This window comes from Triticum urartu, chromosome 2A, assembly GCF_056163025.1.
Source record: "Triticum urartu cultivar PI428250 chromosome 2A, HENAU_Tu73, whole genome shotgun sequence".
Classification (NCBI taxonomy): Eukaryota; Viridiplantae; Streptophyta; class Magnoliopsida; order Poales; family Poaceae; genus Triticum; species Triticum urartu.
This window is the reverse complement of record NC_141874.1, coordinates 36,227,315-36,299,403: the sequence shown is the minus strand read 5'-3', so window position 1 is coordinate 36,299,403 and position 72,089 is coordinate 36,227,315. Positions and strand designations below refer to the sequence as shown.

At 44.9% G+C, this 72,089-nt stretch overlaps 5 pseudogenes; all 5 read right to left on the bottom strand.

The window, feature by feature from the left end:
- Positions 1-18,264: 18,264 nt before the first annotated feature.
- LOC147983328 (protein DMP10 pseudogene) lies at positions 18,265-18,954 on the bottom strand (annotated as a pseudogene).
- Positions 18,955-33,342: 14,388 nt separating this feature from the next.
- LOC125534766 (protein DMP10 pseudogene) lies at positions 33,343-34,041 on the bottom strand (annotated as a pseudogene).
- Positions 34,042-37,624: 3,583 nt separating this feature from the next.
- Positions 37,625-38,323, bottom strand: LOC147983327 (protein DMP10 pseudogene; annotated as a pseudogene).
- Positions 38,324-41,907: 3,584 nt separating this feature from the next.
- On the bottom strand, positions 41,908-42,606 carry LOC147983326 (protein DMP10 pseudogene; annotated as a pseudogene).
- A 25,037-nt stretch (positions 42,607-67,643) lies between these two features.
- LOC125534820 (protein DMP10 pseudogene) lies at positions 67,644-68,333 on the bottom strand (annotated as a pseudogene).
- Between the last annotated feature and the right edge of the window lie 3,756 nt (positions 68,334-72,089).

Here is a 72,089-nt window from a genome sequence, read left to right as displayed (position 1 = left end):
TACGTTGCGTCAACGCTTCCGCAGTCGGTCTGCGTGGGTACGTAGACAACACTCTCCCCTCTCGTTGCTATGCATCACCATGATCTTGCGTGTGCGTAGGAATTTTTTGAAATTACTACGAAACCCAACAGTGGCATCCGAGCCTAGGTTTTATATGTTGATGTTATATGCACGAGTAGAACACAAGTGAGTTGTGGGCGATATAAGTCATACTTCCTACCAGCATGTCATACTTTGGTTCGGCGGCATTGTTGGACGAGACGACCCGGACCCACATTACGCGTACGCTTACGCGAGACCGGTTCCCCCGACGTGCTTTGCACATAGGTGGCTTGCGGGCGACTGTCTCTCCAACTTTAGTTGAACCAAGTATGGCTACGCCCGGTCCTTACGAAGGTTAAAACAGAGTCTATTTGACAAACTATCGTTGTAGTTTTGATGCGTAGGTGAGATTGGTTCTTGCTTAAGCCCGTAGCAGCCACGTAAAACTTGCAACAACAAAGTAGAGGACGTCTAACTTGTTTTTGCAGGGCATGTTGTGATGTGATATGGTCAAGATATGATGCTGAATTTTATTGTATGAGATGATCATGTTTTGTAACCGAGTTATCGGCAACTGGCAGGAGCCATATGGTTGTCGCTTTATTGTATGCAATGCAATCGCGATGTAATGCTTTACTTTATCTCTAAACGGTAGAGATAGTCGTGGAAGCATAAGATTGGCAAGATGACAACGATGCTACGATGGAGATCAAGGTGTCGCGCCGGTGACGATGGTGATCATGACGATGCTTCGGAGATGGAGATCACAAGCACAAGATGATGATGACCATATCATATCACTTATATTGATTGCATGTGATGTTTATCTTTTTATGCATCTTATCTTGCTTTGATTGACGGTAGCATTATAAGATGATCTCTCACTAAATTATCAAGAAGTGTTCTCCCTGAGTATGCATCGTTGCCAAAGTTCGTCGTGCCCAGACACCACGTGATGATCGGGTGAGATAAGCTCTACGTCCGTCTACAACGGGTGCAAGCCAGTTTTGCACACGCAGAATACTCAGGTTAAACTTGACGAGCCTAGCATATGCAGATATGGCCTCGGAACACGGAGACCGAAAGGTCAAGCGTGAATCATATAGTAGATATGATCAACATAACGATGTTCACCATTGAAAACTACTCCATCTCACGTGATGATCGGTTATGGTTTAGTTGATTTGGATCACGTGATCACTTAGAGGATTAGAGGGATGTCTATCTAAGTGGGAGTTCTTAAGTAATTTGATTAATTGAACTTAAAATTATCATGAACTTAGTACCTGATAGTATCTTGCTTGTTTATGTTGATTGTAGATAGATGGCTCGTGCTGTTGTTCCGTTGAATTTTAATGCGTTCCTTGAGAAGGCAAAGTTGAAAGATGATGGTAGCAATTACACGGACTGGGTCCGTAACTTGAGGATTATCCTCATTGCTGCTCAGAAGAATTACGTCCTAGAAGCACCGCTGGGTGCCAGGCCTGCTGCTGGAGCAACACCAGATGTTATGAACGTCTGGCAGAGCAAAGCTGATGACTACTCGATAGTTCAGTGTGCCATGCTTTACGGCTTAGAATTGGGACTTCAACGACGTTTTGAACGTCATGGAGCATATGAGATGTTCCAGGAGTTGAAGTTAATATTTCAAGCAAATGCCCGGATTGAGAGATATGAAGTCTCCAATAAGTTCTATAGCTGCAAGATGGAGGAGAACAGTTCTGTTAGTGAGCATATACTCAAAATGTCTGGGTATAATAATCACTTGATTCAGATGGGAGTTAATCTTCCAGATGATTGTGTCATTGACAGAATTCTCCAATCACTGCCACCAAGCTACAAGAGCTTTGTGATGAACTATAATATGCAAGGGATGAACAAGACTATTCCCGAGCTCTTCGCAATGCTGAAAGCTGCGGAGGTAGAAATCAAGAAGGAGCAACAAGTGTTGATGGTTAACAAGACCACTAGTTTCAAGAAAAAGGGCAAAGGGAAGAAGAAGGGAAACTTCAAAAAGAACGGCAAGCAAGTTGCTACTCAAGAGAAGAAACCCAAACCTGGACCTAAGCCTGAAACTGAGTGCTTCTATTGCAAGCAGACTGGTCACTGGAAGCGGAACATCCCCAAGTATTTGGCGGATAAGAAGGATGGCAAGGTGAACAAAGGTATATGTGATATACATGTTATTGATGTGTACCTCACTAGAGCTCGCAGTAGCACCTGGGTATTTGATACTGGTTCTATTGCTAATATTTGCAACTCGAAACAGGGACTACGGATTAAGCGAACACTGGCGAAGGACGAGGTGACGATGCGCGTGGGAAACGGTTCCAAAGTCGATGTGATCGCGGTCGGCACGCTACCTCTACATCTACCTTCGGGATTAATATTAGACCTAAATAATTGTTATTTGGTGCCAGCGTTGAGCATGAACATTATATCTGGATCTTGTTTGATGCGAGACGGTTATTCATTTAAATCAGAGAATAATGGTTGTTCTATTTATATGAGTAATATCTTTTATGGTCATGCACCTTTGAGGAGTGGTCTATTTTTGATGAATCTCGATCGTAGTAACACACATATTCATAATGTTGAAACCAAAAGATGCAGAGTTGATAATGACAGTGCAACTTATTTGTGGCACTGCCGTTTAGGTCATATCAGTATAAAGCGCATGAAGAAACTCCATACTGATGGACTTTTGGAACCACTCGATTATGAATCACTTGGTACTTGCGAACCGTGCCTCATGGGCAAGATGACTAAAACACCGTTCTCCGGTACTATGGAGAGAGCAACAGATTTATTGGAAATCATACATACCGATGTATGTGGTCCAGTGAATATTGAGGCTCGTGGCGGATATCGTTATTTTCTCACCTTCACAGATGACTTAAGCAGATATGGGTATATCTACTTAATGAAACATAAGTCTGAAACATTTGAAAATTTTAAAGAATTTCAGAGTGAAGTTGAAAATCATCGTAGCAAGAAAATAAAGTTTCTACGATCTGATCGTGGAGGAGAATATTGGAGTTACGAGTTTGGTATACATTTGAAAAATTATGGAATAGTTTCGCAACTCACACCACCCGGAACACCACAGCGCAATGGTGTGTCCGAACGTCGTAATCGTACTTTACTAGATATGGTGCGATCTATGATGTCTCTTACTGATTTACCGCTATCGTTTTGGGGTTATGCTTTAGAGACGGTCGCATTCACGTTAAATAGGGCACCATCAAAATCCGTTGAGACAACGCCTTATGAACTATGGTTTGGCAAGAAACCAAAGTTGTCGTTTCTTAAAGTTTGGGGCTGCGATGCTTATGTGAAAAAGCTTCAACCTGATAAGCTCGAGCCCAAATCAGAGAAATGTGTCTTCATAGGATACCCAAAGGAGACTGTTGGGTACACCTTCTATCACAGATCCGAAGGCAAGACATTCGTTGTTAAGAATGGATCCTTTCTAGAGAAGGAGTTTCTCTCGAAAGAAGTGAGTGGGAGGAAAGTAGAACTTGACGAGGTAACTGTACCTGCTCCCTTATTGGAAAGTAGTACATCACAGAAAATTGTTTCTGCGACACCTATACCAATTAGTGAGGAAGCTAATGATGATGATCATGAAACTTCAGGACAAGATACTACTGAACCTCATAGATCAACCAGAGCGAGATCCGCACCAGAGTGGTACGGTAATCCTATTCTGGAAATCAAGATGCTAAATCATGATGAACCTATGAACTATGAAGAAGCGATGGTGAGCCCAGATTCCGCAAAATGGCTTGAAGCCATGAAATCTGAGATGGGATCCATGTATGAGAACAAAGTATGGACTTTGGTTGACTTGCCCGATGATCGGCAAGCAATTGAGAATAAATGGATCTTCAAGAAGAAGACTGACGCTGATGGTAATGTTACTGTCTACAAAGCTCGACTTGTCGCAAAAGGTTTTCGACAAGTTCAAGGGGTTGACTACGATGAGACTTTCTCACCCGTAGCGATGCTTAAGTCTGTCCGAATCATGTTAGCGATTGCCGCATTTTATGATTATGAAATTTGGCAGATGGATGTCAAAACTGCATTCCTGAATGGATTTCTGGAAGAAGAGTTGTATATGATGCAACAGAAAGGTTTTGTCGATCCAAAGGGAGCTAACAAAGTGTGCAAGCTCCAGCGATCCATTTATGGACTGGTGCAAGCCTCTCGGAGTTGGAATAAACGCTTTGATAGTGTGATCAAAGCATTTGGTTTTATACAGACTTTCGGAGAAGCCTGTATTTACAAGAAAGTGAGTGGGAGCTCTGTAGCATTTCTGATATTATATGTGGATGACATATTGCTGATTGGAAATGATATAGAATCTCTGGATAGCATAAAGGGATACTTGAATAAGAGTTTTTCAATGAAAGACCTCGGTGAAACTGCTTACATATTAGGCATAAAGATCTATAGAGATAGATCAAGACGCTTAATTGGACTTTCACAAAGCACATACCTTGATAAGATTTTGAAGAAGTTCAAAATGGATCAAGCAAAGAAAGGGTTCTTGCCTATGTTGCAAGGTGTGAAGTTGAGTCAGACTCAATGCCCGACCACTGCAGAAGATAGAGAGAAAATGAAAGATGTTCCCTATGCTCCAGCCATAGGCTCTATCATGTATGCAATGCTGTGTACCAGACCTGATGTGTGCCTTGCTATAAGTTTAGTAGGGAGGTACCAAAGTAATCCAGGAGTGGATCACTGGACAGCGGTCAAGAACATCCTGAAATACCTGAAAAGGACTAAGGATATGTTTCTCGTATATGGAGGTGACAAAGAGCTCACCGTAAAAGGTTACGTTGATGCAAGCTTTGACACTGATCCGAACGATTCTAAATCGCAAACCGGATACGTGTTTACATTAAACGGTGGAGCTGTCAGTTGGTGCAGTTCTAAACAAAGCGTCGTAGCGGGATCTACATGTGAAGCGGAGTACATAGCTGCTTCGGAAGCAGCGAACGAAGGAGTCTGGATGAAGGAGTTCATATCCGATCTAGGTGTCATACCTAGTGCATCGGGTCCAATGAAAATCTTTTGTGACAATACTAGTGCAATTGCCTTGGCAAAGGAATCCAGATTTCACAAGAGGACCAAGCACATCAAGAGACGCTTCAATTCCATCCGGGATCTAGTCCAGGTGGGAGACATAGAGATTTGCAAGATACATACGGATCTGAATGTTGCAGACCCGTTGACTAAGCCTCTTCCACGAGCAAAACATGATCAGCACCAAGGCTCCATGGGTGTTAGAATCATTACTATGTAATCTAGATTATTGACTCCAGTGCAAGTGGGAGACTGAAGGAAATATGCCCTAGAGGTAATGATAAAGTTATTATTTATTTCCTTACATCATGATAAATGTTTATTATTCTTGCTAGAATTGTATTAACCGGAAACATAATACATGTGTGAATACATAGACAAACTTAGTGTCACTAGTATGCCTCTACTTGACTAGCTCGTTAATCAAAGATGGTTATGTTTCCTAACCATGAACAAAGTGTTGTTATTTGATTAACGAGGTCACATCATTAGTTGAATGATCTGATTGACATGACCCATTCCATTAGCTTAGCACCCGATTGTTTAGTATGTTGCTATTGCTTTCTTCATGACTTATACATGTTCCTATGACTATGAGATTATGCAACTCCCGTTTACCGGAGGAACACTTTGTGTGCTACCAAACGTCACAACATAACTGGGTGATTATAAAGGAGCTCTACAGGTGTCTCCAATGGTAGATGTTGGGTTGGCGAATTTCGAGAATAGGATTTGTCACTCCGATTGTCGGAGAGGTATCTCTGGGCCCTCTCGGTAATGCACATCACATAAGCCTCGCAAGCATTGCAACTAATGAGTTAGTTGCGGGATGATGTATTACGGAACGAGTAAAGAGACTTGCCGATAACGAGATTGAACTAGGTATTGGATACCGACGATCGAATCTCGGGCAAGTAACATACCGATGACAAAGGGAACAACGTATGTTGTTATGCGGTCTGACCGATAAAGATCTTCGTAGAATATGTAGGAGCCAATATGGGCATCCAGGTCCCGCTATTGGTTATTGACCGGAGACGTGTCTCGGTCATGTCTACATTGTTCTCGAACCGTAGGGTCCGCACGCTTAACGTTACGATGACAGTTATTATGAGTTTATGCATTTTGATGTATCGAAGTTAGTTCGGAGTCCCGGATGTGATCACGGACATGACGAGGAGTCTCGAAATGGTCGAGACATAAAGATTGATATATTGGAAGCCTATATTTGGACATCGGAAGTGTTCCGGGTGAAATCGGGATTTTACCGGAGTACCGGGAGGTTACCGGAACCCCCCGGGAGCCATATGGGCCTTAATGGGCTTTAGTGGAAAGGAGAAAGGGGCAGCCCAAGGTGGCCGCGCGCCTCCCCCCTCCCCTAGTCCTATTAGGACTAGGAGAGGTGGCCGGCCCCCCCTCTCTCTCTTTCCCCCTCGGGGAATCCTAGTCCAACTAGGATTGGGGGGGGGGGGAGTCCTACTCCCGGGAGGAGTAGGACTCCTCCTGCGCCCTCCTCCTGGACGACGGCCCCTCCCCCTTGTCTCCTTTATATACGGAGGCAGGGGGCACCTCTAGACACATAAGTTGATCCACGTGATCGTTCCTTAGCCGTGTGCGGTGCCCCCTGCCACCATATTCCACCTCGGTCATATCGTTGTAGTGCTTAGGCGAAGCCCTGCGTCAGTAGAACATCAAGATCGTCACCACGCCGTCGTGCTGACGGACCTCCTCCCCGACGCTTTGCTGGATCAGATCCCGGGGATCGTCATCGAGCTGTACGTGTGCTAAGAACTCGGAGGTGCCGGAGTAACGGTGCATGTATCGGTCGGATCGAAAAGACGTACGACTACTTCCTCTATGTTGCGTCAACGCTTCCGCAGTCGGTCTGCATGGGTACGTAGACAACACTCTCCCCTCTCGTTGTTATGCATCACCATGATCTTGCGTGTGCGTAGGAAATTTTTTGAAATTACTACGAAACCCAACACGGAGAAGAACGAAGCGCCGGAATGCAAAACGGACAACGGGGAAAATGCTCGAATGCATGAGACGAACACGTATGCAAATGCAATGCACATGATGACATGATATGAGATGCATGACAACGACAACAACACACGAAGACAAAGACCCGAACCCGAGAAAATAAAATAACTTAACGCCGGAAACGGTAAGAGTTGGAGTACAATTAGGGAAAGTTACATCCGGGGTGTTACAACACTCCACCACTACGAAAGGATCTCGTCCCGAGATCTAGGACTGAAAGAACGTCGGGTACTCAGAACGGAGGTGATCCTCGCGTTCCCAGGTAGCTTCACGGTCGGAATGGTGTGACCACTTGACTTTGAGAAATTTGATTGACTTGTTGCGAGTCTTGCATTCAGTCTCTTCAAGAATAGCAACTGGGTGCTCACGATAGGAGAGATCTTCTTGGAGCTTAATGTCCTCGAAGTTAACGGTGCGGTCAGGAGTCTTGAAGCACTTTCGAAGCTGAGAGACATGGAACACGTCATGAACATTTGCAAAGTTTGATGGAAGCTCAAGTTGATAGGCGAGGTCGCCTCTCTTGCTGACAATCTTGAAAGGTCCCACGTATCTAGGGGCAAGCTTCCCTTTGATACTGAAGCGACGAGTACCTTTCATAGGAGAGACATGGAGGTAAACATGATCTCCGATCTCGAAAGCCAAATCACGGTGCTTACTATCATAGTAGCTCTTCTGATGGGATTGGGCTGCTTTGAGGTTATCACGAATGACTTTGCACATTTCTTCTACCTCTGTGATTAAGTCATTACCCAAAAGCTGACGTTCACCGGTTTCAGACCAGTTGAGAGGGGTACGACATTTCCTGCCATACAGAATTTCAAAAGGGGCCTTGCCCGAACTTGCTTGAAAACTGTTGTTGTAGGAGAATTCAGCATAAGGAAGACAATCCTCCCACTTCATGCCGAAGGAGATCACACAAGCCCTGAGCATATCTTCAAGAATCTGGTTGACACACTCGACTTGACCGCTTGTTTGAGGATGGAAAGCTGTGCTGAAGCGGATGTTGGTGCCCATGGCCTTCTGAAAAGAATCCCAAAATTTCGAGGTAAAGATGCTGCCACGGTCTGAAGAGATCACTTGAGGAATACCGTGCAGAGAGACAATGCGAGAGGTATAGAGTTCCACCAATTGAGCTGCAGTGATCGACTCTTTGATAGGCAGAAAGTGAGCCACTTTGGTGAGTTTGTCGATGACAATGAATATAGCATCATTGCCACGCTTGGACTTTGGAAACCCAGTCACGAAGTCCATTTCAATGTGGTCAAACTTCCATTCTGGAATGGCAAGAGGTTGGAGGAGAACTGCTGGCCTTTGGTGTTCTGCCTTCACTCTTCTGCAGACATCACATTCATTCACGAATTGAGCAATCTCGCGCTTCATACGAGTCCACCAATAAGCTTGCTTAAGGTCCTGATACATCTTCGTGCTCCCAGGGTGGATGGAGAGGAGAGAGTTGTGAGCCTCTTTCATGATCACTTTACGGAGGTCACCTTTGGGCACAACAATACGATCCTCGAAGAAGAGAGTGTCCTTGTCATCAAGGCGGTAGCACTTGTACTTGGACTGACTCTTGGCAATCCCAATCTTCACCTTTTTCACCATAGCATCAAGAAGCTGAGCTTGGCGAATCTGGTCTTCTAAGGTAGGAGAGACTAGAAGGTTGGCGAGGAAACCTTAAGGAACAACTTGCCGATTAAGTTTGCGGAAAGCTTCACAAAGCTCGGGTTGATAAGGCTTGAGAATAAGACTGTTGCAGTAAGCCTTCCTGCTCAAAGCGTCAGCAATCACATTAGCCTTGCCTGGAGTATACTCAATACTCGGATTATACTCTTGAATCATTTCGACCCATCGAGTTTGCCTGAGGTTGAGATTAGGCTGAGTGAAGATGTACTTGAGACTCTTGTGATCAGTGAAAATGTCCACTTTTCTTCCCAATAGAAGATGTCTCCAAGTCAAAAGAGCATGCACAACTGCCGCCAACTCGAGATCATGAGTGGGGTAGTTCTTCTCATTAGGCTTCAACTGGCGAGATGTATAAGCAACAACTTTCTTCTCTTGCATCAATACTGCGCCAAGACCTTGGAGAGAGGCATCACAAAAGACCTCGTATGGCTTGGATTCATCAGGCGGAGTCAGAACTGGAGCAGTGATCAATTTCTCTTTCAAAGTGTTGAAAGCAATATCACACTCCGGAGACCAAACGTACTTGACGTGCTTCTGAAGAAGATTTGAGAGAGGCTTCGCGATCTTAGAGAAGTTTTCAACGAATCTTCGACAATAGCTTGCGAGACCGAGAAAACTGTGGAGTTGCTTCACGTTCTGGGGAGGTTCCCAATTCACAATTGCAGACACCTTCTCAGGATTCACGGCAATGCCCTTGGCAGAGATGATATGACCAAGATAAAGAACCTCATCGAGCCAGAATTCACACTTGGAGAACTTGGCGTAGAACTGATGTTCTCTGAGCTTATCAAGAACCAAACGCAAGTGCTTGGCATTGTCTTCCTTGTTCTTGGAGAAAACCAGAATGTTGTCGAGATAGACCAAAACGAAGTCATTGGTGTAGGTGTTGAAGATGAAGTTCATCATGCGAGAGAACGTCGAAGGAGCGTTGGCGAGGCCAAAAGACATGACAGTGTATTCATATGAACCAAAGCTTGTTCTGAATGCTGTCTTGGGAATATCTTCTTCACGAATGCGAATCTGGTGATAACCCATACAGAGATCAAGCTTGGAGAATACTTGGGCACCTTTGAGTTGTTCGAACAGCTCATTGATGTTGGGAAGTGGGTATTTGTTCTTGATGGTCTTCTTGTTCACTGGACGGTAATCAACACAAAGTCGGTCCGTTCCATCCTTCTTCTTCACAAAAAGAACACCACAACCCCACAGAGAAGAACTAGGCCGGATAAGACCCATTTTCTCTTGCATATCGAGTTGCTTCTTCAGCTCTTTCAACTCTTCAGGTCCGAGCTTGTAAGGACGTTTGCACACAGGTTCCGTGCCAGGCTCAAGATCAATAACGTATTCAACTGGCCGGTGCGGAGGCATTCCTGGGAGCTCTTCTGGAAAGACGTCTTGGTATTCGCAAACGACTGGAATTTGAGAGATGGCATCCAATTCACCCTTCTCATTGAGAGAAAACAGACGGATGGTATTATCCCGAGCGGCAAAGACAATTACATCCTTAGACGAATGAGTCAATTGAATCTGCCTGGCTGCACAATCAAGCTGAGCCTTGTGCTTAGAAAGCCAATCCATCCCGAGAATAAGATCAATATCCAAGTTACCAAGAACCATTGGAGAAGCCAGAAACTTGAAATCACCCATCATGATAGAAATATCCGGAATCTCGTGATTAGCAAGCAAACATTTACCCGGAGAGACAACTGCTAACGGTTTATGCATAACTTGGGAAGTCAACTCATGCTTAGATGCAAAAGGTTTCGAGATGAAGCAATGCGATGCACCAGTGTCAAAAAGAACTTTTGCAGGTATATCATTAACAGGAAGGTTACACATGATCACATCTGACGAGTCCTCTGCCTGAGCTGCATTCATCAAATTGACCTTGGCATGCTTGGGGTTATGCTTGACCACAGCTGTACTTGCCGATCTGACAGGAGGAGGAGGAGGAAGACGCCTCTGGTTGAAACACTTGTTGGCATAGTGACCCTTCTGTTGGCACTTGTTGCACGTGACCTCTGAAAGCGGACGGTGATACGGAGCACTCGATCTTGGAGCTTGAGACGAAGTCTTGTTCTGAAAGCCAGGGTTGGGTGGGCGGGAAGAACCACTGCCACCTTTGCTCTTCTGCTGATACGGCTGACGGAACGGAGGAGGAGGAAGCCAAAACTTCTGCTGCTTGGCCACTTGAGTAGAGGAAGAAGGAGCAACATCTCTGACTCGCTTCTTGGAAGCATCACACCTCAACTGAGCAGCCTCTTGCTTCAGTGCCATGTTGTAGAACTCATCGTATCTCAAGGGCTCGAAGAGAACAAGAGCGAGCTGAATTTCTTCTCTGAGACCACCCCTGAACTGATATATCATGCTCTTCTCATCAGGGACGTCCTGCTTGGCAAAGCGGGCGAGCTTCTGAAACAACTTGTTGTAGTCATAGACAGACAAAGAGCCTTGCTTCAGATTGCGGAATTCCTCATGCTTGCTTTCAACCATGCTCTGGGGAATATGATGAGCTCGGAAATCTTGACGGAAATCATCCCAAGTGATAACACGTCCACCTCTGGAGTCCTTGTACTGCTGGAACCATTCTGCAGCTTGATCTTTGAGTTGGAAGGAAGCGAACTTGACAAAGTCCTCAGGCCTGACGTTACTGCACTCGAAATGCTTGCACAGATCCACAAGCCAATCGTCAGCATCGGTTGCCTCAACACAATTGCTGAAAGTCTTTGGCCCATTAGCAAGGAACTGGTTGAGTGTAGCAAAGTGACTCTGATTGCTGCCTTGATTCCCATGACTGCCTTGATTGCGCTCTTGAAGAATTTGCATGATCAGCTGTGTGTTTGCATTGGTTGCGGCCATCATAGCTTGCCATGCCTCTGGAGGAGGTGGAGGTGGTGGCGGATCAGGATTCGGAGTCGTGCGCGTTGGAGGAGCCATCCTGAAGAGGTTGACCACCATTAGCACATTGACAGATAAATATTGAAGCTGAATCCAACGGGATGAAAATTGCAACATATAGTCTTCACATCCGAACAAAATGAACGAATGCATTCCTCTTGAAATGGTCACATATCCATAAATTGAGAAGCCACGTAGAATTAAGGTAGAGAAATAAATCAACAAGGTACGGATCAAGAACGAATAAACGGTAAGAAATCCCAATCTCAAACCAATATCCGTGGAAGAAAAACTAGAGCTACTAGAATTCCCACCTATGAAACTTCCGAACCTTTCCGGTTATGCAATCAGGTGTTGGGGATATAGGGGAAGCATAATATCTCACCCAAACTAGCAAATCCTACATCCAGCTGTATCCATCCTTCAACACATAACCAAGAAACCTTCGGAAACCATCTACCTCAACCTTCGAAAAGCATCCGTTATACAAGTTATGTCGATACTCCCGAACTCCCGCCCCAGTACTGGGTGGCGTCGAGGTTATCTCACTAACGAACTGCATAAAAGAGATTTTCGATGTCGGCGTACTAAACTCAAGTATTCCAGAATTGCCACGATAAAATTATGATGACAACACCTCAGAGCTCAACTCCCCGGGACACTTCCACTAAACCCCTGACAGGAGGCACCAAGACAATGTTCTCATCATAAAACCATCGGAACGATTCCAAGATACCCGCGTGATCCTAATTTTTTTTTGTGAAATTTGAGAAGAGAAGAGTCAAAACTCTACGTCAGGATGCCTTACCAGAGCGATGAGGAGACTGGGAAGTAAAAAGAATTCCTAAGCTCTCCGATATATAATTCCTAAATGACTCAAAACATTTTTCTAGACACAACTCGGCCGCTAAAAACGATCAAGCAATGGGGCTCCTAAGGTCGGGGAAGGCTCTGATACCAACTTGTCACACCCTCGATGCGACTATAGCTCCCACGTGTCGAGGCACGACTTAGAGACATAATCGCATTGAAGGCATATGTCACAATTTAGGCAATCTTCACAACATCCCATGTAATAATAATAAAAGGGGAGATAACATAGTTGGCTTACACTCGCCACGTCAATCAAGTACATAAATAACATTACATCATCCATACACTCAAGGCCCGACTACGGCGCCAAAATAAAAGAGAACCCAACATGCGACAACGGTCCCGTTCACCCCCAACTGGGCACCACTACTGATCGTCGGGAAAGGAAACATAGTATCGTTGAGAGTCTTCGTCGAACTCCCACTTGAGCTCGTACGCGTCTCCTGGAGCGGAATCATCAGGCCCTGCATCTGGTGTAATAGTAATCTGTGAGCCACAGGGACTCAGCAATCTCGCACCCTCGCGATCAAGACTATTTAAGCTTATAGGTAAGGCAAGGTAAAATATGAGTGGAGCTGCAGCAAGTGACTAGCAAGTGTGGTGGCTAACTTATTCGCAAAAGAGAGCGAGAAGAGGAGGCAAAGCACGAGCGAGAAGCTAGAGAACAACCTGCGCAAACATTACTCCAACACCGTGTCCACTTCCCGGACTCCGCCGAGAAGAGGCCATCACGGTAACACACCCAGTTGATACATTTTAATTAATTAAGGTTCAAGTTATCTACAACCGGACATTAACAAATTCCCATCTGCCCATAACCGCGGGCACGGCTTTCGAAAGTTCAATCCCTGCAGGGGAGTCCCAACTTAGCCCATGACAAGCTCTCACGGTCAACGAAGGAATAGACCTCCTCCCAAGACGTTCCGATAAGACTCGGTATCTCGGTAACTCAAGACACTTCGACAGGTTAAAACAAGACCAGCAACACCGCCCGAATGTGCCGACAAATCCCGATAGGAGCTGCACATATCTCTTTCTCAGGGCACACTCAGATTGTCCAAACTTCCGGTAGGCCAGCCCAGAGTTGCCCCTGGTAGCCACCGGCGGCTGACAGTTTGGACCAACACTCAGAGGAGCACTGGCCCAGGGGGGTTAAAATAAGATGACCCTTGAGTCTGCAGAACCCAAGGGAAGGAAAAGGCTAGGTGGCAAATGGTAAAACCAAGGTTGGTCATTGCTGGAAAAGCTTTAATCAAGGCGAACTATCAAGGGGTTCCCATTATAACCCAACCGCGTAAGGAACGCAAAATCCGGGAACATAACATCGATATGACGGAAACTAGGGCGATAAGAGTGGAACAAAACACTAGGCGAGAGGCCGAGCCTTCCACCCTTTACCAAGTATATAGATGCATTAAGATAGCAAGATACTATAATGATATCCCAACAAGTAAATAAATGTTCCAACAAGGAACGGCCTCCAATCTTCACTTGCAACTAGCAACGCTATAAGAGGGGCTGAGCAAAGCAGTAACATAGCCAATCAACGGTTTGCTAGGACAATGGTGGGTTAGAGGTTTGACATGGCAATTTGGGAGGCTTGCAAGCAAGTGGTAGGCATCATAGCAATGGCATAGCAAAAGAGCGAGCAAACTAGCATAGCAAAGATAGTAGTGATTTCGAGGGTATGATCATCTTGCCTGCACAGTTGTCAGAGTTGACTGGATCCTCAAAAGCAAACTCAACGGGCTCCTCGTTAGCGAAATCGTCTCCCAGCTCTACCCAAACAAGACAAACAAGCAACAAGGATACAATCAACCACGTGTAAGAACAAGCTATATGATGAAATGATGATATGCTATGCGGGATGCGATGCGGGATGCAAAATGCAAGATATGGCAGGAAATGCATTAACCTGGCCTCAACTTGGAATTCCAAGTGTTCCACTGGAAAGATGAGATGAAATCACTTGAAAACGATATAAAGAACGCCGGAATCGGAGTTACGGTTTGGAAATGGCAAGCGATTCAAAAATGACACCGGTCTCCGATTTACAGCAAGTAGGCATCTAAATGCAATGAAATGAACATTCTACATCACCCAAACATGGTATCAAAATACATGGCAGGGATGCTCACAAGATTCTTAACAAAAGTCTAACACTGAGCTACGGCCAATTCATCCATTAGGAGGTTCAAAGAAGCATGGAAAAAACGCAAATGGTAAAACAGATCTCAGACTTAGTGAAATTAACACTTGTCTGGAATTTCAGATCATATAGCCCTCTTCGGAGCAACAAAACAACATGCTACAGGACCTGAACATGACAAAGAAAGACATGTCATAGAGCTACTCAACAAGCTTAACAAAAGTCCCTTAGTGACCTTGAGCCAAAAGGGATCACAAAATATACTAACAAGCACACGAACATAGCAAAAACATAATCAGGTTTCAGACTTAGTGAAAACTGGGACATGCTGAAACATAACTCACGAAGGCATGTTTACGAGCTCGATGCACTCACCACGGTGCAAGTCATGGCAAGAAAAGCATACATCCCTTAATAAGGCACACAATTAAAGCTATAGATGGCAAGAACAATGGCATAGCATGCACGGAACAACTACAATAACATCGGCAAAATCGCAAACAAGTTGACGATCTGCCCAGATTCGCAACGAAGCAAAAGTAGAGCTCGATTGACTCAAGCTAGGTTGCTACATAAATGCAAACAAAGACATGGATGGATAGATCATTACAACATTAACAAAACTCCCTTACTGATCATCCTCAAAAGAGGCACGGATCACTAGGAAACAGCAAGAACATATGGCATCATGAACTAAACAATCCCAGGATATAGTGATTTCACTAAGTCCCTGAAAACAGAATTAGCAAGTGCACCACTTTGCAAGCTTGCACAAGTCACCACACACATCCTAAAAATACATGAGTTGCACCTCTGGAAATATGACAAAACCCTTAACAAAACATATGTAGAACTCACGGTCATAGCATGCACACAATAATCATGGCAAAAATGACAAATGTGCTAAACGGAGTAACAGATCTGACAATTAACTCAAGTAGCCCTCTTCTAGCAGAATTTCGGGCATCAAGATGAACTCTAATGAAAATGATGCAATGGAATGAAATGATGTACTCTCTGAGGTGAACATTTTGATATGCTATATGCCCAAATCGGAGCTACGGATGCAAAGTTACGGGGCCTCGAATAGAGCAACTTGGATCAGGAATTCTGGGACTTGGAGAAAAATTCGACCTCCTAGGGTTTACTGTAGCTCCGATCCAGATCTGGATCGCACGGAGCCCGAGGATCGACGGTCGGAGGAGTCGCCGGAGTTGGGCCGGCCGGAGTCGGGGACGAGGCTGGGGCGGCCGGTGGTGGCGGGCGGCGGCCGCAGCGCCGGCGAGGTCGGTGGCGGCGGGTGGCGAAGCGGGCGGCGGCGGGATTCCGGCGACGGGGCGGCGAGGTGGCGCGGGAGGAGGAGGTCGGGCGCGGGCGGCGCTGGGGAGGCGGAAGGCGGCGCGGGGCGCGGCGCGGGAGGCGGCGCGGGAGGGCTGGCCTCGGGCCCCTGCGGGCCGCGGCGGCGGCGGGCGCCGGGCGCCACGTGGCGCGTCCTGGCTGGGCGGCGGTGGCGGCGAACGTTGTCCGGCTCCACCCGGACACGTCCGGCGGCGGCGGATCTGAGATTTTTAGGGTTAGGGGGGAGAGGATCCGCGAATTTCGTAGGGGGGGTGTATATATAGGCATAGAGGGAGCTAGGAGAGTCCAAATGAGGTGCGGTTTTCGGCCACGCGATCGTGATCGAACGCTCTAGGACATGGAGCAGAGTTCGGTGGGTTTTGGGCCAAAATGGAGGGGTGTTGGGCGGCAACACACACGAGGCCTTTTCGGTCCCTCGTTTAACCGTTGGAGTATCAAACGAAGTCAAAATGATACGAAACTTGACAGGCGGTCTACCGGTAGTAAACCAAGGCCGCTTGGCAAGTCTCGGTCCAATCCGGAAATGTTTAATCCCCACACACGAAAGAAAGATAGAAATGACCACCGGAGGAGAACGAAGCGCCGGAATGCAAAACGGACAACAGGGAAAATGCTCGAATGCATGAGACGAACACGTATGCAAATGCAATGCACATGATGACATGATATGAGATGCATGAGAACGACAACAACACATGGAGACAAAGACCCGAACCTGAGAAAATAAAATAACTTAACGCCGGAAACGGCAAGAGTTGGAGTACAAATAGGGAAAGTTACATCCGGGGTGTTACAATATGTGAGTACATCTATTTTGTTTTCTATACTGGTCCATATTTTAAATTTTGGTTTTAGATATATTTAATAACTTTGTTATCGTATTTCTTCTAAGGGTACACGGCAATGCATGTGTCCTGTAAGTTTCACTTTTCTTAACGGACATTATACCTAAGTTCCATCCCCCGAAACTTAACAATTTTTCCAAGGTTGTGTGTTTTAATTTTCTATAAATACAATCACCTCATGGATTCGTAAACTGTATACGGACGTGAATATTTCTGTTCTAAGATCCATACCAAAATTTTCTTTGCCACCAAGATTTGATATGCCAAAGATCTCGGTCCTTCAAAGAATTAAAGAGAACGAGGAACCGGTAGGAGGCACAAGAAACCCTAGCCAAAGGGTCCTCTTTCTTCTGCGGGAAGAAAGAGAACGAGGCCTTTATTCCTTTTCTAACATCCTGAATTGACATAGTTAGATGCATGTTGAGAGAAATATAGTTAGTGTGGATCAACTATTTGGATATATTAGATTACCCCACGACGGCAACGGTCAGACACCACCATGCCTGTAAACACTAGCATGGTATTGTGACCCTGAGCAGCGAAATGTGCATCTGCTATGCAACACAGAGATTTGGCATTACACAGTGTGATATTCACACGAACAGTTTGCGCCATATTTTTCCGATCAAGAATAGTATTGTGCTTCGGTTGCAAAAAGAAATAAATATCATTGTGCTTTAGCGTCTATCAAATGTATCCACATCTTTCCTATTCGAGCAAGAAGGGTGCATTCGGTGCAATTAACCCATCTTCGGTGCATTGGCTCGACAGCCTAGCACATTCTTCATTAACCATGACTAAGCAAGTCGTTAGCAACAATAAACACACTTATTTTGTGAGTTCCAATTAATTAAGCGTCTAGCACAGAAGTAAAATGCAGGTATATAGCCAATGCCATGGCAGATGTGATGTGGATACAAACATTACTTGATGAGTTTAGTCCTTGTATTATTTCCACTCAAAAAGAACAAATAAGAACACTGATCTTAAAGCAAAAAAGGGACACACGGCACATATGTAATTTTACACTTGCTTTGGACATAAAATATTTCTTTGTTTACAAGACAACCATGGCAGACAATGAACATGTATACTTCACAAAGTACATGATTTTCTCCGATTAAGATACAATCAAGCCCCTTCTACTCCTGAGAGGAGCGGTGTCGTCAAACCCGATTGAGTACAAATTTCCTGTGGAATTTAAATTTTTTTCAATCAATTTCTGGAAGTATTCATAAACATGCCTAGCAACTTCGAATGATGGGTAATCAAACTTAATCAATTTAAGGGATGGACGACCTTCTGGGGAGGAGCGTTGTCAGAGAATCCAATGCCCTTCCTCTTGGTGGGGAAGATGATGAACACAAAGCTGGACAGAAACGCCATGCCCATTGGCAGATTCTTGAGCAGCTCTTCGGTGTTCCTGTTGGCGTCCGGGAAGAAGCAGTTCTGCAGCCCAACGTCGCTGAACGCCACCGTGAGGAAAACCACAGCCGCGAAGAAGGCGTGCATGAAGTCCAGCGGCCCGAGGCGGAGCCTCCGGAATTGATCAAGATCGTGCCACTCCTGCTTCTCCTCCTCGCTGGAGAAGTTGAACACATTGAAGCCACGCGGTGTGGCAAAGCCGTAATATAGCTTTCCATCGCGGCGACCGACGATGCTATCTGTGAAGGAGAAGAAGAGGCACGCGGAGGCAAGGACAGCGACCAGCATCCCAGTGAGCCACTGGTTGGAGGTCTCACACTTGCCATGGTTGGTGAAGGACGGGGACAGTGCCTGGTAGGCTAGCACCGTGCCCGTCGGCAGGAGCTGCGCCAGGTTCGCGACGCTCGACATGACCGTGGCCGGTGCAGGCCCCTTGGTAGTCGTTGGCGGTGCTGTGCGGGCAGCTGTTATCTCACCGTCGTCCTCGTTGGTCAGTGGATGTATCTGGATCGCCGTGGACGACAACGAAGAAGAAGAGGCCATTGTAATTACTGTGCTAGCTAGGAAAGTAGGAATACGTACTCTATGCTGATCGACAAGTAGCTGTTTATATAGATACAGAAATCCTATGGGAATGATTCCAATGTCCAAATTAGCTAGGTTGGCGCGTTGATTAGTCTTACCTGGTATTGCTGCATGCTGAAGGGCTCTACATGAGTGCATGTACCGGGACTTCAACTCTCTAGCTAGTTTTGATTAATGGTTAATCAACTTATAACCAACTCGTATGACCTGTGTAGTTAGCAGCCAGCACGTGAATTTAATTGGTAATATATTGTAGTCAACGGCTTGCACGTAAGTATGCCACTTTCTACTCAAGTTAATTTCCTCCTTAGATCTACCGCGTTCCAAATTACATTGCACATAAGATTTATACGAATAAAGTTATTACTGCTCAAAGCATAACAGAACAAAAGAGGCCATGCCTTTTGGAAGTGAGGAACCGGACATGGACGTTTGATTCTTGGGTGTACTTGTGAGAAAAATTACTAATTCATCAAAAATTCAAAATTTCTAAAGATATTTTTGAAATAAACTTGACCTTTTCATTGTACTTGTGTGAAAAATTCCACAAAAAGAAACCCCCTTTGACTTCTTTTTAAAAAGATTTTTTTGGCTGAAATAGTGTAAATAGTGACCTATAATAGCAAATAAATTTCGTATTTTTTGCCCTGAAGTCAACATTGGTTTTTTTCATGAAAATTTATATGCTAGTGCAAAAGAAAGTCAAGTTTATTCTAAAAAAACTTCTAAAAAATTGATTGTTTGTTTAATTCTAAAAAAATCCCCATATAAGATGTATATACAACCAGGTTCCAAAGTGTATTTCCCGTGAGGAACAACAGGTCTGTGAAAATTTTGGAACCATAGAACTTCTGGCGACAAGGATATAATTTTTCTAGAAGCACTGGTAGAAAAAAGGGCCTTTAGTCCCAGTTCCTGAACCGGGATTAAAGTGTCGGTACTAATGCCCTGTACCTTTAGTCCCGGTTCAATACAGAACCGGGACTGATGGGCCTCCACGTGGGCAGTGCGCAGAGCCCAGACAGGAGACCCTTTGGTCCCGGTTGGTGGCACCAACCGGGACCAATAGGCATCCACGCGTCAGCATTTCTGTGGCTGGTGTTTTTGTTTTTTTGAAAGGGGAGGGGGTTTTGGGGGTTTTGGGGGGTTAATTTAGGTGTTTCATATATTGTGTTAGCTAGCTATAATTAATAGAGAGAAGTGTCCTCTCTTACGTCCGTGCTTGGTCGACGCTACGTACTATACATACGTATAGAGAGGACTAGACACGCTAGTTAGCTAGTAAGCAAACGAAGGAAACAGAAGATCGTCATGAACATATATGCATACAGAGAGAAGTGATATCGACCACCTCTCCTTCTCCGAGAGATTGGTCGAACAACAAGTTCTCGTATATCTATCCGACACTACCGGCTACACATATACAATAATTATCTCTTCCAAATATAATCATACGGACTCATGGTCCACATAGTATTCTCCGTCTTCAGCGATCACTTGGTCAAGAAAGAATGCCGCCAATTCCTCTTGAATTGCTCGCATGCGAGCTGGTGCTAGGAGTTCATCCCGCTTCCGAAACATCTAATCTGAAGAAGGGGGTCAATACATATATATATATGAATGAATGAAACTCAATACAAATGATGGTAATAAAATAAAATTGTGAATGTTGTTATTTACGTACTTCATATTGTTCGTCAGAGTACCCGCCCCGCTCACAGGTCGTGTGGCGGATGGACTCGCAGACGTAGTATCCACAGAAATCATTCCCTTTTTCCTGCCACAACCACTTTACAAGAAATAGAGGTCAATCAAACTGATAAGCAAAAATGCTAAATGGTATTGATGAAACTAGCGCTTGAATCACTAGGAGATGTGCGGAACATGCTACTATAGTACTTACTTTCGGGTGTCTAAATTCCAGCTCCTTCGGCAGTCCCGGAACTGTTCTGGTGAATTTTCTCCAAACCCTGCCGGACAAAGAAAACAATTACTTGATATCAGGAAATGAACAAAGTTGCTGATATGGTGGATAATGATCGATTTAACTTACTTCTTGAGGATTTCAGTCATGTCCGCATAGTCCTGGGGATCTTTTCGTTTAGAGTCCAAGACGGTTACTACTCCCTGCTCAAGCCTAATCTCTAGGAGAATATAGTGGAAACTGCACACGCATGCATAACTCATCAATTACATTACTATAACCTGGACTAATATATAAGGGAAACCGAATATGCACAAGACAGTAACACTCACTTGAAGTTGTAAGGAAAGAGTATTATATCTTTGTTTTCATTTTTTTGAATGATCGTAGCAAGTTGGCCTCGGTATCTCCGGGACGATGTTGAACCTCAGTTGCATCTATGAGATATGTGTTAATGAACCCAATATCACCGATTTGTCTTTTCTTCAATTCGGCGATCTTCATTCTGCATAATATAGTGAGGATAATTATAAATACATGCAATGAAAGAGATGAGCTATATAGAGAGACTTAATGACAGAAGTAGTAGTACATACAGACAGTAGCAGGTGATCGTTGTTTTATCGAGGGCCAATTGATTGAAAAACTGATAGAACTACTCAAATGGAATAGGCAACAGTTCAATTCCAACGAGGTCATGCTCCGGTTTAACTCTCGCGTACAAAGTACTCCTCCCCCCAGACTCTCTGCAGATTTTCAAGTACCAATCATGTAATCTTCACATCATCGTTGTTAAAGATTTTTCATCTTTGACGAGAGGCTTCCCGTACTCGTATCTGTGTATCTGCACCTCCATGGTATCATAATGTACATCGTCGGGCAGGTAATCGTCAACATTGCCATAACCGGGCACCATCCTCGGATCGACGATGTTGCTAGGCACCTTGAGGGGGGGGGCACGATTGCTTCGCTTGTTCGCCGAGCTGGGCAATTTGTTTCCCAGCTGCTTGTCGTTCTTTCAGCCTTTGATCACTGACTGTACTTCCCGACCGCTCCGCTTCGGCCCATGTCTTTGCAATAATGCGCTCATAGTTGCTTTTCGGCGGAGACTTGGGTGGTTTTGCCAGGGCAGCCAGAGTGCGCTTCACTTTCACCGGATCTACCTTCTCCTCCCGAGGTGGATGTCTCTTTGCTCTCAACCCTTGAAACCAGTCATCCACTTCGGTTCGCGCGATCTCGGCGTTCTCCTCCGGGGTCCTCTCATATGGTAACTTCTCTGGAGTCTTCAGAGAAGGACCGAATCTGTATGTCCTCCCGCCTCTGGTTGTACTGCTAGACGCCGACCGAGCAAACGGAGCGGTTGTCTTCTTTACTTGCTTACGAGGCGAAGGAGAAGGATTACGACGCGCCGGAGCAGCTGGAGCGGCGGCAGGTCTCTTCCGCCCTTGCTGACGAGGCGGAGAAGGAGGAGGCTGGCTGCTTGGGCGCGTCGGCGCAGGCGGAGAAGGAGGCGGAGTGCCGCCACGCGCCGGAGAAGGAGCCGGCCGAGGGCCCTGATCGTCACTCGCCGGAGGAGGAGGCGGTGGAGGAGGCGGAGTGCCCTGACTCGCCGGATGAGGAGGAGGAGGCAAAGGCGTCCAGTTCGGAAGGTTGATGAGGTCCTTCCGCCATAGGCATGGAGTCTTCAAAGCAGACCCTAGCCGAGTCTCCCCTTCACCGGTAGGGTGGTCAAGCTGGAGGTCCTCAAATCCCTCTGTTATTTCATCCACCATCACCCTAGCATATCCTTCTGGAATTGGCCGGCAGTGAAAAGTTGCGCCGGGTTCAGAAGGATAAACAGAGCCAACAGCCGCCTTGACCTTCAAATTCATCCATTGCGTCATAAGGTGGCAATTTTGAGACTCCGTGATAGCATCCACGGGATAGCTGGCAGGAGCCATCAAGGCATGCTCCGGCTGAAGCAGCTCGGTGGAAGCCACGCTGCTTCTGCGCTGAGATGGCGGGGTAGCTTCGGGGGAGGCTTCGGCAGTATTTGCTGTGATTTGCTTCTCGTTCCTCCATCGCGTCCACCCTTGCTTGCAGCGCCGACATTTGGGTCTGCTGCACTTTTTTCCTCCTCTCATGGGATTTGTAACCGCCTGCGTACGGAAACCCAACCTTCCACGGAATGGAGCCTGGCGTGCCTCGTGTCCGTCCAGGGTGCTCAGGATTCCCGAGGGCCATTGTGAGCTCGTTGTTCTCTCTGTCCGGAAAGAACTTCCCTTGCTGCGCTGCTTCGATATACTGCTTAAGCTTCCTGACTGGTATGTCCATTTGATCGTTCGTCCAAATGCACTTCCCTGTTACAGGGTCCAAGGTTCCGCCAGCCCCGAAGAACCAAGTCCGGCAACGGTCTGGCCAGCTAATTGTCTCTGGTTCGATCCCTTTATCAGCCAGATCATTCTCAGTCTTGGCCCACTTAGGCCGGGCTACGAGGTAGCCACCTGACCCCGTGCGATGGTGAAGCATCTTCTTCGCAGCATTTTGCTTGTTTGTTGCCGACATATTCTTACTCTTTTCCGATGTCTTGTGGGCCACAAATGCGGGCCAGTGATCTCTGATCTTCTCATATCTGCCCCTTGAATTCTGGTGTCTCATTATTTTCGACAAACTTATTCAGCTCTTTCTTCCACCTCCTGAATAGTTCTGCCATCCTCTTAAGAGCAAAAGACTTGATTAATTTCTGTTTAACTGGGTTCTCTGGATTATCCTCTGGCGGTAGGGTGAAATTTGACTTCAGCTCAGTCCAAAGATCATTTTTCTGCATATCATTGACATAAGACACCCCAGGGTCTTCTGTAGCCGGCTTAAACCATTGCTGGATGCTTATCGGGATCTTGTCCCTAACCAGAACCCCGCACTGAGCAACAAATGCGCTCTTTGTCTGGAGGGGTTCAATCGGTTGGCCGTCGGACGCGATTGCTATGATCTCAAACTTTTCATCCGAGCTCAACTTTTTCTTCGGGCCTCGTCTCTTTACCGAAGTTGTGCTCGATCCGGAGGGCTAGAAAAAAGAACAAAGACTTAATTAATATGTGTACATACCAAAACAATGAATGCATCAATCAGCTAGTCAGCACAGGCTTAACTAATATATATACCTGGCCGGACTCGATTCGGTCACCGGAGCCGTCATCACGGTCTCCTTCTTGCACTGGCATTGGGTCACCGGAGCCGTCCTCATGTTCTTCTTCTTGCACCGGCATTAGGTCACCGTAGCCAGCTTGTTCACCCTCTCCTTCCAGACCATCGGTTTCGTTGAGAAACAACGAGACGGCATCACTTCCTTCTGCGATTATGTCCCTCAACAATGCTTCTTTTGCTTCATCTAGGGCGATGTCCATAGTTTCTACAAATATTTACAACATGGCAATTATTATTCAAACATGACAGATGGATATATTAGTGCCAAACGTAGAACAAGCTACCTAATCATAGTAAGCTATCGGGAGGGGGTATATATCGACGACACTACATCTATGTCCCTCGACGACCCTCGTTCCCGATATAAAAAAGAGGAAGAAGAAAAAAAAAGAGGAGAAGAAAGAATAGAGGAGAAGAACTCCTCTATTCTTTCTTCTCCTCTTTTTACTCCTCTATTCTTTCTTCTCCTCTTTTTTTCTTCTTCCTCTTCTTTTTTTTATCCTCTTCTTCCTCTCATGTTCGAGAGCATCGCCGAGGGGTCGGGAGGTTGCCTAGTGTCAAAGGATTCAACAAAACCATGTCTTCATCATTAGGCGAAAGTAACATGTGCATGATGGTACGAAGCTCTCCAAAGTTATTTTGGAACAGAGTCCTAGATAGGATAATTCGCTTTTTGGTACAAAGTTCAGCAAGAACCTTCCAAATATCGTTATTTGGAAGGCCTTTGCTGAAATTCATACAAGAAGGCAAATTATCCTATCCGGCACACCATTCCAAAATAATTTTGGAGGACTTCGTCATGCCCTGGTTACTTCCGGCTAATGATGAAGCCATGGATTTCTTCAATACTTTGACACTAGGAAACCTCTCTCGACCCCTCGGCGATCCTCGACCCCTCGAACGCTCGACGACCCTGGAACCCTCGACCCCTAGAAGACCCTGGAACCCTCGACCCTCGACCCTATAGAACCCTCGAACCCTCGACCCTGAAACCCTCGACCCTTGACCCCTTAACGACCTCGACCCTCTACCCTAGTTCCCGACCCTCGACCCCTCGGCGATCCTCGACACCCTCGTTCCCGATAAAAATTAAGAAGAAGAAGAAGAAGAAGAAGAAGAAGAAGAAAGAGGAGAAGAAGAAAGGAATAGCTAGAGGAGAAGATCGAAGAAAAAAAAGAAGAAAAAAAAGAGGAGAAGAAGAAAAAATAGAATATATTCTATTTTCTCTTCTTCTCCACTATTCCTTTCTTCTTCTCCTCTTCTTTTTCTTCTTTTTTCTTCTTCTTATTTATTTCTCCTCTTCTTCCTCTCCTCTTCTTCTTCTTATTTACTTCTCTCGACCCCTCGTCCCTCTCTCGACCCCTCGACGACCCTCGTCCCTGATAAATTTTTTTTTCTCCCCTCGACACCTCTCGACCTCTCGTCCCACTCTCGACCCCTCATCATCATCTATCACCCCCCTCGTTTTCTTTAGCATATATCCATGAACAAAATAGAGGAGAAGATCAAAGAAAAAAAAGAAGTCTTCCTCTTCTTATTTTCCTTTTTCCACTCCTTCCTTTTCTTCTTCTTCTTCTTCCTTCTTCCTCTTTTCTTCCTTTTCCTTATTTTACTTTTTCCTCTACACTAACCTAAAATCGATATCTACTAATTAACAACCTAATTAAAAAAATGAATACATATATGAAAAAAAACATCATATGAAAAAAACATTTTTGACATATTTAGCATATTCTAAATTTTCCTAACTCTTTTACAACCAGAAAAATTACTCCAACTTCATGACAGTACCCACAATCCGTTTCACCAAAAACCTTCTGATCCATAGTTCAAAATTTTCAAATTTCATTCAAATGAAATTTGAATCGGATTCAAATAACTTGTTGAAAACCTATTCTAAATCTCTCCAAAAATAAATTGAACCGTGACCAATGCCCCCTTTAGTCCCGGTTGGTGCGACCAACCGGGATCAATGGCCTTGTGCTGCCCCGCGCCCAAAAGTTTAGTCCCACCTCGCTAGTTGAGAGGGCTCGGGAGTGGTTTATAAGCGTTGCTGCGCCCACCCTCCGGAGCTCCTATCAACTGCAGGCTTTCGGGCCTAATTTGTCACTGCAATGCCTGTGGGCCTACTGGGCCTGCTGCGGGCCTGAATCCTGGCCCATGGTAGGGTTTCTAGTCGTATTCAGGCCGTGGTGGCCCAGTAGGTGGCATTTTTTTGTTTTTTGTTGCTTTATTTATTTCTTTTGTTTTTTGCTTTATTTTTTAATTCATTATGCTTTTAGTTTTAGAAAAATTATAAACTTTTTGTTAATGCCATTAGTTTTCAAATTTTATTTTGTGATTAACTTTACTATAAAAATAGTTTTTTCCTATTTTTTTGATTTTTTTTTGCATTATTTATTTTCTTTTGTTTTTGCTTTAATTTTTAATTCTGTTTTCTTTTAGTTAGCAAAATTATAAACTCTCTGTTAGTGCCATTAGTTTTAGAAAAAAATACAAACTTTCTGTTAGTGCCATTAGTTTTCAAATTTGAAAACACTTTTTTAGTTTTTTTGTTTTCTTTGTTGCTTTATTTATTTTATTTTGTGATTAACTTTACTATAAAAATAGTTTTTTCCTGTTTTTTTGATTTGTTTTTTGCATTATTTGTTTTCTTTGTATTTTGCTTTAATTTTTAATTCTGTTTGCTTTTAGGTTAGCAAAATTATAAACTTTCTATTAGTGCCATTAGTTTTAGAAAAATTATAAACTTTCTGTTAGTGCCATTAGTTTTCAAATTTGAAAACACCTTTTTAGTTTTTTTGTTTTCTTTGTTGCTTTATTTATTTTATTTTGTGATTAACTTTACTATTAAAATAGTTTTTTTCCTGTTTTTTGATTTGTTTTTTGCATTATTTATTTTCTTTTGTTTTTTGCTGTCATTTTTAATTCTGTTTGCTTTTAGGTTAGCAAAATTATAAACTTTTTGTTAGTGCCATTAGTTTTAGAAAAATTATAAACTTTTTGTTAGTGCCATTAGTTTTCAAATTTGAAAACACTTTTTTAGTTTTTTGTTTTCTTTGTTGCTTTATTTATTTTATTTTGTGATTAACTTTACTATAAAAATAGTTTTTTCCTGTTTTTTATTTGTTTTTTTGCATTATTTATTTTCTTTTGTTTTTTGCTTTAATTTTTAATTTTGTTTGCTTTTAGGTTAGCAAAATTATAAACTTTCTCTATTAGGGCATCTATTTTCACTTTGAGAGGAGCTCAACAAGGCAGAGAGGGAAGGGCTTATAAACCGGTGTGAGCCCCCTTCGGTTGGCGAGGTGGGACTAAACTCGGCCCGCAACGAGGACCAACCCTTTAGTCCCGGTTTGAAAGTTGGCATGGGCCAGGGACTAATGGTCATGGTATTACGAGGGCCGAACCATAAGACATGAAAGCATTTCAAATGAACTCTGAAAAAGTTGAAAGTTGGGATGGTATCATAATTTCACCCACATAGCATGTGCATGTACAAAACAGACAATGGTAGCATGTTCGTGTGTTACAAAGTTGCGGGAGAAAGTCTTCACTTTTTCTTCGCTTGTGTCATTTGCTTATTGCGTCGTAACTATGGATAATCTTCATTGTTTATCAGGATGCTTGGGTCAGCCTTGACATTGAAGGGAGGAATTTCATGAAACTTTTCATAATCTTCAGACATGTCTGTCTTGCCGTCCACTCCCAGGATGTCCCTTTTTCCTGAAAGAACTATGTGGCGCTTTGGCTCATCGTATGATGTATTCGCTTCCTTATCTTTTCTTTTTCTCGGTTTGGTAGACATGTCCTTCACATAGATAACCTGTGCCACATCATTGGCTAGGACGAACGGTTCGTCAGTGTACCCAAGATTTTTCAGATCCACTGTTGTCATTCCGTACTGTGGGTCTACCTGTACCCCCTGCCTAACAGATTGACCCATTTGCACTTAAACAAAGGGACCTTAAAATCAGGTCCGTAGTCAAGTTCCCATATGTCCACTATGTAACCATAATATGTATCCTTTCCGCTCTCGGTTGCTGCATCAAAGCGGACACCGCTGTTTTGGTTGGTGCTCTTTTGATCTTGGGAGATCGTGTAAAATGTATTCCCATTTATCTCGTATCCTTTGTAAGTCAATACAGTCAAAGATGGTCCCTTGGACAACAACTACAACTCATCACAAACAATGTTGTCACCTCTGAGACGTGTTTCCAACCAACTGCTGAAAGTCCTGATGTGTTCACATGTAATCCAGTCGTCGCACTGCTCCGGGTGTTTGGAGCGCAGACTGTTCTTGTGTTCATCGACATACGGGGTCACCAAGGTAGAGTTCTGTAGAACTGTGTAGTGTGCTTTAGACCAAGAATATCCGTCCCTGCATATTATTGAGTCTCTTCCAAGAGTGCCTTTTCCAGTCAGTCTCCCCTCATACCGCGATTTAGGGAGACCTATCTTGTTAAGGCCAGGAATGAAGTCAACACAAAACCCGATAACATCCTCTGTTTGATGGCCCATGGAGATGCTTCCTTCTGGCCTAGCGCGATTACGGACATATTTATTTAGGACTCCCATGAACCTCTCAAAGGGGAACATATTGTGTAGAAATACGGGCCCCAGGATGACAATCTCGTTGACTAGATGAACTAGGACGTGCGTCATGATATTGAATAAGGATGGTGGGAACACCAGCTCGAAACTGACAAGACATTGCGCCACATCACTCCTTAGCCTTGGTACGATTTCTGGATCGATCACCTTCTGAGAGATTGCATTGAGGAATGCACATAGCTTCACAATGGCTAATCGGACGTTTTCCGGTAGAAGCCCCCTCAATGCAACCGGAAGCAGTTGCGTCATAATCACGTGGCAGTCATGAGACTTTAGGTTCTGAAACTTTTTCTCTGGCATATTTTTTATTCCCTTTATATTCGACGAGAAGCCAGTCGTGACCTTCATACTGAGCAGGCATTCAAAGAAGATTTCTTTCTCTTCCTTCGTAAGAGCGTAGCTGGCAGGACCTTTATACTGCTTCGGAGGCATGCCGTCTTTTTCGTGCAAACGTTGCAGGTCCTCCCGTGCCTCAGGTGGATCTTTTGTCTTCCCATACACGCCCAAGAAGCCTAGCAGGTTCACGCAAAGGTTCTTCGTCACGTGCATCACGTCGATTGAGGAGCGGACCTCTAGGTCTTTCCAGTAGGGTAGGTCCCAAAATATAGATTTCTTCTTCCACATGGGTGCGTGTCCCTCAGCGTCATTCGGAATAGCTAGTCCACCGGGACCGTTTCCAAAGATTACGTAGTGTAAATCATTGACCATAGCAAGCACGTGATCACCGGTGCGCATGGCAGGCTTCTTCCGGTGATCTGCCTCGCCTTTGAAATGCTTGCCTTTCTTTTGACATTGATGGTTGGTCGGAAGAAATCGACGATGGCCCAGGTACACATTCTTCCTGCATTTGTCCAGGTATATACTTTCAGTGTCATCTAAACAGTGCGTGCATGCGTGATATCCTTTATTTGTCTGTCCTGAAAGGTTACTATGAGCGGGCCAATCGTTGATGGTCACGAACAGCAACGCCTTAAGGTTAAATTCCTCCTGTCTGTGCTCATCCCACGTACGTACACCGTTTTCATTCCACAGCTATAAAAGTTCTTCAACTAATGGCCTTAGGTACACATCAATTTCGTTGCCGGGTTGCTTAGGGCCTTGGATGAGAACTGGCATCATAATGAACTTCCGCTTTATGCACATCCAAGGAGGAAGGTTATACATACATAGAGTCACGGGCCAGGTGCTGTGATTGCTGCTCTGCTCCCCGAAAGGATTAATGCCATCCGCGCTTAAAGCAAACCATACATTCCTTGGGTCCTTTGCAAACTCATCCCAGTACTTTCTCTCGATTTTTCTCCACTGCGACCCGTCAGCAGGTGCTCTCAACTTCCCATCTTTCTTTCGGTTCTCACTGTGCCATCGCATCAACTTGGCATGCTCTTCGTTTTTGAATAGACGTTTCAACCGTGGTATTATAGGAGCATACCACATCACCTTCGCAGGAACCCTCTTCCTAGGGGGCTCGCCGTCAACATCACCAGGGTCATCTCGTCTGATCTTATACCACAATGCACCGTATACCGGGCATGCGTTCAGATCCTTGTATGCACCGCGGTAGAGGATGCAGTCATTAGGGCATGCATGTATCTTCTCCACCTCCAATCCTAGAGGGCATACGACCTTCTTTGCTGCGTATGTACTGTCGGGCAATTCGTTATCCTTTGGAAGCTTCTTCTTCAATATTTTCAGTAGCTTCTCAAATCCTTTGTCAGCCACAGCATTCTCTGCCTTCCACTGCAGCAATTCCAGTACGGTACCGAGCTTTGTGTTGCCATCTTCGCAATTGGGGTATAACCCTTTTTTGTGATCCTCTAACATGCGATCGAACTTCAGCTTCTCCTTTTGACTAACGCATTGCGTCCTTGCAACGACAATGACCCGGCGGAGATCATCATCATCGGGCACATCGTCTGGTTCCTCTTGATCTTCAGCACCTTCACCCGTTGCAGCATCATTGGGCACATCGTCTGGTTCCTCTTGATCTTCACCAGCTCCCCCCGTTGCAGCATCACCGTATTCAGGGGGCACATAGTTGTCATCGTAGTCTTCTTCTTCGCCGTCTTCCATCATAACCCCTATTTCTCCGTGCCTCGTCCAAACATTATAGTGTGGAATGAAACCCTTGTAAAGCAGATGGGAGTGAAGGATTTTCCGGTTAGAGTAAGACCTCGTATTCCCACATTGAGTGCATGGACAACACATAAAACCATTCTGCTTGTTTGCCTCAGCCACATCGAGAAACTCATGCACGCCCTTAATCTACTCGCGGGTGTGTCTGTCACCGTACATCCATTGCCGGTTCATCTGCGTGCATTATATATAATTAAGTGTCCAAATTAATAGAAGTTCATCATCGCATTAAAACCAAAGTGCATACATAGTTCTCATCTAACAACATATAGCTCTCCACAGCGTATAATTAATTAAACCATACAATGAAACTATGTAAAACATTTCAATGCGAAAACAAATGCGATCATAATCGCAACCAAGGTAACAATTGATCCAACGACATAATGATACCAAGCCTCGGTATGAATGGCATATTTTCTAATCTTTCTAATCTTCAAGCGCATTGCATCCATCTTGATCTTGTGATCATCGACGACATCCGCAACATGCAACTCCAATATCATCTTCTCCTCCTCAATTTTTTTTCCTTCAACAAATTGTTTTCTTCTTCAACTAAATTTAACCTCTCGACAATAGGTTCGGTTGGCATTTCCGATTCACATACATCCTAGATAAATAAAATCTATGTCACGTTGGTCGGCATAATTTTCATAAACAATAAATGAACCAATAGTTATAAAGATAATATACATACCACATCCGAATCATAGACAGGACGAGGGCCGACGGGGGCGGATACCAAAACCATCGCACTATATAAGATGCAATAATAAATGTAATAAAATGATACAAGTATCTATCCAAACATACAAGTAAGAATATTTTTCCTTTTAGAAAGAAGATAAGAACAAGAGGCTCACCACGGTGGTGTCGGTGATGAGATCGGCGCGGGTGATCGACGGCAGTGAAGACGGGGACGGGGCGTGACGGACCGCTAAATCTAGACAAATCTCGAGGAAAATGGAGCTTGGAGGTCGAGCTTCGAGAGGAGAAAGCTTAAGTAGTGTGGCTCGGGCATTCCATCGAACACCTCATGTGCATAGGAGGTGAGCTAGAGCACCACAAAGCCCTCTCCCCCTCGGCCAGAAAAAACAAAGCACTGTGCTCTGCTCTTGCACGAGGGGGTATATATAGGCACCTCATTGGTCCCGGTTGGTGACATGAGCCGGGACTAAAGGGGAGCCTTTGGTCCCGGTTCAAGCCACCAACCGGGACCAATGGTGGTGGGCCAGGAGCGAGGCCCATTGGTCCCGATTCATCCCACCAACCGGGACCAAAAGGTCCAGATGAACCAGGACCAATGGCCCATGTGGCCCGGCCGGCCCCCTAGGCTCACGAACCGGGACCAATGCCCACATTGGTCCCGGTTCTAGACTGAACCGGGACTAATGGGCTGACCCGGCCTGGACCAAAGCCCTGTTTTCTACTAGTGAAGCACCAAGTACAACACAGACGCACTCACAACATACCATCACTTGCACGCACTCACACAATGTCTGTCAGATTGGGGTATATCCACATTAATAAGAAACCACAGCCGCAAATCTGGAGTTTGCTCTTGGTGAGTTGGGGAACATCCATTCTCCTAACCATGCAATTAGAGGTTGGAGGTTGGTTGTTACATATGTACTAGAAATACACATATTCAATTTTGATGTTTTACACGAGCGGAACATGAATTTGCATATACAATTATTATTTTTGTGTAGTTATCCTATATTTAGATTTTTGTCCCAATTAATTTAAATACTTATCGTAAATTTATGTACTAATTAGTTTATACAATTACGTTAATTATTGTAAAATGAAGTGACGTATGATGAAGAGGGGTAAGAAAGAAGTGTTGTGTCGCAAAATAGGAGAGAACTCTTGAGGCAAACTGGATTTTGTTCATGACATTTTTGTAAAATAACAACATCTATCTTAAAGCAAAGAAAGTGAATGGATGACTGTGACAGTCCTAGGAGGTTGGGATGCTTACTACGTACTTGTACAATTGATTTCTTTTGCAGAAAAACTCTTTGTTTATAGGAAACTGTAACATACAATATACTTGGAAAACTTCATATGTTTCTCTGGTGATATGATATACAGTCAAGCAACATTTATTACACATTACATTATTTTCAACTAATTCGTGTTTTTTGAACTGGTTTACTCCCGTTTTCATTACTATGACATAATAGAACTACATTGTCTGGTTACAACAAACAAGATACTGGAAGTTGAACACTCATTGATGTTACTGGAAGAGAATAGTGAATTCATGCAATATTAAGAAACCAACATCGTGTATGTCTGCAATCGACACACACACACACACTATGGAGCGAAAAAGTTGATAGCAAACCCTACCAGAACAAAAACAAATGATAGAAACATCCACCCCATCATATTACATGGCAGCATAAAATTTATGAACACTTAGTCTAACATGGGTGGCAACTATATACGCTTTCACTGATCTTTTGTTCTTCACATTCTTGCAATCAAACTTTGTTCAAGGGATGGACGACCTTTTGGCGAGGAGTCGTGTCATTGAATCCGATGCCCTTCCTTTTGGTGGGGAAGATGATGAACACAAAGCTGGACAGAAACGCCATTCCCAATGGCAGGTTCTTGAGCAGCTGTTGTGTGTTCCTGCCGCCATCCGGGAAGAAGCAGTTTTGCAGCCCCACATCGCTGAACGCCATTACGAGGAAAACCACCGCGGTGAAGAAGGCATGGACGAAGTCCAGCAGCTGGAGGCGGAGCCTCCGAAATTGGTCGAGATCGTTCCACCCTTGCTTCTCCTCATCGTTGGAGAAGTTGAACACGTTGAAGCCACGTAATGTGGCGAAGCCGTAATATAGCTTTCCATCGCGGCGACCCACGACGCTGTCGGTGAAGGAGAAGAAGAGGCAGGCCAAGGCGAGGACACCAACCAACGCCGTGGTAAGCCAATGGTTGGAGGTCTCGCACTTGCCGTGGTTGGTGAAGGATGGAGCCAACGCCTGGTATGTCAGCACCGTGCCGGTGGGCAGGAGCTGAGCAAGGTTTGCGACGCTCGACATGACCTTGTTCATGGTAGGCGTTGGCGCTGCCGTGACGGTAGCTGCTATCTCACTGTCATCGTTGTTGATTGGTGGAATTATCTGGTTTGCCGTGGATGGCCGACAAGAAGAAGAAGATGCCATTGTACGTACGTCTGTGCTTGATCAGGGGGAGCTCGTGTCCTAAGGAATGTTCAAGTTGCAGTTATATAGGCAAATTAATCCGCTGCGGATGGTTCCAAAGTTAAAAGTCCAAGTTAGGTACACATGCATGCATGTATACCTTGGTTTGAACCACTGAAAAAAATAGTGTGTGCTTGCTAAATAAATTAATGTACAATGTCTCGATTAATTGCACACTATAGAGCGACATGGGATATGCTAATAATGTATTTTAATGGTGGCAGTATTTTTTTAATTGGTTTGAACTCTCTAGATAGGTGTGTTTAAAAGTTTGTGTAAATTGTAATTAATTATAACCATGACTAGTTAAGCTAGCACGTTAATTTCATTGGTACTATATATATTTTCATTGGTACCCGTATAAAGTGTGCATTGACGAAGAGTTGAGATTCGTGCGTTCAGATTTTGTTCATATATTTCGAAGCCTTAAGATACACCTTGAGACACGCACACAAAATCTCATAAAGCTTAGTAAAAACCTGACGAGCGCACTCTTCTTTTACTGGTACACAATGAAACATTATAGTATACGTGGGATGTATCTACGTTCGTTTGAGCGTCAAATAATACGCGGTCTATATCCATCTGTTTGAGGGTTAAATAATATAGGACGGAGGGAGTATCTAGACATCTGTTTGAGCGTCAAACAATATGGGACGGAGGGTGTAACAAACTTCGTATGTAAAGTAACTTGGTGCGGCGACTCGTGCCAATGGCATGGTCATGACAAGAGAGAGACGTATGCATTGACACGGTAAAGAAAGCGACCTCTCACAGTACGAGCGGCTGTTCGACAAGGCATCCATATCTAGCTTCTATCTATTCAAGTTGCCGGACAAGTAAAGAAACGACGTTCAAGGCGAAAGTACCTTTCCGCTCTCGAGCTCAAATGAGCTCGGTGCACAGTAAAATAAAAAAATTCAAAAAAAAATTGATTTTTTTGGAAGAAACATTGACAAAAGTTTTAAGTGCTTGCAGAAATTCGTTATGGAATCACATTTCTCTAAGGTGTGGCAAAAAAATAAATTCAGTGCTCCCAAATGCTTTTGAAAATAGCATTTTCAGAGTACCGATTTTGTTTTTTCGCCACACCTTCTAGGAATGTGATTTCATGACGAATTTTTGCAAGCACTTAAAACTTTTGTCAATGTTTCTCACAAATTTTTTTGGAATTTTTTGAATTTTTTGATTTTGTTTTGATTTTACTGTTCACCCGAGCTCATTTGAGCTCAGATGCAGAAACCCTGCGTCCCGTTCAAGGTCCATATGTACAATGACCAAGTTGAAGAAGCAATCCGAAACAAGCATAGTAGCAGTTTCGCCCTCATGGCTGCTAGAGTAACGACGGTGGGACATTGGAACGTTTTTATCATTCTCGCAGTCACAGAAATCTGTGTGAACTGCATGCTGTATTGCAGTTTCATGTACGTACATATAAATCTTCGATTGGTCTGTACAATTGTATTTTATTGTTGTATAAAGAAATGTAGTGCCGGGCCTTTCTAATAAACCAGAACAAAGCTATCCTTGTGCACATAGAATGGTTTTCACTTTTAGTATAGTTTCGTATTAATCTCAGTGTATACTGAAATTATTGACTTAGTCGACATATTTCAGCAATAGTTGTTACACAAATGTTCAATTTTTTAAATACGCTTAAAGGATCTGGTTGGATTTCAGTCAAAATCAATTGAAAAGTGCGGTCCTTTGGCCGAAATGAAAACCAAAGTAACTGAATATGAGTGAAATTCAGCTCTTTCTTCCACCTCCGAATCATAGACAGGACGAGGGCCGACGGGGGCGGATACCAAAACCATCGCACTATATAAGATGCAATAATAAATGTAATAAAATGATACAAGTATCTATCCAAACATACAAGTAAGAATATTTTTCCTTTTAGAAAGAAGATAAGAACAAGAGGCTCACCACGGTGGTGTCGGTGATGAGATCGGCGCGGGTGATCGACGGCAGTGAAGACGGGGACGGGGCGTGACGGACCGCTAAATCTAGACAAATCTCGAGGAAAATGGAGCTTGGAGGTCGAGCTTCGAGAGGAGAAAGCTTAAGTAGTGTGGCTCGGGCATTCCATCGAACACCTCATGTGCATAGGAGGTGAGCTAGAGCACCACAAAGCCCTCTCCCCCTCGGCCAGAAAAAACAAAGCACTGTGCTCTGCTCTTGCACGAGGGGGTATATATAGGCACCTCATTGGTCCCGGTTGGTGACATGAGCCGGGACTAAAGGGGAGCCTTTGGTCCCGGTTCAAGCCACCAACCGGGACCAATGGTGGTGGGCCAGGAGCGAGGCCCATTGGTCCCGATTCATCCCACCAACCGGGACCAAAAGGTCCAGATGAACCGGGACCAATGGCCCATGTGGCCCGGCCGGCCCCCTAGGCTCACGAACCGGGACCAATGCCCACATTGGTCCCGGTTCTAGACTGAACCGGGACTAATGGGCTGACCCGGCCTGGACCAAAGCCCTGTTTTCTACTAGTGAAGCACCAAGTACAACACAGACGCACTCACAACATACCAGCACTTGCACGCACTCACACAATGTCTGTCAGATTGGGGTATATCCACATTAATAAGAAACCACAGCCGCAAATCTGGAGTTTGCTCTTGGTGAGTTGGGGAACATCCATTCTCCTAACCATGCAATTAGAGGTTGGAGGTTGGTTGTTACATATGTACTAGAAATACACATATTCAATTTTGATGTTTTACACGAGCGGAACATGAATTTGCATATACAATTATTATTTTTGTGTAGTTATCCTATATTTAGATTTTTGTCCCAATTAATTTAAATACTTATCGTAAATTTATGTACTAATTAGTTTATACAATTACGTTAATTATTGTAAAATGAAGTGACGTATGATGAAGAGGGGTAAGAAAGAAGTGTTGTGTCGCAAAATAGGAGAGAACTCTTGAGGCAAACTGGATTTTGTTCATGACATTTTTGTAAAATAACAACATCTATCTTAAAGCAAAGAAAGTGAATGGATGACTGTGACAGTCCTAGGAGGTTGGGATGCTTACTACGTACTTGTACAATTGATTTCTTTTGCAGAAAAACTCTTTGTTTATAGGAAACTGTAACATACAATATACTTGGAAAACTTCATATGTTTCTCTGGTGATATGATATACAGTCAAGCAACATTTATTACACATTACATTATTTTCAACTAATTCGTGTTTTTTGAACTGGTTTACTCCCGTTTTCATTACTATGACATAATAGAACTACATTGTCTGGTTACAACAAACAAGATACTGGAAGTTGAACACTCATTGATGTTACTGGAAGAGAATAGTGAATTCATGCAATATTAAGAAACCAACATCGTGTATGTCTGCAATCGACACACACACACACTATGGAGCGAAAAAGTTGATAGCAAACCCTACCAGAACAAAAACAAATGATAGAAACATCCACCCCATCATATTACATGGCAGCATAAAATTTATGAACACTTAGTCTAACATGGGTGGCAACTATGTACGCTTTCACTGATCTTTTGTTCTTCACATTCTTGCAATCAAACTTTGTTCAAGGGATGGACGACCTTTTGGCGAGGAGTCGTGTCATTGAATCCGATGCCCTTCCTTTTGGTGGGGAAGATGATGAACACAAAGCTGGACAGAAACGCCATTCCCAATGGCAGGTTCTTGAGCAGCTGTTGTGTGTTCCTGCCGCCATCCGGGAAGAAGCAGTTTTGCAGCCCCACATCGCTGAACGCCATTACGAGGAAAACCACCGCGGTGAAGAAGGCATGGACGAAGTCCAGCAGCTGGAGGCGGAGCCTCCGAAATTGGTCGAGATCGTTCCACCCTTGCTTCTCCTCATCGTTGGAGAAGTTGAACACGTTGAAGCCACGTAATGTGGCGAAGCCGTAATATAGCTTTCCATCGCGGCGACCCACGACGCTGTCGGTGAAGGAGAAGAAGAGGCAGGCCAAGGCGAGGACACCAACCAACGCCGTGGTAAGCCAATGGTTGGAGGTCTCGCACTTGCCGTGGTTGGTGAAGGATGGAGCCAACGCCTGGTATGTCAGCACCGTGCCGGTGGGCAGGAGCTGAGCAAGGTTTGCGACGCTCGACATGACCTTGTTCATGGTAGGCGTTGGCGCTGCCGTGACGGTAGCTGCTATCTCACTGTCATCGTTGTTGATTGGTGGAATTATCTGGTTTGCCGTGGATGGCCGACAAGAAGAAGAAGATGCCATTGTACGTACGTCTGTGCTTGATCAGGGGGAGCTCGTGTCCTAAGGAATGTTCAAGTTGCAGTTATATAGGCAAATTAATCCGCTGCGGATGGTTCCAAAGTTAAAAGTCCAAGTTAGGTACACATGCATGCATGTATACCTTGGTTTGAACCACTGAAAAAAATAGTGTGTGCTTGCTAAATAAATTAATGTACAATGTCTCGATTAATTGCACACTATAGAGCGACATGGGATATGCTAATAATGTATTTTAATGGTGGCAGTATTTTTTTAATTGGTTTGAACTCTCTAGATAGGTGTGTTTAAAAGTTTGTGTAAATTGTAATTAATTATAACCATGACTAGTTAAGCTAGCACGTTAATTTCATTGGTACTATATATATTTTCATTGGTACCCGTATAAAGTGTGCATTGACGAAGAGTTGAGATTCGTGCGTTCAGATTTTGTTCATATATTTCGAAGCCTTAAGATACACCTTGAGACACGCACACAAAATCTCATAAAGCTTAGTAAAAACCTGACGAGCGCACTCTTCTTTTACTGGTACACAATGAAACATTATAGTATACGTGGGATGTATCTACGTTCGTTTGAGCGTCAAATAATACGCGGTCTATATCCATCTGTTTGAGGGTTAAATAATATAGGACGGAGGGAGTATCTAGACATCTGTTTGAGCGTCAAACAATATGGGACGGAGGGTGTAACAAACTTCGTATGTAAAGTAACTTGGTGCAGCGACTCGTGCCAATGGCATGGTCATGACAAGAGAGAGACGTATGCATTGACACGGTAAAGAAAGCGACCTCTCACAGTACGAGCGGCTGTTCGACAAGGCATCCATATCTAGCTTCTATCTATTCAAGTTGCCGGACAAGTAAAGAAACGACGTTCAAGGCGAAAGTACCTTTCCGCTCTCGAGCTCAAATGAGCTCGGTGCACAGTAAAATAAAAAAATTCAAAAAAAAATTGATTTTTTTGGAAGAAACATTGACAAAAGTTTTAAGTGCTTGCAGAAATTCGTTATGGAATCACATTTCTCTAAGGTGTGGCAAAAAAATAAATTCAGTGCTCCCAAATGCTTTTGAAAATAGCATTTTCAGAGTACCGATTTTGTTTTTTCGCCACACCTTCTAGGAATGTGATTTCATGACGAATTTTTGCAAGCACTTAAAACTTTTGTCAATGTTTCTCACAAATTTTTTTGGAATTTTTTGAATTTTTTGATTTTGTTTTGATTTTACTGTTCACCCGAGCTCATTTGAGCTCAGATGCAGAAACCCTGCGTCCCGTTCAAGGTCCATATGTACAATGACCAAGTTGAAGAAGCAATCCGAAACAAGCATAGTAGCAGTTTCGCCCTCATGGCTGCTAGAGTAACGACGGTGGGACATTGGAACGTTTTTATCATTCTCGCAGTCACAGAAATCTGTGTGAACTGCATGCTGTATTGCAGTTTCATGTACGTACATATAAATCTTCGATTGGTCTGTACAATTGTATTTTATTGTTGTATAAAGAAATGTAGTGCCGGGCCTTTCTAATAAACCAGAACAAAGCTATCCTTGTGCACATAGAATGGTTTTCACTTTTAGTATAGTTTCGTATTAATCTCAGTGTATACTGAAATTATTGACTTAGTCGACATATTTCAGCAATAGTTGTTACACAAATGTTCAATTTTTTAAATACGCTTAAAGGATCTGGTTGGATTTCAGTCAAAATCAATTGAAAAGTGCGGTCCTTTGGCCGAAATGAAAACCAAAGTAACTGAATATGAGTGAAATTCAGCTCTTTCTTCCACCTCCGAATCATAGACAGGACGAGGGCCGACGGGGGCGGATACCAAAACCATCGCACTATATAAGATGCAATAATAAATGTAATAAAATGATACAAGTATCTATCCAAACATACAAGTAAGAATATTTTTCCTTTTAGAAAGAAGATAAGAACAAGAGGCTCACCACGGTGGTGTCGGTGATGAGATCGGCGCGGGTGATCGACGGCAGTGAAGACGGGGACGGGGCGTGACGGACCGCTAAATCTAGACAAATCTCGAGGAAAATGGAGCTTGGAGGTCGAGCTTCGAGAGGAGAAAGCTTAAGTAGTGTGGCTCGGGCATTCCATCGAACACCTCATGTGCATAGGAGGTGAGCTAGAGCACCACAAAGCCCTCTCCCCCTCGGCCAGAAAAAACAAAGCACTGTGCTCTGCTCTTGCACGAGGGGGTATATATAGGCACCTCATTGGTCCCGGTTGGTGACATGAGCCGGGACTAAAGGGGAGCCTTTGGTCCCGGTTCAAGCCACCAACCGGGACCAATGGTGGTGGGCCAGGAGCGAGGCCCATTGGTCCCGATTCATCCCACCAACCGGGACCAAAAGGTCCAGATGAACCGGGACCAATGGCCCATGTGGCCCGGCCGGCCCCCTAGGCTCACGAACCGGGACCAATGCCCACATTGGTCCCGGTTCTAGACTGAACCGGGACTAATGGGCTGACCCGGCCTGGACCAAAGCCCTGTTTTCTACTAGTGAAGCACCAAGTACAACACAGACGCACTCACAACATACCATCACTTGCACGCACTCACACAATGTCTGTCAGATTGGGGTATATCCACATTAATAAGAAACCACAGCCGCAAATCTGGAGTTTGCTCTTGGTGAGTTGGGGAACATCCATTCTCCTAACCATGCAATTAGAGGTTGGAGGTTGGTTGTTACATATGTACTAGAAATACACATATTCAATTTTGATGTTTTACACGAGCGGAACATGAATTTGCATATACAATTATTATTTTTGTGTAGTTATCCTATATTTAGATTTTTGTCCCAATTAATTTAAATACTTATCGTAAATTTATGTACTAATTAGTTTATACAATTACGTTAATTATTGTAAAATGAAGTGACGTATGATGAAGAGGGGTAAGAAAGAAGTGTTGTGTCGCAAAATAGGAGAGAACTCTTGAGGCAAACTGGATTTTGTTCATGACATTTTTGTAAAATAACAACATCTATCTTAAAGCAAAGAAAGTGAATGGATGACTGTGACAGTCCTAGGAGGTTGGGATGCTTACTACGTACTTGTACAATTGATTTCTTTTGCAGAAAAACTCTTTGTTTATAGGAAACTGTAACATACAATATACTTGGAAAACTTCATATGTTTCTCTGGTGATATGATATACAGTCAAGCAACATTTATTACACATTACATTATTTTCAACTAATTCGTGTTTTTTGAACTGGTTACTCCCGTTTTCATTACTATGACATAATAGAACTACATTGTCTGGTTACAACAAACAAGATACTGGAAGTTGAACACTCATTGATGTTACTGGAAGAGAATAGTGAATTCATGCAATATTAAGAAACCAACATCGTGTATGTCTGCAATCGACACACACACACACACTATGGAGCGAAAAAGTTGATAGCAAACCCTACCAGAACAAAAACAAATGATAGAAACATCCACCCCATCATATTACATGGCAGCATAAAATTTATGAACACTTAGTCTAACATGGGTGGCAACTATGTACGCTTTCACTGATCTTTTGTTCTTCACATTCTTGCAATCAAACTTTGTTCAAGGGATGGACGACCTTTTGGCGAGGAGTCGTGTCATTGAATCCGATGCCCTTCCTTTTGGTGGGGAAGATGATGAACACAAAGCTGGACAGAAACGCCATTCCCAATGGCAGGTTCTTGAGCAGCTGTTGTGTGTTCCTGCCGCCATCCGGGAAGAAGCAGTTTTGCAGCCCCACATCGCTGAACGCCATTACGAGGAAAACCACCGCGGTGAAGAAGGCATGGACGAAGTCCAGCAGCTGGAGGCGGAGCCTCCGAAATTGGTCGAGATCGTTCCACCCTTGCTTCTCCTCATCGTTGGAGAAGTTGAACACGTTGAAGCCACGTAATGTGGCGAAGCCGTAATATAGCTTTCCATCGCGGCGACCCACGACGCTGTCGGTGAAGGAGAAGAAGAGGCAGGCCAAGGCGAGGACACCAACCAACGCCGTGGTAAGCCAATGGTTGGAGGTCTCGCACTTGCCGTGGTTGGTGAAGGATGGAGCCAACGCCTGGTATGTCAGCACCGTGCCGGTGGGCAGGAGCTGAGCAAGGTTTGCGACGCTCGACATGACCTTGTTCATGGTAGGCGTTGGCGCTGCCGTGACGGTAGCTGCTATCTCACTGTCATCGTTGTTGATTGGTGGAATTATCTGGTTTGCCGTGGATGGCCGACAAGAAGAAGAAGATGCCATTGTACGTACGTCTGTGCTTGATCAGGGGGAGCTCGTGTCCTAAGGAATGTTCAAGTTGCAGTTATATAGGCAAATTAATCCGCTGCGGATGGTTCCAAAGTCAAAAGTCCAAGTTAGGTACACATGCATGCATGTATACCTTGGTTTGAACCACTGAAAAAAAATAGTGTGTGCTTGCTAAATAAATTAATGTACAATGTCTCGATTAATTGCACACTATAGAGCGACATGGGATATGCTAATAATGTATTTTAATGGTGGCAGTATTTTTTTAATTGGTTTGAACTCTCTAGATAGGTGTGTTTAAAAGTTTGTGTAAATTGTAATTAATTATAACCATGACTAGTTAAGCTAGCACGTTAATTTCATTGGTACTATATATATTTTCATTGGTACCCGTATAAAGTGTGCATTGACGAAGAGTTGAGATTCGTGCGTTCAGATTTTGTTCATATATTTCGAAGCCTTAAGATACACCTTGAGACACGCACACAAAATCTCATAAAGCTTAGTAAAAACCTGACGAGCGCACTCTTCTTTTACTGGTACACAATGAAACATTATAGTATACGTGGGATGTATCTACGTTCGTTTGAGCGTCAAATAATACGCGGTCTATATCCATCTGTTTGAGGGTTAAATAATATAGGACGGAGGGAGTATCTAGACATCTGTTTGAGCGTCAAACAATATGGGACGGAGGGTGTAACAAACTTCGTATGTAAAGTAACTTGGTGCAGCGACTCGTGCCAATGGCATGGTCATGACAAGAGAGAGACGTATGCATTGACACGGTAAAGAAAGCGACCTCTCACAGTACGAGCGGCTGTTCGACAAGGCATCCATATCTAGCTTCTATCTATTCAAGTTGCCGGAGAAGTAAAGAAACGACGTTCAAGGCGAAAGTACCTTTCCGCTCTCGAGCTCAAATGAGCTCGGTGCACAGTAAAATAGAAAAATTCAAAAAAAAATTGATTTTTTTGGAAGAAACATTGACAAAAGTTCTAAGTGCTTGCAGAAATTCGTTATGGAATCACATTTCTCTAAGGTGTGGCAAAAAAATAAATTCAGTGCTCCCAAATGCTTTTGAAAATAGCATTTTCAGAGTACCGATTTTGTTTTTTCGCCACACCTTCTAGGAATGTGATTTCATGACGAATTTTTGCAAGCACTTAAAACTTTTGTCAATGTTTCTCACAAATTTTTTTGGAATTTTTTGAATTTTTTGATTTTGTTTTGATTTTACTGTTCACCCGAGCTCATTTGAGCTCAGATGCAGAAACCCTGCGTCCCGTTCAAGGTCCATATGTACAATGACCAAGTTGAAGAAGCAATCCGAAACAAGCATAGTAGCAGTTTCGCCCTCATGGCTGCTAGAGTAACGACGGTGGGACATTGGAACGTTTTTATCATTCTCGCAGTCACAGAAATCTGTGTGAACTGCATGCTGTATTGCAGTTTCATGTACGTACATATAAATCTTCGATTGGTCTGTACAATTGTATTTTATTGTTGTATAAAGAAATGTAGTGCCGGGCCTTTCTAATAAACCAGAACAAAGCTATCCTTGTGCACATAGAATGGTTTTCACTTTTAGTATAGTTTCGTATTAATCTCAGTGTATACTGAAATTATTGACTTAGTCGACATATTTCAGCAATAGTTGTTACACAAATGTTCAATTTTTTAAATACGCTTAAAGGATCTGGTTGGATTTCAGTCAAAATCAATTGAAAAGTGCGGTCCTTTGGCCGAAATGAAAACCAAAGTAACTGAATATGAGTGAAATTCAGTGACTTTGACAAACGCTGCAATATTTACGAAACTGAAATTTAAAACCATGGCAAGTAATACAAAATTTCAGATAACCATTGGCATAGAAAGCTACCCTTCAGCCGGCTGATGCATGTGTAGTGTCCGCCGCCTTCGTAGCCGTCGGATCAATCCGGATGGAGCGCTCACATTGCCACAAGCCCCACGTAGTCATTTTTTTTGGAACAAGGGTCTTGTTTCAGAAGGTTCCTACAAGAAAGGTCTTGTTTTAGAAGAAGAAGAAAGGGTTGATGGTGAAGTTTTTTTTTCCCGCAACACTGGTTTTGTTTCAGAAAGAAAAAAATGGTTCAATGAAAAAAAAATTCCTCTCCAACAGAGGTCTTGTTTCAGAAATATAACCCCAGCTTCAGAAAGCGTTGGAGGAGCGCTCCTTTAGAGCGTGAGAGGTCAGACATTGCAACACGAGGCATGTTTCAGAAACATAGACTCGGTTGCAGAAAACATTGGAGAAGCACCCGGCATGAGAGGTCCTCGCCATAGTGCTGGAGCAGAGGTGGCAATTGCTCATGATGCTGGGGTGGAGGAGCCGTGGCAACTCCAACAACCGGAGGCACTCAATGGTCGAGGCGCTCGGGCCATGGCGACGCAGCAGCTGCGCTCCAGCCTAGGGTGTGCGTGTCTTGGCCAGCTGTTGTGTCCACGAACCATTGCAACAAGGTCCTTGTTGCAAAACCCTTGAGCGCAACAACCTATAGCTGTTGCAAAAGTTCTTGGTTGGCTGGGACGGTAGATCGAACGACTGTTTTGGGCGGCATCAACGGCTGCCGAGGCGGCCGATCTAATCAATTTATCACCTGCGGACGCAGTGCCCATGTAGTATTCCCTAAGGTAAATACATCTGGAGAACATGCACCGATCGTTCTGCCATACTTATGTTTGCTGAATCCACTGGTGCTGATGAGCAGACATGCATGGCATATGGCATGAGACTATGAGAGAGACGTCTACCCCATGTGCATACATCTAACCTCGAATCAAATGGAAATACAACTGAGGCTGCAGGCTGCTCGTAGCGTCTGTTGGAGCCGCCGGCATGTATAGATATACATTTTTATATATGTATGTACTTACACGCGTATATGGATAACTCTGCAACTACATGACCTGGCTTCAACTTGGAATTCCAAGGGTGCCACTGGAAATATGAGATGAAATCTCTTGAAACGATATAAAGAACGCCGGAATCGGAGTTACGGTTTGGAAATGGCAAGCGATTCAAAAATGACACCGGTCTGCGATTTACAGCAAGTAGGCATCTAAATGCAATGAAATGAACATGCTACAGCACCCAAACATGGCATCAAAATACATGGCAGGGATGCACACAAGATGCTTAACAAAAGTCTAACACTGAGCTACGGCCAATTCATCCATCAGGAGATTCAAACAAGCATGGCAAAAACGCAAATGGTAAAACAGATCTCAGACTTTGTGAAATTAACACTTGCCTAGAATTTCAGATCATATAGCCCTCTTCGGAGCAACAAAACAACATGCTACAGGACCTGAACATGACAAAGAAAGACATGGCATGGAGCTACTCAACAAGCTTAACAAAAGTCCCTTAGTGACCTCGAGCCAAAAGGGATCACAAAATATACTAACAAGCACACGAACATAGAAAAACATAATAAGTTTTCAGACTTAGTGAAAACTGGGACATGCTGAAACATAAGCCACGAAGGCATGTTTACGAGCTCGATGCACTCACCACGGTGCAAGTCATGGCAACACAAGCATACATCCCTTAAGAAGGAACAAAATTCAAGCTACACATGGCAAGAACAATGGCATAGCATGCACGGAACAACTACAATAACATCGGCAAAATCGCAAACAAGTTGACGATCTGCCCAGATTCGCAACGAAGCAAAAGTAGAGCTCGATTGACTCAAGCTAGGGTGCTACATAAATGCAAACAAAGACATGGATGGATAGAGCATTACAACATTAACAAAACTCCCTTACTGATCACCCTCAAAAGAGGCACGGATCACTAGGAAACAGCAAGAACATATGGCATCATGAACTAAACAATCCCAGGATATAGTGATTTCACTAAGTCCCTGAAAACAGAATTAGCAAGTGCACCACTTTGCAAGCTTGCACAAGTCACCACACATATCCTAAAAATACATGAGTTGCACCTCTGGAAATATGACAAAACCCTTAACAAAACATATGTAGAACTCACGGTCATAGCATGCACACAATAATCATGGCAAAAATGACAAATGTGCTAAACGGAGTAACAGATCTGACAATTAACTCAAGTAGCCCTCTTCTAACAGAATTTCGGGCATCAAGATGAACTCTAATGAAAATGATGCAATGGAATTAAATGATGTACTCTCTGAGGTGAACATTTTGATATGCTATATGCCCAAATTGGAGCTACGGATGCAAAGTTACGGGGCCTCGAACAGAGCAACTTGGATCAGGAATTCTGGGACTTAGAGAAAAATTCGACCTCCTAGGGTTTACTGTAGCTCCGATCCAGATCTGGATCGCACGGAGCCCGAGGATCGACGGCCGGAGGAGTCACCGGAGTTGGGCCGGCCGGAGTCGGGGACGAGGCCGGGGCGGCCGGTGGTGGCGGGCGGCGGCCGCGGCGCCGACGAGGTCGGTGGCGGCGGGCGGCGAAGCGGGCGGCGGCGGCCGGCTCGCGGGCGAGGTCGGTTGCGGCGGGCGGCGGCCGGCGGAGCGGGCGGCGGCGGGATTCCGGCGACGGGGTGGCGAGGTGGCGCGGGAGGAGGAGGTCGGGCGCGGGCGGCGCTGGGGAGGCGGAAGGCGGCGCGGGGCGCGGCCCGGGAGGCGGCGCGGGAGGGCCGCCCTCGGGCCCATGCGGGCCGCGGCGGCGGCGGGCGCTGGGCGCCACGTGGCGCGTCCTGGCTGGGCGGCGGTGGCGGTGGACGTTGTTCGGCTCCGCCCGGACACGTCCGGCGGCGGCGGATCTGGGATATTTAGGGTTAGGGGGGAGAGGATCCGCGAATTTCGTAGGGGGGTGTATATATAGGCATAAAGGGAGCTAGGAGAGTCCAAATGAGGTGCGGTTTTCGACCACGCGATCGTGATTGAACGCTCTAGGACATGGAGCAGAGTTTGGTGGGTTTTGGGCCAAAATGGAGGGGTGTTGGGCTGCAACACACACGAGGCCTTTTCGGTCCCTCGGTTAACCGTTGGAGTATCAAACGAAGTCCAAATGATACGAAACTTGACAGGCGGTCTACTGGTAGTAAACCAAGGCCACTTGGAAAGTCTCGGTCCAATCCAGAAATGTTTAATCCCCACACACGAAAGAAAGCTAGAAATGACCACTTGAGTGAAGGAAATATGCCCTAGAGGAAATAATAAAGTTATTATTTATTTCCTTACATCATGATAAATGTTTATTATTCATGCTAGAATTGTATTAACCGGAAACATAATACATGTGTGAATACATAGACAAACTTAGTCACCAGTATGCCTCTACTTGACTAGCTCGTTAATCAAAGATGGTTATGTTTCCTAACCATGAACAAAGTGTTGTTATTTGATTAACGAGGTCACATCATTAGTTGAATGATCTGATTGACATGACCCATTCCATTAGCTTAGCACCCGATTGTTTAGTATGTTGCTATTGCTTTCTTCATGACTTATACATGTTCCTATGACTATGAGATTATGCAACTCCCGTTTACCAGAGGAACACTTTGTGTGCTACCAAACGTCACAACATAACTGGGTGATTATAAAGGAGCTCTACAGGTGTCTCCAATGGTAGATGTTGGGTTGGCGAATTTCGAGAATAGGATTTGTCACTCCGATTGTCGGAGAGGTATCTCTGGGCCCTCTCGGTAATGCACATCACATAAGCCTCGCAAGCATTGCAACTAATGAGTTAGTTGCGGGATGATGTATTACGGAACGAGTAAAGAGACTTGCCGGTAACGAGATTGAACTAGGTATTGGATACCGACGATCGAATCTCGGGCAAGTAACATACCGATGACAAAGGGAACAACGTATGTTGTTATGCGGTCTGACCGATAAAGATCCTCGTAGAATATGTAGGAGCCAATATGGGCATCCAGGTCCCGCTATTGGTTATTGACCGGAGACGTGTCTCGGTCATGTCTACATTGTTCTCGAACCGTAGGGTCCGCACGCTTAACGTTACGATGACAGTTATTATGAGTTTATGCATTTTGATGTATCGAAGTTAGTTCGGAGTCCCGGATGTGATCACGGACATGACGAGGAGTCTCAAAATGGTCGAGACATAAAGATCGATATATTGGAAGCCTATATTTGGACATCGGAAGTGTTCCGGGTGAAATCGGGATTTTACCGGAGTACCGGGAGGTTACCGGAACCCCCCGGGAGCCATATGGGCCTTAATGGGCTTTAGTGGAAAGGAGAAAGGGGCAGCCCAAGGTGGCCGCGCGCCTCCCCCCTCCCCTAGTCCTATTAGGACAAGGAGAGGTGGCCGGCCCCCCCTCTCTCTCTTTCCCCCTCGGGGAATCCTAGTCCAACTAGGATTGGGGGGGGGAGTCCTACTCCCGGGAGGAGTAGGACTCCTCCTGCGCCCTCCTCCTGGCCGGCGGCCCCCTCCCCCTTGGCTCCTTTATATACGGAGGCAGGGGGCACCTCTTGACACACAAGTTGATCCACGTGATCGTTCCTTAGCCGTGTGCGGTGCCCCCTGCCACCATATTCCACCTCGGTCATATCGTTGTAGTGCTTAGGCGAAGCCCTGCGTCGGTAGAACATCAAGATCGTCACCACGCCGTCGTGCTGACGGAACTCCTCCCCGACGCTTTGCTGGATCGGAGCCCGGGGATCGTCATCAAGCTGTACGTGTGCTAAGAACTCGGAGATGCCGGAGTAATGGTGCTTGGATCGGTCGGATCGAAAAGACGTACGACTACTTCCTCTACGTTGCGTCAACGCTTCCGCAGTCGGTCTGCGTGGGTACGTAGACAACACTCTCCCCTCTCGTTGCTATGCATCACCATGATCTTGCGTGTGCGTAGGAATTTTTTTGAAATTACTACGAAACCCAACAGTGGCATCCGAGCCTAGGTTTTATATGTTGATGTTATATGCACGAGTAGAACACAAGTGAGTTGTGGGCGATATAAGTCATACTTCCTACCAGCATGTCATACTTTGGTTCGGCGGCATTGTTGGACGAGACGACCCGGACCCACATTACGCGTACGCTTACGCGAGACCGGTTCCCCCGACGTGCTTTGCACATAGGTGGCTTGCGGGCGACTGTCTCTCCAACTTTAGTTGAAGCAAGTATGGCTACGCCCGGTCCTTGCGAAGGTTAAAACGGAGTCTATTTGACAAACTATCGTTGTAGTTTTGATGCGTAGGTGAGATTGGTTCTTGCTTAAGCCCGTAGCAGCCACGTAAAACTTGCAACAACAAAGTAGAGGACGTCTAACTTGTTTTTGCAGGGCATGTTGTGATGTGATATGGTCAAGATATGATGCTGAATTTTATTGTATGAGATGATCATGTTTTGTAACCGAGTTATCGGCAACTGGCAGGAGCCATATGGTTGTCGCTTTATTGTATGCAATGCAATCGCGATGTAATGCTTTACTTTATCTCTAAACGGTAGAGATAGTCGTGGAAGCATAAGATTGGCAAGATGACAACGATGCTACGATGGAGATCAAGGTGTCGCGCCGGTGACGATGGTGATCATGACGATGCTTCGGAGATGGAGATCACAAGCACAAGATGATGATGACCATATCATATCACTTATATTGATTGCATGTGATGTTTATCTTTTTATGCATCTTATCTTGCTTTGATTGACGGTAGCATTATAAGATGATCTCTCACTAAATTATCAAGAAGTGTTCTCCCTGAGTATGCACCGTTGCCAAAGTTCGTCGTGCCCAGACACCACGTGATGATCGGGTGAGATAAGCTCTACGTCCATCTACAACGGGTGCAAGCCAGTTTTGCACACGCAGAATACTCAGGTTAAACTTGACGAGCCTAGCATATGCAGATATGGCCTCGGAACACGGAGACCGAAAGGTCAAGCGTGAATCATATAGTAGATATGATCAACATAACGATGTTCACCATTGAAAACTACTCCATCTCACGTGATGATCGGTTATGGTTTAGTTAATTTGGATCACGTGATCACTTAGAGGATTAGAGGGATGTCTATCTAAGTGGGAGTTCTTAAGTAATTTGATTAATTGAACTTAAAATTATCATGAACTTAGTACCTGATAGTATCTTGCTTGTTTATGTTGATTGTAGATAGATGGCTCATGCTGTTGTTCCGTTGAATTTTAATGCGTTCCTTGAGAAGGCAAAGTTGAAAGATGATGGTAGCAATTACACGGACTGGGTCCGTAACTTGAGGATTATCCTCATTGCTGCTCAGAAGAATTACGTCCTAGAAGCACCGCTGGGTGCCAGGCCTGCTGCTGGAGCAACACCAGATGTTATGAACGTCTGGCAGAGCAAAGCTGATGACTACTCGATAGTTCAGTGTGCCATGCTTTACGGCTTAGAATTGGGACTTCAACGACGTTTTGAACGTCATGGAGCATATGAGATGTTCCAGGAGTTGAAGTTAATATTTCAAGCAAATGCCCGGATTGAGAGATATGAAGTCTCCAATAAGTTCTATAGCTGCAAGATGGAGGAGAACAGTTCTGTTAGTGAGCATATACTCAAAATGTCTGGGTATAATAATCACTTGATTCAGATGGGAGTTAATCTTCCAGATGATTGTGTCATTGACAGAATTCTCCAATCACTGCCACCAAGCTACAAGAGCTTTGTGATGAACTATAATATGCAAGGGATGAACAAGACTATTCCCGAGCTCTTCGCAATGCTGAAAGCTGCGGAGGTAGAAATCAAGAAGGAGCATCAAGTGTTGATGGTTAACAAGACCACTAGTTTCAAGAAAAAGGGCAAAGGGAAGAAGAAGGGAAACTTCAAAAAGAACGGCAAGCAAGTTGCTACTCAAGAGAAGAAACCCAAACCTGGACCTAAGCCTGAAACTGAGTGCTTCTATTGCAAGCAGACTGGTCACTGGAAGCGGAACTGCCCCAAGTATTTGGCGGATAAGAAGGATGGCAAGGTGAACAAAGGTATATGTGATATACATGTTATTGATGTGTACCTCACTAGAGCTCGCAGTAGCACCTGGGTATTTGATACTGGTTCTATTGCTAATATTTGCAACTCGAAACAGGGACTACGGATTAAGCGAACACTGGCGAAGGACGAGGTGACGATGCGCGTGGGAAACGGTTCCAAAGTCGATGTGATCGCGGTCGGCACGCTACCTCTACATCTACCTTCGGGATTAATATTAGACCTAAATAATTGTTATTTGGTGCCAGCGTTGAGCATGAACATTATATCTGGATCTTGTTTGATGCGAGACGGTTATTCATTTAAATCATAGAATAATGGTTGTTCTATTTACATGAGTAATATCTTTTATGGTCATGCACCTTTGAGGAGTGGTCTATTTTTGATGAATCTCGATCGTAGTAACACACATATTCATAATGTTGAAACCAAAAGATGCAGAGTTGATAATGACAGTGCAACTTATTTGTGGCACTGCCGTTTAGGTCATATCAGTATAAAGCGCATGAAGAAACTCCATACTGATGGACTTTTGGAACCACTCGATTATGAATCACTTGGTACTTGCGAACCGTGCCTCATGGGCAAGATGACTAAAACACCGTTCTCCGGTACTATGGAGAGAGCAACAGATTTATTGGAAATCATACATACCGATGTATGTGGTCCAGTGAATATTGAGGCTCGTGGCGGATATCGTTATTTTCTCACCTTCACAGATGACTTAAGCAGATATGGGTATATCTACTTAATGAAACATAAGTCTGAAACATTTGAAAATTTTAAAGAATTTCAGAGTGAAGTTGAAAATCATCGTAGCAAGAAAATAAAGTTTCTACGATCTGATCGTGGAGGAGAATATTGGAGTTACGAGTTTGGTATACATTTGAAAAATTATGGAATAGTTTCGCAACTCACACCACCCGGAACACCACAGCGCAATGGTGTGTCCGAACGTCGTAATCGTACTTTACTAGATATGGTGCGATCTATGATGTCTCTTACTGATTTACCGCTATCGTTTTGGGGTTATGCTTTAGAGACGGTCGCATTCACGTTAAATAGGGCACCATCAAAATCCGTTGAGACAACGCCTTATGAACTATGGTTTGGCAAGAAACCAAAGTTGTCGTTTCTTAAAGTTTGGGGCTGCGATGCTTATGTGAAAAATCTTCAACCTGATAAGCTCGAGCCCAAATCAGAGAAATGTGTCTTCATAGGATACCCAAAGGAGACTGTTGGGTACACCTTCTATCACAGATCCGAAGGCAAGACATTCGTTGTTAAGAATGGATCCTTTCTAGAGAAGGAGTTTCTCTCGAAAGAAGTGAGTGGGAGGAAAGTAGAACTGGACGAGGTAACTGTACCTGCTCCCTTATTGGAAAGTAGTACATCACAGAAAACTGTTTCTGCGACACCTATACCAATTAGTGAGGAAGCTAATGATGATGATCATGAAACTTCAGGACAAGATACTACTGAACCTCATAGATCAACCAGAGCGAGATCCGCACCAGAGTGGTAAGGTAATCCTATTCTGGAAATCATGATGCTAAATCATGATGAACCTATGAACTATGAAGAAGCGATGGTGAGCCCAGATTCCGCAAAATGGCTTGAAGCCATGAAATCTGAGATGGGATCCATGTATGAGAACAAAGTATGGACTTTGGTTGACTTGCCCGATGATCGGCAAGCAATTGAGAATAAATGGATCTTCAAGAAGAAGACTGACGCTGATGGTAATGTTACTGTCTACAAAGCTCGACTTGTCGCAAAAGGTTTTCGACAAGTTCAAGGGGTTGACTACGATGAGACTTTCTCACCCGTAGCGATGCTTAAGTCTGTCCGAATCATGTTAGCGATTGCCGCATTTTATGATTATGAAATTTGGCAGATGGATGTCAAAACTGCATTCCTGAATGGATTTCTGGAAGAAGAGTTGTATATGATGCAACCGAAAGGTTTTGTCGATCCAAAGGGAGCTAACAAAGTGTGCAAGCTCCAGCGATCCATTTATGGACTGGTGCAAGCCTCTCGGAGTTGGAATAAACGCTTTGATAGTGTGATCAAAGAATTTGGTTTTATACAGACTTTCGGAGAAGCCTGTATTTACAAGAAAGTGAGTGGGAGCTCTGTAGCATTTCTGATATTATATGTGGATGACATATTGCTGATTGGAAATGATATAGAATCTCTGGATAGCATAAAGGGATACTTGAATAAGAGTTTTTCAATGAAAGACCTCGGTGAAACTGCTTACATATTAGGCATAAAGATCTATAGAGATAGATCAAGACGCTTAATTGGACTTTCACAAAGCACATACCTTGACAAGATTTTGAAGAAGTTCAAAATGGATCAAGCAAAGAAAGGGTTCTTGCCTATGTTGCAAGGTGTGAAGTTGAGTCAGACTCAATGCCCGACCACTGCAGAAGATAGAGAGAAAATGAAAGATGTTCCCTATGCTCCAGCCATAGGCTCTATCATGTATGCAATGCTGTGTACCAGACCTGATGTGTGCCTTGCTATAAGTTTAGTAGGGAGGTACCAAAGTAATCCAGGAGTGGATCACTGGACAGCGGTCAAGAACATCCTGAAATACCTGAAAAGGACTAAGGATATGTTTCTCGTATATGGAGGTGACAAAGAGCTCACCGTAAAAGGTTACGTTGATGCAAGCTTTGACACTGATCCGGACGATTCTGAATTGCAAACCGGATACGTGTTTACATTAAACGGTGGAGCTGTCAGTTGGTGCAGTTCTAAACAAAGCGTCGTAGCGGGATCTACATGTGAAGCGGAGTACATAGCTGCTTCGGAAGCAGCGAACGAAGGAGTCTGGATGAAGGAGTTCATATCCGATCTAGGTGTCATACCTAGTGCATCGGGTCCAATGAAAATCTTTTGTGACAATTGCCTTGGCAAAGGAATCCAGATTTCACAAGAGGACCAAGCACATCAAGAGACGCTTCAATTCCATCCGGGATCTAGTCTAGGTGGGAGACATAGAGATTTGCAAGATACATACGGATCTGAATGTTGCAGACCCGTTGACTAAGCCTCTTCCACGAGCAAAACATGATCAGCACCAAGGCTCCATGGGTGTTAGAATCATTACTATGTAATCTAGATTATTGACTCCAGTGCAAGTGGGAGACTGAAGGAAATATGCCCTAGAGGTAATGATAAAGTTATTATTTATTTCCTTACATCATGATAAATGTTTATTATTCATGCTAGAATTGTATTAACCGGAAACATAATACATGTGTGAATACATAGACAAACTTAGTGTCACTAGTATGCCTCTACTTGACTAGCTCGTTAATCAAAGATGGTTATGTTTCCTAACCATGAACAAAGTGTTGTTATTTGATTAATGAGGTCACATCATTAGTTGAATGATCTGATTGACATGACCCATTCCATTAGCTTAGCACCCGATTGTTTAGTATGTTGCTATTGCTTTCTTCATGACTTATACATGTTCCTATGACTATGAGATTATGCAACTCCCGTTTACCGGAGGAACACTTTGTGTGCTACCAAACGTCACAACATAACTGGGTGATTATAAAGGAGCTCTACAGGTGTCTCCAATGGTAGATGTTGGGTTGGCGAATTTCGAGAATAGGATTTGTCACTCCGATTGTCGGAGAGGTATCTCTGGGCCCTCTCGGTAATGCACATCACATAAGCCTCGCAAGCATTGCAACTAATGAGTTAGTTGCGGGATGATGTATTACGGAACGAGTAAAGAGACTTGCCGGTAACGAGATTGAACTAGGTATTGGATACCGACGATCGAATCTAGGGCAAGTAACATACCGATGACAAAGGGAACAACGTATGTTGTTATGCGGTCTGACCGATAAAGATCTTCGTAGAATATGTAGGAGCCAATATGGGCATCCAGGTCCCGCTATTGGTTATTGACCGGAGACGTGTCTCGGTCATGTCTACATTGTTCTCGAACCGTAGGGTCCGCACGCTTAACGTTACGATGACAGTTATTATGAGTTTATGCATTTTGATGTATCGAAGTTAGTTCGGAGTCCCGCATGTGATCACGGACATGACGAGGAGTCTCGAAATGGTCGAGACATAAAGATTGATATATTGGAAGCCTATATTTGGACATCGGAAGTGTTCCGGGTGAAATCGGGATTTTACCGGAGTACCGGGAGGTTACCGGAACCCCCCGGGAGCCATATGGGCCTTAATGGGCTTTAGTGGAAAGGAGAAAGGGGCAGCCCAAGGTGGCCGCGCGCCTCCCCCCTCCCCTAGTCCTATTAGGACTAGGAGAGGTGGCCGCCCCCCCCTCTCTCTCTTTCCCCCTCGGGGAATCCTAGTCCAACTAGGATTGGGGGGGGGGGGAGTCCTACTCCCGGGAGGAGTAGGACTCCTCCTGCGCCCTCCTCCTGGACGGCGGCCCCCTCCCCCTTGTCTCCTTTATATACGGAGGCAGGGGGCACCTCTAGACACATAAGTTGATCCACGTGATCGTTCCTTAGCCGTGTGCGGTGCCCCCTGCCACCATATTCCACCTCGGTCATATCGTTGTAGTGCTTAGGCGAAGCCCTGCGTCAGTAGAACATCAAGATCGTCACCACGCCGTCGTGCTGACGGACCTCCCCCCCGACGCTTTGCTGGATCAGATCCCGGGGATCGTCATCGAGCTGTACGTGTGCTAAGAACTCGGAGGTGCCGGAGTAACGGTGCATGTATCGGTCGGATCGAAAAGACGTACGACTACTTCCTCTATGTTGCGTCAACGCTTCCGCAGTCGGTCTGCATGGGTACGTAGACAACACTCTCCCCTCTCGTTGTTATGCATCACCATGATCTTGCGTGTGCGTAGGAAATTTTTTGAAATTACTACGAAACCCAACACGGAGAAGAACGAAGCGCCGGAATGCAAAACGGACAACGGGGAAAATGCTCGAATGCATGAGACGAACACGTATGCAAATGCAATGCACATGATGACATGATATGAGATGCATGACAACGACAACAACACACGAAGACAAAGACCCGAACCCGAGAAAATAAAATAACTTAACGCCGGAAACGGTAAGAGTTGGAGTACAATTAGGGAAAGTTACATCCGGGGTGTTACAACACTCCACCACTACGAAAGGATCTCGTCCCGAGATCTAGGACTGAAAGAACGTCGGGTACTCAGAACGGAGGTGATCCTCGCGTTCCCAGGTAGCTTCACGGTCGGAATGGTGTGACCACTTGACTTTGAGAAATTTGATTGACTTGTTGCGAGTCTTGCATTCAGTCTCTTCAAGAATAGCAACTGGGTGCTCACGATAGGAGAGATCTTCTTGGAGCTTAATGTCCTCGAAGTTGACGGTGTGGTCAGGAGTCTTGAAGCACTTTCGAAGCTGAGAGACATGGAACACGTCATGAACATTTGCAAAGTTTGATGGAAGCTCAAGTTGATAGGCGAGGTCGCCTCTCTTGCTGACAATCTTGAAAGGTCCCACGTATCTAGGGGCAAGCTTCCCTTTGATACTGAAGCGACGAGTACCTTTCATAGGAGAGACATGGAGGTAAACATGATCTCCGATCTCGAAAGCCAAATCACGGTGCTTACTATCATAGTAGCTCTTCTGATGGGATTGGGCTGCTTTGAGGTTATCACGAATGACTTTGCACATTTCTTCTACCTCTGTGATTAAGTCATTACCCAAAAGCTGACGTTCACCGGTTTCAGACCAGTTGAGAGGGGTACGACATTTCCTGCCATACAGAATTTCAAAAGGGGCCTTGCCCGAACTTGCTTGAAAACTGTTGTTGTAGGAGAATTCAGCATAAGGAAGACAATCCTCCCACTTCATGCCGAAGGAGATCACACAAGCCCTGAGCATATCTTCAAGAATCTGGTTGACACACTCGACTTGACCGCTTGTTTGAGGATGGAAAGCTGTGCTGAAGCGGATGTTGGTGCCCATGGCCTTCTGAAAAGAATCCCAAAATTTCGAGGTAAAGATGCTGCCACGGTCTGAAGAGATCACTTGAGGAATACCGTGCAGAGAGACAATGCGAGAGGTATAGAGTTCCACCAATTGAGCTGCAGTGATCGACTCTTTGATAGGCAGAAAGTGAGCCACTTTGGTGAGTTTGTCGATGACAACGAATATAGCATCATTGCCACGCTTGGACTTTGGAAACCCAGTCACGAAGTCCATTTCAGTGTGGTCAAACTTCCATTCTGGAATGGCAAGAGGTTGGAGGAGAACTGCTGGCCTTTGGTGTTCTGCCTTCACTCTTCTGCAGACATCACATTCATTCACGAATTGAGCAATCTCGCGCTTCATTCGAGTCCACCAATAAGCTTGCTTAAGGTCCTGATACATCTTCGTGCTCCCAGGGTGGATGGAGAGGAGAGAGTTGTGAGCCTCTTTCATGATCACTTTACAGAGGTCACCTTTGGGCACAACAATACGATCCTTGAAGAAGAGAGTGTCCTTGTCATCAAGGCGGTAGCACTTGTACTTGGACTGACTCTTGGCAATCCCAATCTTCACCTTTTTCACCATAGCATCAAGAAGCTGAGCTTGGCGAATCTGGTCTTCTAAGGTAGGAGAGACTAGAAGGTTGGCGAGGAAACCTTAAGGAACAACTTGCCGATTAAGTTTGCGGAAAGCTTCACAAAGCTCGGGTTGATAAGGCTTGAGAATAAGACTGTTGCAGTAAGCCTTCCTGCTCAAAGCGTCAGCAATCACATTAGCCTTGCCTGGAGTATACTCAATACTCGGATTATACTCTTGAATCATTTCGACCCATCGAGTTTGCCTAAGGTTGAGATTAGGCTGAGTGAAGATGTCCTTGAGACTCTTGTGATCAGTGAAAATGTCCACTTTTCTTCCCAATAGAAGATGTCTCCAAGTCAAAAGAGCATGCACAACTGCCGCCAACTCGAGATCATGAGTGGGGTAGTTCTTCTCATTAGGCTTCAACTGGCGAGATGTATAAGCAACAACTTTCTTCTCTTGCATCAATACTGCGCCAAGACCTTGGAGAGAGGCATCACAAAAGACCTCGTATGGCTTGGATTCATCAGGCGGAGTCAGAACTGGAGCAGTGATCAATTTCTCTTTCAAAGTGTTGAAAGCAATATCACACTCCGGAGACCAAACGTACTTGACGTGCTTCTGAAGAAGATTTGAGAGAGGCTTCGCGATCTTAGAGAAGTTTTCAACGAATCTTCGACAATAGCTTGCAAGACCGAGAAAACTGTGGAGTTGCTTCACGTTCTGGGGAGGTTCCCAATTCACAATTGCAGACACCTTCTCAGGATTCACGGCAATGCCCTTGGCAGAGATGATATGACCAAGATAAAGAACCTCATCGAGCCAGAATTCACACTTGGAGAACTTGGCGTAGAACTGATGTTCTCTGAGCTTATCAAGAACCAAACGCAAGTGCTTGGCATGGTCTTCCTTGTTCTTGGAGAAAACCAGAATGTTGTCGAGATAGACCAAAACGAAGTCATTGGTGTAGGTGTTGAAGATGAAGTTCATCATGCGAGAGAACGTCGAAGGAGCGTTGGCGAGGCCAAAAGACATGACAGTGTATTCATATGAACCAAAGCTTGTTCTGAATGCTGTCTTGGGAATATCTTCTTCACGAATGCGAATCTGGTGATAACCCATACGGAGATCAAGCTTGGAGAATACTTGGGCACCTTTGAGTTGTTCGAACAGCTCATTGATGTTGGGAAGTGGGTATTTGTTCTTGATGGTCTTCTTGTTCACTGGACGGTAATCAACACAAAGTCGGTCCGTTCCATCCTTCTTCTTCACAAAAAGAACACCACAACCCCACGGAGAAGAACTAGGCCGGATAAGACCCATTTTCTCTTGCATATCGAGTTGCTTCTTCAGCTCTTTCAACTCTTCAGGTCCGAGCTTGTAAGGACGTTTGCACACAGGTTCCGTGCCAGGCTCAAGATCAATAACGTATTCAACTGGCTGGTGCGGAGGCATTCCTGGGAGCTCTTCTGGAAAGACGTCTTGGTATTCGCAAACGACTGGAATTTGAGAGATGGCATCCAATTCACCCTTCTCATTGAGAGAAAACAGACGGATGGTATTATCCCGAGCGGCAAAGACAATTACATCCTCAGACGAATGAGTCAATTGAATCTGCCTGGCTGCACAATCAAGCTGAGCCTTGTGCTTAGAAAGCCAATCCATCCCGAGAATAAGATCAATATCCAAGTTACCAAGAACCATTGGAGAAGCCAGAAACTTGAAATCACCCATCATGATAGAAATATCCGGAATCTCGTGATTAGCAAGCAAACATTTACCCGGAGAGACAACTGCTAACGGTTTATGCATAACTTGGGAAGTCAACTCATGCTTAGATGCAAAAGGTTTCGAGATGAAGCAATGCGATGCACCAGTGTCAAAAAGAACTTTTGCAGGTATATCATTAACAGGAAGGTTACACATGATCACATCTGACGAGTCCTCTGCCTGAGCTGCATTCATCAAATTGACCCTGGCATGCTTGGGGTTATGCTTGACCACAACTGTACTTGCCGATCTGACAGGAGGAGGAGGAGGAAGACGCCTCTGGTTGAAACACTTGTTGGCATAGTGACCCTTCTGTTGGCACTTGTTGCACGTGACCTCTGAAAGCGGACGGTGATACGGAGCACTCGATCTTGGAGCTTGAGACGAAGTCTTGTTCTGAAAGCCAGGGTTGGGTGGGCGGGAAGAACCACTGCCACCTTTGCTCTTCTGCTGATACGGCTGACGGAACGGAGGAGGAGGAAGCCAAAACTTCTGCTGCTTGGCCACTTGAGTAGAGGAAGAAGGAGCAACATCTCTGACTCGCTTCTTGGAAGCATCACACCTCAACTGAGCAGCCTCTTGCTTCAGTGCCATGTTGTAGAACTCATCGTATCTCAAGGGCTCGAAGAGAACAAGAGCGAGCTGAATTTCTTCTCTGAGACCACCCCTGAACTGATATATCATGCTCTTCTCATCAGGGACGTCCTGCTTGGCAAAGCGGGCGAGCTTCTGAAACAACTTGTTGTAGTCATAGACAGACAAAGAGCCTTGCTTCAGATTGCGGAATTCCTCATGCTTGCTTTCAACCATGCTCTGGGGAATATGATGAGCTCGGAAATCTTGACGGAAATCATCCCAAGTGATAACACGTCCACCTCTGGAGTCCTTGTACTGCTGGAACCATTCTGCAGCTTGATCTTTGAGTTGGAAGGAAGCGAACTTGACAAAGTCCTCAGGCCTGACGTTACTGCACTCGAAATGCTTGCACAGATCCACAAGCCAATCGTCAGCATCGGTTGCCTCAACACAATTGCTGAAAGACTTTGGCCCATTAGCAAGGAACTGGTTGAGTGTAGCAAAGTGACTCTGATTGCTGCCTTGATTCCCATGACTGCCTTGATTGCGCTCTTGAAGAATTTGCATGATCAGCTGTGTGTTTGCATTGGTTGCGGCCATCATAGCTTGCCATGCCTCCGGAGGAGGTGGAGGTGGTGGCGGATCAGGATTCGGAGTCGTGCGCGTTGGAGGAGCCATCCTGAAGAGGTTGACCACCATTAGCACATTGACAGATAAATATTGAAGCTGAATCCAACGGGATGAAAATTGCAACATATAGTCTTCACATCCGAACAAAATGAACGAATGCATTCCTCTTGAAATGGTCACATATCCATAAATTGAGAAGCCACGTAGAATTAAGGTAGAGAAATAAATCAACAAGGTACGGATCAAGAACGAATAAACGGTAAGAAATCCCAATCTCAAACCAATATCCGTGGAAGAAAAACTAGAGCTACTAGAATTCCCACCTATGAAACTTCCGAACCTTTCCGGTTATGCAATCAGGTGTTGGGGATATAGGGGAAGCATAATATCTCACCCAAACTAGCAAATCCTACATCCAGCTGTATCCATCCTTCAACACATAACCAAGAAACCTTCGGAAACCATCTACCTCAACCTTCGAAAAGCATCCGTTATACAAGTTATGTCGATACTCCCGAACTCCCGCCCCAGTACTGGGTGGCGTCGAGGTTATCTCACTAACGAACTGCATAAAAGAGATTTTCGATGTCGGCGTACTAAACTCAAGTATTCCAGAATTGCCACGATAAAATTATGATGACAACACCTCAGAGCTCAACTCCCCGGGACACTTCCACTAAACCCCTGACAGGAGGCACCAAGACAATGTTCTCATCATAAAACCATCGGAACGATTCCAAGATACCCGCGTGATCCTAATTTTTTTTTGTGAAATTTGAGAAGAGAAGAGTCAAAACTCTACGTCAGGATGCCTTACCAGAGCGATGAGGAGACTGGGAAGTAAAAAGAATTCCTAAGCTCTCCGATATATAATTCCTAAATGACTCAAAACATTTTTCTAGACACAACTCGGCCGCTAAAAACGATCAAGCAATGGGGCTCCTAAGGTCGGGGAAGGCTCTGATACCAACTTGTCACACCCTCGATGCGACTATAGCTCCCACGTGTCGAGGCACGACTTAGAGACATAATCGCATTGAAGGCATATGTCACAATTTAGGCAATCTTCACAACATCCCATGTAATAATAATAAAAGGGGAGATAACATAGTTGGCTTACACTCGCCACGTCAATCAAGTACATAAATAACATTACATCATCCATACACTCAAGGCCCGACTACGGCGCCAAAATAAAAGAGAACCCAACATGCGACAACGGTCCCGTTCACCCCCAACTGGGCACCACTACTGATCGTCGGGAAAGGAAACATAGTATCGTTGAGAGTCTTCGTCGAACTCCCACTTGAGCTCGTACGCGTCTCCTGGAGCGGAATCATCAGGCCCTGCATCTGATGTAATAGTAATCTGTGAGCCACAGGGACTCAGCAATCTCGCACCCTCGCGATCAAGACTATTTAAGCTTATAGGTAAGGCAAGGTAAAATATGAGTGGAGCTGCAGCAAGTGACTAGCAAGTGTGGTGGCTAACTTATTCGCAAAAGAGAGCGAGAAGAGGAGGCAAAGCACGAGCGAGAAGCTAGAGAACAACCTGCGCAAACATTACTCCAACACCGTGTCCACTTCCCGGACTCCGCCGAGAAGAGGCCATCACGGTAACACACCCAGTTGATACATTTTAATTAATTAAGGTTCAAGTTATCTACAACCGGACATTAACAAATTCCCATCTTCCCATAACCGCGGGCACGGCTTTCGAAAGTTCAATCCTTGCAGGGGAGTCCCAACTTAGCCCATGACAAGCTCTCACGGTCAACGAAGGAATAGACCTCCTCCCAAGACGTTCCGATCAGACTCGGTATCTCGGTAACTCAAGACACTTCGACAGGTTAAAACAAGACCAGCAACACCGCCCGAATGTGCCGACAAATCCCGATAGGAGCTGCACATATCTCTTTCTCAGGGCACACTCAGATTGTCCAAACTTCCGGTAGGCCAGCCCAGAGTTGCCCCTGGTAGCCACCGGCGGCTGACAGTTTGGACCAACACTCAGAGGAGCACTGGCCCAGGGGGGTTAAAATAAGATGACCCTTGAGTCTGCAGAACCCAAGGGAAGGAAAAGGCTAGGTGGCAAATGGTAAAACCAAGGTTGGTCATTGCTGGAAAAGCTTTAATCAAGGCGAACTATCAAGGGGTTCCCATTATAACCCAACCGCGTAAGGAACGCAAAATCCGGGAACATAACATCGATATGACGGAAACTAGGGAGATAAGAGTGGAACAAAACACTAGGCGAGAGGCCGAGCCTTCCACCCTTTACCAAGTATATAGGTGCATTAAGATAGCAAGATACTATAATGATATCCCAACAAGTAAATAAATGTTCCAACAAGGAACGGCCTCCAATCTTCACTTGCAACTAGCAACGCTATAAGAGGGGCTGAGCAAAGCAGTAACATAGCCAATCAACGGTTTGCTAGGACAATGGTGGGTTAGAGGTTTGACATGGCAATTTGGGAGGCTTGCAAGCAAGTGGTAGGCATCATAGCAATGGCATAGCAAAAGAGCGAGCAAACTAGCATAGCAAAGATAGTAGTGATTTCGAGGGTATGATCATCTTGCCTGCACAGTTGTCAGAGTTGACTGGATCCTCAAAAGCAAACTCAACGGGCTCCTCGTTAGCGAAATCGTCTCCCGGCTCTACCCAAACAAGACAAACAAGCAACAAGGATACAATCAACCACGTGTAAGAACAAGCTATATGATGAAATGATGATATGCTATGCGGGATGCGATGCGGGATGCAAAATGCAAGATATGGCAGGAAATGCATTAACCTGGCCTCAACTTGGAATTCCAAGTTTTCCACTGGAAAGATGAGATGAAATCACTTGAAAACGATATAAAGAACGCCGGAATCGGAGTTACGGTTTGGAAATGGCAAGCGATTCAAAAATGACACCGGTCTCCGATTTACAGCAAGTAGGCATCTAAATGCAATGAAATGAACATTCTACATCACCCAAACATGGTATCAAAATACATGGCAGGGATGCTCACAAGATTCTTAACAAAAGTCTAACACTGAGCTACGGCCAATTCATCCATTAGGAGGTTCGAAGAAGCATGGAAAAAACGCAAATGGTAAAACAGATCTCAGACTTAGTGAAATTAACACTTGTCTGGAATTTCAGATCATATAGCCCTCTTCGGAGCAACAAAACAACATGCTACAGGACCTGAACATGACAAAGAAAGACATGTCATAGAGCTACTCAACAAGCTTAACAAAAGTCCCTTAGTGACCTTGAGCCAAAAGGGATCACAAAATATACTAACAAGCACACGAACATAGCAAAAACATAATCACGTTTCAGACTTAGTGAAAACTGGGACATGCTGAAACATAACTCACGAAGGCATGTTTACGAGCTCGATGCACTCACCACGGTGCAAGTCATGGCAAGAAAAGCATACATCCTTTAATAAGGCACACAATTAAAGCTATAGATGGCAAGAACAATGGTATAGCATGCACGGAACAACTACAATAACATCGGCAAAATCGCAAACAAGTTGACGATCTGCCCAGATTCGCAACGAAGCAAAAGTAGAGCTCGATTGACTCAAGCTAGGGTGCTACATAAATGCAAACAAAGACATGGATGGATAGAGCATTACAACATTAACAAAACTCCCTTACTGATCATCCTCAAAAGAGGCACGGATCACTAGGAAACAGCAAGAACATATGGCATCATGAACTAAACAATCCCAGGATATAGTGATTTCACTAAGTCCCTGAAAACAGAATTAGCAAGTGCACCACTTTGCAAGCTTGCACAAGTCACCACACACATCCTAAAAATACATGAGTTGCACCTCTGGAAATATGACAAAACCCTTAACAAAACATATGTAGAAATCACGGTCATAGCATGCACACAATAATTATGGCAAAAATGACAAAAGTGCTAAACGGAGTAACAGATCTGACAATTAACTCAAGTAGCCCTCTTCTAACATCATTTCGGGCATCAAGATGAACTCTAATGAAAATGATGCAATGGAATGAAATGATGTACTCTCTGACATGAACAATTTGATATGCTATATGCCCAAATCGGAGCTACGGATGCAAAGTTACGGGGCCTCGAACAGAGCAACTTGGATCAGGAATTCTGGGACTTGGAGAAAAATTCGACCTCCTAGGGTTTACTGTAGCTCCGATCCAGATCTGGATTGCACGGAGCCCGAGGATCGACGGCCGGAGGAGTCGCCGGAGTTGGGCCGGCCGGAGTCGGGGACGAGGCTGGGGCGGCCGGTGGTGGCGGGCGGCGGCCGCAGCGCCGGCGAGGTCGGTGGCGGCGGGCGGCGAAGCGGGCGGCGGCGGCCGGCTCGCGTGCGAGGTCGGTGGCAGCGGGCGGCGGCGGGATTCCGGCGACGGGGTGGCGAGGTGGTGCGGGAGGAGGAGGTCGGGCGCGGGCGGCGCTGGGGAGGCGGAAGGCGGCGCGGGGCGCGGCGCGGGAGGCGGCGCGGGAGGGCTGGCCTCGGGCCCCTGCGGGCCGCGGCGGCGGCGGGCGCCGGGCGCCACGTGGCGCGTCCTGGCTGGGCGGCGGTGGCGGCGAACGTTGTCCGGCTCCGCCCGGACACGTCCGGCGGCGGCGGATCTGAGATTTTGAGGGTTAGGGGGGAGAGGATCCGCGAATTTCGTAGGGGGGTGTATATATAGGCATAGAGGGAGCTAGGAGAGTCCAAATGAGGTGCGGTTTTCGGCCACGCGATCGTGATCGAACGCTCTAGGACATGGAGCAGAGTTTGGTGGGTTTTGGGCCAAAATGGAGGGGTGTTGGGCTGCAACACACACGAGGCCTTTTTGGTCCCTCGGTTAACCGTTGGAGTATCAAACGAAGTCAAAATGATACGAAACTTGACAGGCGGTCTACCGGTAGTAAACCAAGGCCGCTTGGCAAGTCTCGGTCCAATCCAGAAATGTTTAATCCCCACACACGAAAGAAAGATAGAAATGACCACCGGAGGAGAACGAAGCGCCGGAATGCAAAACGGACAACAGGGAAAATGCTCGAATGCATGAGACGAACACGTATGCAAATGCAATGCACATGATGACATGATATGAGATGCATGAGAACGACAACAACACACGGAGACAAAGACCCGAACCTGAGAAAATAAAATAACTTAACGCCGGAAACGGCAAGAGTTGGAGTACAAATAGGGAAAGTTACATCCGGGGTGTTACAATATGTGAGTACATCTATTTTGTTTTCTATACTGGTCCATATTTTAAATTTTGGTTTTAGATATATTTAATAACTTTGTTATCGTATTTCTTCTAAGGGTACACAGCAATGCATGTGTCCTGTAAGTTTCACTTTTCTTAATGGACATTATACCTAAGTTCCATCCCCCGAAACTTAACAATTTTTCCAAGGTTGTGTGTTTTAATTTTCTATAAATACAATCACCTCATGGATTCGTAAACTGTATACGGACGTGAATATTTCTGTTCTAAGATCCATACCAAAATTTTCTTTGCCACCAAGATTTGATATGCCAAAGATCTCGGTCCTTCAAAGAATTAAAGAGAACGAGGAACCGGTAGGAGGCACAAGAAACCCTAGCCAAAGGGTCCTCTTTCTTCTGCGGGAAGAAAGAGAACGAGGCCTTTATTCCTTTTCTAACATCCTGAATTGACATAGTTAGATGCATGTTGAGAGAAATATAGTTAGTGTGGATCAACTATTTGGATATATTAGATTACCCCACGACGGCAACGGTCAGACACCACCATGCCTGTAAACACTAGCATGGTATTGTGACCCTGAGCAGCGAAATGTGCATCTGCTATGCAACACAGAGATTTGGCATTACACAGTGTGATATTCACACGAACAGTTTGCGCCATATTTTTCCGATCAAGAATAGTATTGTGCTTCGGTTGCAAAAAGAAATAAATATCATTGTGCTTTAGCGTCTATCAAATGTATCCACCTCTTTCCTATTCGAGCAAGAAGGGTGCATTCGGTGCAATTAACCCATCTTCGGTGCATTGGATCGACAGCCTAGCACATTCTTCATTAACCATGACTAAGCAAGTCGTTAGCAACAATAAACACACTTATTTTGTGAGTTCCAATTAATTAAGCGTCTAGCACAGAAGTAAAATGCAGGTATATAGCCAATGCCATGGCAGATGTGATGTGGATACAAACATTACTTGATGAGTTTAGTCCTTGTATTATTTCCACTCAAAAAGAACAAATAAGAACACTGATCTTAAAGCAAAAAAGGGACACACGGCACATATGTAATTTTACACTTGCTTTGGACATAAAATATTTCTTTGTTTACAAGACAACCATGGCAGACAATGAACATGTATACTTCACAAAGTACATGATTTTCTCCGATTAAGATACAATCAAGCCCCTTCTACTCCTGAGAGGAGCGGTGTCGTCAAACCCGATTGAGTACAAATTTCCTGTGGAATTTAAATTTTTTTCAATCAATTTCTGGAAGTATTCATAAACATGCCTAGCAACTTCGAATGATGGGTAATCAAACTTAATCAATTTAAGGGATGGACGACCTTCTGGGGAGGAGCGTTGTCAGAGAATCCAATGCCCTTCCTCTTGGTGGGGAAGATGATGAACACAAAGCTGGACAGAAACGCCATGCCCATTGGCAGATTCTTGAGCAGCTCTTCGGTGTTCCTGTTGGCGTCCGGGAAGAAGCAGTTCTGCAGCCCAACGTCGCTGAACGCCACCGTGAGGAAAACCACAGCCGCGAAGAAGGCGTGCATGAAGTCCAGCGGCCCGAGGCGGAGCCTCCGGAATTGATCAAGATCGTGCCACTCCTGCTTCTCCTCCTCGCTGGAGAAGTTGAACACATTGAAGCCACGCGGTGTGGCAAAGCCGTAATATAGCTTTCCATCGCGGCGACCGACGATGCTATCTGTGAAGGAGAAGAAGAGGCACGCGGAGGCAAGGACAGCGACCAGCATCCCAGTGAGCCACTGGTTGGAGGTCTCACACTTGCCATGGTTGGTGAAGGACGGGGACAGTGCCTGGTAGGCTAGCACCGTGCCCGTCGGCAGGAGCTGCGCCAGGTTCGCGACGCTCGACATGACCGTGGCCGGTGCAGGCCCCTTGGTAGTCGTTGGCGGTGCTGTGCGGGCAGCTGTTATCTCACCGTCGTCCTCGTTGGTCAGTGGATGTATCTGGATCGCCGTGGACGACAACGAAGAAGAAGAGGCCATTGTAATTACTGTGCTAGCTAGGAAAGTAGGAATACGTACTCTATGCTGATCGACAAGTAGCTGTTTATATAGATACAGAAATCCTATGGGAATGATTCCAATGTCCAAATTAGCTAGGTTGGCGCGTTGATTAGTCTTACCTGGTATTGCTGCATGCTGAAGGGCTCTACATGAGTGCATGTACCGGGACTTCAACTCTCTAGCTAGTTTTGATTAATGGTTAATCAACTTATAACCAACTCGTATGACCTGTGTAGTTAGCAGCCAGCACGTGAATTTAATTGGTAATATATTGTAGTCAACGGCTTGCACGTAAGTATGCCACTTTCTACTCAAGTTAATTTCCTCCTTAGATCTACCGCGTTCCAAATTACATTGCACATAAGATTTATACGAATAAAGTTATTACTGCTCAAAGCATAACAGAACAAAAGAGGCCATGCTTTTTGGAAGTGAGGAACCGGACATGGACGTTTGATTCTTGGGTGTACTTGTGAGAAAAATTACTAATTCATCAAAAATTCAAAATTTCTAAAGATATTTTTGAAATAAACTTGACCTTTTCATTGTACTTGTGTGAAAAATTCCACAAAAAGAAACCCCCTTTGACTTCTTTTTAAAAAGATTTTTTTGGCTGAAATAGTGTAAATAGTGACCTATAATAGCAAATAAATTTCGTATTTTTTGCCCTGAAGTCAACATTGGTTTTTTTCATGAAAATTTATATGCTAGTGCAAAAGAAAGTCAAGTTTATTCTAAAAAAACTTCTAAAAAATTGATTGTTTGTTTAATTCTAAAAAAATCCCCATATAAGATGTATATACAACCAGGTTCCAAAGTGTATTTCCCGTGAGGAACAACAGGTCTGTGAAAATTTTGGAACCATAGAACTTCTGGCGACAAGGATATAATTTTTCTAGAAGCACTGGTAGAAAAAAGGGCCTATAGTCCCGGTTCGTAAGGGCCTTTAGTCCCAGTTCCTGAACCGGGATTAAAGTGTCGGTACTAATGCCCTGTACCTTTAGTCCCGGTTCAATACAGAACCGGGACTGATGGGCCTCCACGTGGGCAGTGCGCAGAGCCCAGGCAGGAGACCCTTTGGTCCCGGTTGGTGGCACCAACCGGGACCAATAGGCATCCACGCGTCAGCATTTCTGTGGCTGGTGTTTTTGTTTTTTTGAAAGGGGAGGGGGTTTTGGGGGTTTTGGGGGGTTAATTTAGGTGTTTCATATATTGTGTTAGCTAGCTATAATTAATAGAGAGAAGTGTCCTCTCTTACGTCCGTGCTTGGTCGACGCTACGTACTATACATACGTATAGAGAGGACTAGACACGCTAGTTAGCTAGTAAGCAAACGAAGGAAACAGAAGATCGTCATGAACATATATGCATACAGAGAGAAGTGATATCGACCACCTCTCCTTCTCCGAGAGATTGGTCGAACAACAAGTTCTCGTATATCTATCCGACACTACCGGCTACATATATACAATAATTATCTCTTCCAAATATAATCATACGGACTCATGGTCCACATAGTATTCTCCGTCTTCAGCGATCACTTGGTCAAGAAAGAATGCCGCCAATTCCTCTTGAATTGCTCGCATGCGAGCTGGTGCTAGGAGTTCATCCCGCTTCCGAAACATCTAATTTGAAGAAGGGGGTCAATACATATATATATGAATGAATGAAACTCAATACAAATGATGGTAATAAAATAAAATTGTGAATGTTGTTATTTACGTACTTCATATTGTTCGTCAGAGTACCCGCCCCGCTCACAGGTCGTGTGGCGGATGGACTCGCAGACGTAGTATCCACAGAAATCATTCCCTTTTTCCTGCCACAACCACTTTACAAGAAATAGAGGTCAATCAAACTGATAAGCAAAAATGCTAAATGGTATTGATGAAACTAGCGCTTGAATCACTAGGAGATGTGCGGAACATGCTACTATAGTACTTACTTTCGGGTGTCTAAATTCCAGCTCCTTCGGCAGTCCCGGAACTGTTCTGGTGAATTTTCTGCAAACCCTGCCGGACAAAGAAAACAATTACTTGATATCAGGAAATGAACAAAGTTGCTGATATGGTGGATAATGATCGATTTAACTTCTTGAGGATTTCAGTCATGTCCGCATAGTCCTGGGGATCTTTTCGTTTAGAGTCCAAGACGGTTACTACTCCCTGCTCAAGCCTAATCTCTAGGAGAATATAGTGGAAACTGCACACGCATGCATAACTCATCAATTACATTACTATAACCTGGACTAATATATAAGGGAAACCGAATATGCACAAGACAGTAACACTCACTTGAAGTTGTAAGGAAAGAGTATTATATCTTTGTTTTCATTTTTTTGAATGATCGTAGCAAGTTGGCCTCGGTATCTCCGGGACGATGTTGAACCTCAGTTGCATCTATGAGATATGTGTTAATAAACCCAATATCACCGATTTGTCTTTTCTTCAATTCGGCGATCTTCATTCTGCATAATATAGTGAGGATAATTATAAATACATGCAATGAAAGAGATGAGCTATATAGAGAGACTTAATGACAGAAGTAGTAGTACTTACAGACAGTAGCAGGTGATCGTTGTTTTATCGAGGGCCAATTGATTGAAAAACTGATAGAACTACTCAAATGGAATAGGCAACAGTTCAATTCCAACGAGGTCAAGCTCCGGTTTAACTCTCGCGTACAAAGTACTCCTCCCCCCAGACTCTCTGCAGATTTTCAAGTACCAATCATGTAATCTTCACATCATCGTTGTTAAAGATTTTTCATCTTTGACGAGAGGCTTCCCGTACTCGTATCTGTGTATCTGCACCTCCATGGTATCATAATGTACATCGTCGGGCAGGTAATCGTCAACATTGCCATAACCGGGCACCATCCTCGGATCGACGATGTTGCTAGGCACCTTGAGGGGGGGGGCACGATTGCTTCGCTTGTTCGCCGAGCTGGGCAATTTGTTTCCCAGCTGCTTGTCGTTCTTTCAGCCTTTGATCACTGACTATACTTCCCGACCGAGTGCGCTTCACTTTCACCGGATCTACCTTCTCCTCCCGAGGTGGATGTCTCTTTGCTCTCAACCCTTGAAACCAGTCATCCACTTCGGTTCGCGCGATCTCGGCGTTCTCCTCCGGGGTCCTCTCATATGGTAACTTCTCTGGAGTCTTCAGAGAAGGACCGAATCTGTATGTCCTCCCGCCTCTGGTTGTACTGCTAGACGCCGACCGAGCAAACGGAGCGGTTGTCTTCTTTACTTGCTTACGAGGCGAAGGAGAAGGATTACGACGCGCCGGAGCAGCTGGAGCGGCGGCAGGTCTCTTCCGCCCTTGCTGACGAGGCGGAGAAGGAGGAGGCTGGCTGCTTGGGCGCGTCGGCGCAGGCGGAGAAGGAGGTGGAGTGCCGCCACGCGCCGGAGAAGGAGCCGGCCGAGGGCCCTGATCGTCACTCGCCGGAGGAGGAGGCGGTGGAGGAGGCGGAGTGCCCTGACTCGCCGGATGAGGAGGAGGAGGCAAAGGCGTCCAGTTCGGAAGGTTGATGAGGTCCTTCCGCCATAGGCATGGAGTCTTCAAAGCAGACCCTAGCCGAGTCTCCCCTTCACCGGTAGGATGGTCAAGCTGGAGGTCCTCAAATCCCTCTGTTATTTCATCCACCATCACCCTAGCATATCCTTCTGGAATTGGCCGGCAGTGAAAAGTTGCGCCGGGTTCAGAAGGATAAACAGAGCCAACAGCCGCCTTG